Source organism: Bos indicus x Bos taurus, chromosome 28, assembly GCF_003369695.1.
Source record: "Bos indicus x Bos taurus breed Angus x Brahman F1 hybrid chromosome 28, Bos_hybrid_MaternalHap_v2.0, whole genome shotgun sequence".
Taxonomy (NCBI): domain Eukaryota; kingdom Metazoa; phylum Chordata; class Mammalia; order Artiodactyla; family Bovidae; genus Bos; species Bos indicus x Bos taurus.
In genome coordinates this window covers 44,457,041-44,529,129 of record NC_040103.1, presented here as the reverse complement: position 1 = coordinate 44,529,129, position 72,089 = coordinate 44,457,041, and the positions used below count along the sequence as shown (strand labels likewise).

Here is a 72,089-nt window from a genome sequence, read left to right as displayed (position 1 = left end):
TTTTTACTCTGTTGTGTTAATTCCTGCTATTAATTCCTGATGACAGTTCCCTGTGATTAGCAGAAAACTTCATTAGACTAGCAAAAACCTTCTGGGAAAATGTGTGCTTGACTGAATGTACTCTCCCTTCACTAAAATCACATATATACTGACCTTGCCCCTGCCTCTTTGGAGCAGCTTCTCAGTGCTATCTGAGATGATGTCTCCTGGGCTGCAGTCCTCATTTTGACCCAGATAACACTTTACTCGTGACTCTCAAGCTGTGCATTAGGGAGACAACACCAGGTAAGATATGAGCAGGTCACAATAGGAGAGATACAGCATGCGAACTTCGGGTTCTGAATCAAGGCTATGCCATTTGCTAGCTTGGAAACGACAGCCTCCCTTGCATACACAACTGTTGGAACCACTTGCCACTGTAACATTCTGGCTCTTGAGGGTACAATGTGTGAATCTGAAACCGAGGAGGTAGAAGCAGTGCCCATTCTTACCATTTCATCAATTTACTGGCTTGGGGATTTTTTTAAGTTAATTATTTTAATTGGAGGCTAACTACTTTACAATATTGTAGTGGTTTTTGCCATACATTGACATGAATCAACCATTGGTATACATGTGTTCTCATCCTAAACCCCCCTCCCACCTCCCTCCCCATTCCATCCCTCAAGGTTATCCCAGTGCGCCAGCCCTGAGCACCCTGTCTCATGCATCAAACCTGGACTGGCAATCTGTTTCACATATGATAATATACATGTTCAATGCTATTCTCTCAAATCATCCCACCCTCACCTTCTCCCAGAGTCCAAAAGGCTGTTCTTTACATATACATATTGCTGTCTCACATACAGGATCATTGTTACCATCTTTCTAAATTCCATATATATGCGTTAGTATACTGTATTGATGTTTTTCTTTCTGGCTTACTTCATTCTGTATAATAGGCTCCAGTTTCATCCACCTCATTAGAACTGATTCAAATGTATTCTTTTTAATGGCTGAGTAATACTCCATTGTGTATATGTACCACAGCTTTCTTATCCATTCATCTGCTGATGGACATCTAGGTTGCTTCCAGGTCCTGGCTATTATAAACAGTGCTGTGATGAACATTGGGGTACACGTGTCTCTTTCAATTCTGGTTTCCTCGGTGTATATGCCCAGCAGTGGGATGGCTGGGTCATAAGGCAGTTTTATTTCCAGTTTTTTAAGGAATCTCCACACTGTTCTCCATAGTGGCTGTACTAGTTTGCATTCCCACCAACAGTGTAAGAGGGTTCCCTTTTCTCCACACCCTCTCCAGCATTTATTGCTTGTAGACTTTTGGATCACAGCCATTCTGACTGGTATGAAATGGTACCTCTTTGTGGTTTTGATTTGCATTTCTCTGATAATGAGTGATGTTGAGCATCTTTTCATGTGTTTGTTAGCCATATGTATGTCTTCTTTGGAGAAATGTCTGTTTAGTTGGCCCATTTTGGGGCCCAAATGTCTGGCCCATTTTTTGATTGGGCCACTTATTTTGACTTGGGGATTTTTGCGTCTCCAAAAATCACAAGTTTAAGCTCTACTGTAACAGAGGTTCTATTTCTCTAGACGGGGGAGTCGCGGAATGCTTCTACAAGGGAACCCAGGAAGAGGTCCACTAAACCCAGTTCACTTTGTATATCTCCTGACAATAGGCTAACATGCAAAAAACAGTTAGTATACATAAGCAATAACAATTGGCCTTTTAAGCCCAAGGAGACAAGGCTTCTGTGAAATAACAAAGGAAGTAAGAAATATATCTGGAACTAATAGGATTCATTAGGATGTTCCTCATTATTTCCATGGTAATAATGTTGTAAATTAAATTACAGCAGGCATGCTCATGATCTGTTAAGGACTTGGTGAGTAGGGACTCAGAGCTCTCAGGTATGAAGGTCTATGTTAACTTAAAAGGCAAGCAAATTAAGCCAGGAGTTGTGCTGGCCAAGGATGAAGGAAAAATCTAATATGGATGATCGTGGAAAGACATGATGCAACATTTATTTGACCCAGAGACCAATGACAGCAGCATGAAACGTAGTTTACACATTTATCTTCCTACTGTACGTCTGGTTTATTTTTTTTAACACGACCAACCATCACACTGAAGAATAGGTAATAGGCAGGTCACACTTACTTGCACTGTGGCGGGCAAGTAACTATGAGTAGTGTGATGGATGAAGTGAAGACGTGGTAGAAGCCCGCCAATATTACCTTGGTATTCAACTTGATTGGCATCCTATGGATGGTTTACTGCAAAAATCCTGCAGACTCTGCCAGAGCACTATCTTCTGGCTGTGAGGGTACATTTCTCATGCACAGGACAAGCCAGAAATGCTGGAGATTAACTACTTCACTGAAGGGTGTTCTATACTACCACCCAGAAGGCCACAGTGAGACTGAATTCCAGTTTCCTAGAATGGTAACTGGCTTGATGAAGCACAGTTCTCACTATGTCACTTTCTCTCCACCTGACTGGTGTATCATAGAATCAACATTCAAATAAGCTGCTGCTACTGCTGCCAAGTCGCTTCAGTCGTGTCCGACTCTATGCGACCCCGTAGACAACAGCCCACCAGGCTCCCCCGTCCCTGGGATTCTCCAGGCAAGAACACTCGAGTGGGTTGCCATTTCCTTCTCCAATGCATGAAAGTGAAAGGTGAAAGGGAAGTCGCTCAGTCATGTCTGACTCTTTGTGACCCCATGGACTGCAGCCCACCAGGCTTCTCTGCCCATGGGATTCTCCAGGCAAAAGCATTGGCATGGGGTGCCATCGCCTTCTCCAGCAAATAAGCTAATCCTCTTCAAGTCCTTGCTTACAGGTCTACTTCTCACTAATTCAAATCAGACACTGAATTTTCTTCTATTACCTAGTTCATTTCTTCAAAAATTCACAACTTTTTTTCTGGTTTCAAAACAGAGCTTTAATAATTATAACATGTGGTACAGTCAGAAATTCACAACTTTTGTCCATATTTATATACATAATAGGTGCTTCCCAGGTGGCTCAGTGATAAAGAATCTGCTTGTCAATGTAGGAGACTCAGGAGACACGTGTTCGATCCCTGGGTTGGGAAGATCCCCTGGAGGAGGGAGTGGCAACCCATTCCAGTATTCCTGCCTGGAAAAATCCCATGGACAGAGGAGTCTGGTGGACTACAGTCCATGGGGTCACAAAGGGTGAGACACATCTGTGCAACCAAGCACGCCCATGTACATAGTAATAATATAGCTTCCTGGTGGCTCAGTGGTAAAGAATCCACGTGCCAATGCAGGTGACTCAGGAGACTGGAGTTCCATCCCTGGGTCGGGAAGATCCCCTGGAGAAGGGAATGGCAACCCATTCCAGTACTCTTGCCTGGGAAATGCCATGAACAGAGGAGCCTGGCAGGCTACAGTCCAGGGGGTCACATAGAGTTGGACTTGGCTGAGCAACAGAGCACTCTCACGCATGCATGCACACACACATACACACACACAATAATATGAAGGTTCTTCTGTGAATCAATCCTTTATCTAAATTTACATGAGTTTCTGCATGAGGAATGTCTTTCACATTAAAAAGAAAAACTGATTTATAAGAAGTTCATCAAGGACTTTTTCACCAAGGTAAAGTAACCCATTTCTCCCAAGTCCTCCTTCTTTAATTAAAATACCCTGGACATAACACAACAAAGAACCATAGAAAGATTCTGGAAGAGTAGGAAGAAGGCATACTGCCTAGGGACAGTCTTGAAGAACAGCATGTCAGTCCTTTCCCTGAGTTTCTTTATTGCCTATCGTATTTCCCAGACAGGGTGCAGCAGAATCCTCCAGCATAGAATCACTAGTAGGTAGATTTTAAAAAATATTTCAAAATAAAAAGAGCCTGTGCCCCCTAGCCAAAGGACTGAGAAGACAGTGGCCTAATAGAAAATGACTTTTTGTCAGTACCAGTCTTACTCCAACCTCAAGCCAACCTGGAAAACCGCACCTTCTTCATCAAGGTTGAGCAGTGGTTTATGCTTCCCCACATGTTCATGATAAAAAAATAAACAAAGATAAATTCTCAGCAAGCTAGGGGCAGAGAGAAACCATCTCAACTTGACACACAAAAAAAAAATCTATGAAAAAGATAGAGGTAACATCATACTTAATGCTAAAAGACTAAATGCTTCCTCTCTGAGATAGAAAACATGACAACTCTGGAAGTTCTAGCCACTGCAGTAAGGCAAGAAAAAGAAACAAAATGCATGAAGACTGGAAAGAAATAAAACTGTTTCTGTTGGGAAATTATGTGAATATCTACACAGACAACCCTAAGCAATCTACAAAAGTATTACTAGAATAAGTGATTTCAGCATGGTCACAGGGTGCAAGATCAACACACAAAAGAAAAACCACGTATTTATATAATAACAATAAAATTGTGGAAACAAATTAAAATACATTGCCATTTATAATAGCTCCAAAGGAAATAAAATACTTAGGTATAAATCTAACAAAATATGTACATAATCTATGTGTGGAAAACTAGACTACTGTGATGAAAGAAATCAAAGAAGCCTAAATAAATGAGGAAACATACAGTCTTTATGAATTGGGAGATTCAACATAGTAATGATGTAGGATCTTCCCAAATTGATCAACAGGTTTTAGGCAGTTTTCTACAAAATCTCAGAAAAGTTTTTGTAGACATAGACAAACTTAGGCTAAAAATTGTATTGAAAGGCCTGGGCCATATAATAAGTTTTTTAATCTTGAAAAATAAAGAAAATAGGAATGATTACTCTATTCAGTATTAATTTTTATTGTGTAGGTACAGGAATCAAGACAGTGTGATATTGGTGGAGACAAAAACACACAGCTTGGTGGAACAGAACAGATAAACCAGAAATAGACCTTTAACAATAAGCCCAACTGACTTTTGACAAAGATATATAAGTAGTTCAATGGAAGAAGGGTAATTTTTCTTTCTTTTTTTTTTATTTTTAAACTTTACAAATTGCATTGGTTTTGCCAAATACCAAAATGAATCTGCCACAGGTATACATGTGTTCCCCATCCTGAACCCTCCTCCCTCCTCCCTCCCCATACCATCCCTCTGGGTCGTCCCAGTGCACTAGCCCCAAGCATCCAGTATCGTGCATCGAACCTGGACTGGCAACTCGTTTCAAACATGATATTATACATGTTTCAATGCCATTCTCCCAAATCTTCCCACCCTCTCCCTCTGCAACAGAGTCCATAAGACTGTTCTATACATCAGTGTCTCTTTTGCTGTCTCGTACACAGGGTTATTGTTAGCATCTTTCTAAATTCCATATATATGCATTAGTATACTGTATTGGTGTTTTTCTTTCTGGCTTACTTCACTCTGTATAATAGGCTCCAGTTTCATCCACCTCATTAGAACTGATTCAAATGTATTCTTTTTAATGGCTGAGTAATACTCCATTGTGTATATGTACCACAGCTTTCTTATCCATTCATCTGCTGATGGACATCTAGGTTGCTTCCACGTCTTGGCTATTATAAACAGTGCTGCGATGAACATTGGGGTACACGTGTCTCTTTCCCTTCTGGTTTCCTCAGTGTGTATGCCCAGCAGTGGGGTTGCTGGATCATAAGGCAGTTCTATTTCCAGTTTTTTAAGGAATCTCCACACTGTTCTCCATAGTGGCTGTACTAGTTTGCATTCCCACCAACAGTGTAAGAGGGTTCCCTTTTCTCCACACCCTCTCCAGCATTTATTGCTTGTAGACTTTTCGATTGCAGCCATTCTGACTGGTGTGAAATGGTACCTCATAGTGGTTTTGATTTGCATTTCTCTGATAATGAGTGATGTTGAGCATCTTTTCATGTGTTTGTTAGCCATCTGTATGTCTTCTTTGGAGAAATGTCTATTTAGTTCTTTGGCCCATTTTTTGATTGGGTCATTTATTTTTCTGGAGTTGAGCTGTAGGAGTTGCTTGTATATTTTTGAGATTAGTTGTTTGTCTGTTGCTTCATTTGCTATTATATTCTCCCATTCTGAAGGCTGCCTTTTCACCTTGCTAATAGTTTCCTTTGTTGTGCAGAAGGTTTTAAGTTTAATTAGATCCCATTTGTTTATTTTTGCTTTTATTTCCAATATTCTGGGAGGTGGGTCATAGAGGATCCTGCTGTGATGTATGTCGGAGAGTGTTTTGCCTATGTTCTCCTCTAGGAGTTTTATAGTTTCTGGTCTTACATTTAGATCTTTAATCCATTTTGAGTTTATTTTTGTGTATGGTGTTAGAAAGTGTTCTGGTTTCATTCTTTTACAAGTGGTTGACCAGATTTCCCAGCACCACTTGTTAAAGAGATTGTCTTTAATCCACTGTATATTCTTGCCTCCTTTGTCAAAGATAAGGTGTCCATATGTGCATGGATTTATCTCTGGGCTTTCTATTTTGTTCCATTGATCGATATTTCTGTCTTTGTGCCAGTACCATACTGTCTTGATAACTGTGGCTTTGTAGTAGAGCCTGAAGTCAGGTAGGTTGATTCCTCCAGTTCCATTCTTCTTTCTCAAGATAGCTTTGGCTATTTGAGGTTTTTTTGTATTTCCATACAAATTGTGAAGTTATTTGTTCTAGCTCTGTGAAGAATACTGTTGGTAGCTTGATAGGGATTGCATTGAATCTATAAATTGCTTTGGGTAGTATACTCATTTTCACTGTATTGATTCTTCCAATCCATGAACATGGTATATTTCTCCATCTATTAGTGTCCTCTTTGATTTCTTTCACCAGTGTTTTATAGTTTTCTATGTATAGGTATTTAGTTTCTCTAGGTAGATACATTCCTAAGTATTTTATTCTTTCCGTTGCAATGGTGAATGGAATTGTTTCCTTAATTTCTCTTTCTGTTTTCTCATTATTAGTGTATAGGAATGCAAGGGATTTCTGTGTGTTGATTTTATATCCTGCAACTTTACTATAATCATTGATTAGTTCTAGTAATTTTCTGGTGGAGTCTTTAGGGTTTTCTATGTAGAGGATCATGTCATCTGCAAATAGTGAGTTTTACTTCTCCTTTTCCAATTTGGATTCCTTTTATTTCTTTTTCTGCTCTGATTGCTGTGGCCAAAACTTCCAAAACTATGTTGAATAGTAATGGTGAAAGTGGGCACCCTTGTCTTGTTCCTGACTTTAGAGGGAATGCTTTCAATTTTTCACCATTGAGGATAATGTTTGCTGTGGGTTTGTCATATATAGCTTTTATTATGTTGAGGTATGTTCCTTCTATTCCTGCTTTCTGGAGAGTTTTTATCATAAATGGATGTTGAATTTTGTCAAAGGCCTTTTCTGCATCTATTGAGATAATCATATGGCTTTTATTTTTCAATTTGTTAATGTAGTGTATTACATTGATTGATTTGCGGATATTGAAGAATCCTTGCATCCCTGGGATAAAACCCACTTGGTCATGGTGTATGATCTTTTTAATGTGTTGTTGGATTCTGATTGCTAGAATTTTGCTAAGGATTTTTGCATCTATGTTCATCAGTGATATTGGCCTGTAGTTTTCTTTTTCTGTGGCATCTTTGTCAGGTTTTGGTGTTAGGGTGATGGTGGCCTCATAGAATGAGTTTGGAAGTTTACCTTCCTCTGCAATTTTCTGGGAGAGTTTGAGTAGGAGAGGTGTCAGCTCTTCTCTAAATTTTTTGTAGAATTCAGCTGTGAAGCCGTCTGGACCTGGGCTTTTGTTTGCTGGAAGATTTTTGATTACAGTTTCAATTTTCGTGCTTGTGATGGGTCTGTTAAGATTTTCTATTTCTTCCTGGGTCCGTTTTGGAAAGTTGTACTTTTCTAAGAATTTGTCCGTTTCTTCCACGTTGTCCATTTTATTGGCATATAATTGCTGATAGTAGTCTCTTATGATTCTTTGTATTTCTGTGTTGTCTGTTGTGATCTCTCCATTTTCCTTACTAATTTTATTGATTTGATTTTTCTCCCTTTGTTTCTTGATAAGTCTGGCTAATGGGTTGTCAATTGTATCTATACTTTCAAAGAACCAGCTTTTGGCTTTGTTGATTTTTGCTATGGTCTCTTTTGTTTCTTTTGCATTTATTTCTGCCCTAATTTTTAATTTTCTTTCCTTCTACTACCCTGGGGTTCTTCATTTCTTCCTTTTCTAGTTGCTTTAGGTGTAGAGTTAGGTTATTTATTTGACTTTTTTCTTGTTTCTTGAGGTATGCCTGTATTGCTATGAACTTTCCCCTTAGGACTGCTTTTACAGTGTCCCACAGGTTTTGGGTTGTTGTGTTTTCATTTTCATTCGTTTCTATGCAAATTTTGATTTCTTTTTTGATTTCTTCTGTGATTTGTTGGTTATTCAGCAGCGTGTTCTTCAGCCTCCATATGTTGGAATTTTTAATAGTTTTTCTCCTGTAATTGAGATCTAATCTTACTGCATTGTGGTCAGAAAAGATGCTTGGAATGATTTCAATTATTTTGAATTTACCAAGGCTAGATTATGGCCCAGGATGTGATCTATCCTGGAGAAGGTTCCATGTGCGCCTGAGAAAAAGGTGAAATTCATTGTTTTGGGATGAAATGTCCTATAGATATCAATTAGGTCTAACTGGCCTATTGTATTGTTTAAAGTTTGTGTTTCCTTATTAATTTTCTGTTTAGTTGGTCTATCCATAGGTGTGAGTGGGGTATTAAAGTCTCCCACTATTATTGTTATTGTTAATTTCTCCTTTCATAATTGTTAGCATTTGTCTTACATACTGTGGTGCTCCTGTGTTGGGTGCATATATATTTATAATTGTTATATCTTCTTCTTGGATTGATCCTTTGATCATTATGTGGTGACCATCTTTGTCTCTTTTCACAGCCTTTGTTTTAAAGTCTATTTTATCTGATATGAGTATTGCTACTCCTGCTTTCTTTTGGTCCCTATTTGCATGGAAAATCTTTTTCCAGCCCTTCACTTTCAGTCTGTATGTGTCCCCTGTTTTGAGGTGGGTTCTTGTAGACAACATATGTAGGGGTCTTGTTTTTGTATCCATTCAGCCAGTCTTTGTCTTTTGGTTGAGGCATTCAACCCATTTATGTTTAAGGTAATTACTGATAAGCATGATCCCGTTGCCATTTACTTTATTGTTTTGGGTTCAAATTTATACACCCTTTTAGTGTTTCCTGTCTGGAGAATATCCTTTAGTATTTGTTGGAGAGCTGGTTTGGTGGTGCAGAATTCTCTCAGCTTTTGCTTGTCTGAAAAGCTTTTGATTTCTCCTTCATACTTGAATGAGATCCTTGCTGGGTACAATAATCTGGGCTGTAGGTTATTTTCTTTCATCATTTTAAGTATGTCTTGCCATTTCCTCCTGGCTTGAAGAGTTTCTATTGAAAGATCAGCTGTTATCCTTATGGGAATTCCCTTGTGTGTTATTTGTTGTTTTTCCCTTGCTGCTTTTAATATTTGTTCTTTGTGTTTGATCTTTGTTAATTTGATTAATATGTGTCTTGGGGTGTTTCGCCTTGGGTTTATCCTGTTTGGGACTCTCTGGCTTTCTTGGACTTGGGTGATTATTTCCTTCCCCATTTTAGGGAAGTTTTCAACTATTATCTCCTCAAGTATTTTCTCATGGTCTTTCTTTTTGTCTTCTTTTTCTGGGACTCCTATGATTCGAATGTTGTAGCGTTTAATATTGTCCTGGAGGTCTCTGAGATTGTCTTCATTTCTTTTAATTCGTTTTTCTTTTTTCCTCTCTGATTCATTTATTTTTATCATTCTATCTTCTATTTCACTAATCCTATCTCCTGCCTCCGTTATTCTACTATTTGTTGCCTCCAGGGTGTTTTTAATTTCATTTATTGCATTATTCATTATATATTGACTCTTTTTTATTTCTTCTAGGTCCTTGTTAAACCTTTCTTGCATCTTCTCAATCCTTGTCTCCAGGCTATTTATCTGTGATTCCATTTTGATTTCAAGATTTTGGATCAATTTCACTATCATTATTCGGAATTCTTTATCAGGTAGATTCCCTATCTCTTCCTCTTTTGTTTGGTTTGGTGGGCATTTATTCTGTTCCTTTATCTGCTGGGTATTCCTCTGTCTCTTCATCTTGTTTAAATTGCTGATTTTGGGGTGTCCTTTCTGTATTCTGGCAGTTTGTGGAGTTCCCTTTATTGTGGCATTTCCTCCCTGTGTGTGGGTTTGTACAGGTGGCTTTTCAAGGTTTCCTGGTTAGGGAAGCTTGTGTTGGTGTTCTGGTGGGTGGAGCTGTATTTCTGCTCTCTGGAGTGCAATGAAGTGTCCAGTAATGAGTTATGAGATGTCTATGGTTTTGGGGTGACTTTGGGCAGCCTGTATCTTGAAGCTCAGGGCTGTGTTCCTTTGTTGCTGGAGAATTTGCTTGGTATGTCTTGCCCTGGAACTTCTTGGCCCTTGTGTGGTACTTGGTTTCAGTGTCAGTATGGAGGCGTTTGATGAGCTCCTGTCAATTAATGTTCCTTGGAGTCAGGAGTTCCCTGGAGTCAGGGTTTGGATTTAAGCCTCCTGCTTCCAGTTATTGGTCTTATTTTTACAGTAGTTTCAAAACTTCTCCTTCTATACAGCACCATTGATAAAATATCTACGTTAAAGATAAAAAGTTTCTCTACCGTGAGGGTCACCCAGAGAAGTTCACAGCGTTACATGGAGAAGAGAAGAGGGAGGAGGGAGTTAGAGGTGACCTGAATGAGATGAGGTGGAATCAATAGTGGAGAGAGTGGGCTAGCCAGTAATCACTTCCTTATGTGCACTCCACAACTGGACCACTCAGAGATGTTCACGGAGTTATACAGAGAAGAGAAGATGGAGGAAGGAGACAGAGGTGGCCAGAAGGATAAAAGGGGGGAATGAAAAGGAGGGAGACAGATCCAGCCAGTAATCAGTTCCCTAAGTGTTCTCCACCGTCTGGAACACACAGAAATTCACAGAGTTGGGTAGAGTAGAGAGGGGTTAGGGCGACCTGGTGGAGAAAAAGGAGAGTCCAAAGGGAGAGAGAGCAGTTAAGTCAGTAATCTCGTTCCCTAGTGAAAAATGGGTCCTGAAGATTGGGTTCTTAAAGGTACAAAATTGGTAACAAATACATAAAAGCAAAAATTAAAAATCTAGAGTAGAGTTTGGAATTTTAAAAATATGATATTAAAGAAAAGAAGAAGGAAAAGAAAGAGAGAAAAAATGAACAAACAAGGTTGCAAAAATTATAAAGAAAATATAGGTACAAAATAGATAACTAATACCAAAAAGCAAAAGTTAAAAATCTAGAGTAGAGTTTGGAATTTCAGATATACAATGTTATACAAAAGAAGAAGAGAAAGAAACAGAGAAGAAGAAAAAAGTCACAGAAATTATAAAAAAAAAACTATAGGTACAAAATTGATAACAAATACCAAAAAGCTAAAATTAAAAATCTAGAGTAGAGTTTGGAATTTCAAAAATACAATGCTAAAGAAAAGAAGAAAGAAAAAAAAAACCAAGGTCAAAAAATTATTTAAAATATATATATATATATATATGAAGTTTGCTGAAGAAAAAAAAATAGGGTCTGTATACGAGACAGCAAAAGAGACACTGACATATAGAACAGTCTTATGGACTTTGTGGGAGAGGGAGAGGGTGGGAAGATTTGGGAGAATGGCATTGAAACATGTAAAATATCATGTATGAAACGAGATGCCAGTCCAGGTTCAATGCACGATACTGGATGCTTGGGGCTAGTGCACTGGGACGACCCAGAGGGATGGTATGGGGAGGGAGGAGGGAGGAGAGTTCAGGATGGGGAACACATGTATACCTGTGGTGGATTCATTTTGATATTTGGCAAAACTAATACAATTATGTAAAGTTTAAAAATAAAATAAAATTAATTTTAAAAAAAGGGTCTTTTTTTTTTTTGCAAAGTAATAGGTTATAAAAGTGAAAATTAAAGGAATAAAAGAGGACTTAAATTTTTTTTTAAAAATTAAAAAAAAAAGAAAGAATGATTGTAAAAATAGTAAAAATATATCGAGGACTTTCTCTGGTTTTGTTGTGAGTATTGTGGGTTCAGCTCATTTTTGGCTAGTTCCTTGGCCCGACTTTTATTTCTCAAGATCTATAGGCCCCTTCCTATGTAGTCAGTAGTAACCACAGGGTTTTAATCTATTGCCTGTAGCTTCCAAGGCAGTTCCCTCTGTTATAGCTTCTTCTGTTTGCTGGACTCTTCAGTGTCTGGTTTCCGCCCTGACACAAAGGGGACGGTGGAGGGCACTTTTTTTTTTTTTTTTTTTCTTTTTAGGTTCACTTGTTCAGTCGCGCTGTGGGGAGGGAGGGAGGGATGCTGCAAAAAAGTAACACTGGTGTGTGCTCGCAGTGCCTCAGCCACACTGGGCCTGCCCCACTCATGGTGCGTGTAGCCTCCCTGCCCACACTGCTCAGGCTCTAGGTTGCTCCGCCTGGAACCATCCGAGGCCAGCCCTGGGCTGCCTGCACCTCCCAGGTCCAAGCCGCTCAGGTTCTGGCACTCGGGTAGTCCTCAGAGGTGCAGACTCGGTTGGGCCCGCGTTTTGTGCCCTTCCCAGGTCCGAGCAGCTCAGGTGATGAGGTGTTTAGCGAGCGTGATTGCTGCGACTTATCGCCTCCCTGCCACTCAGTTATCTAGGTGTACAACCGGCACACCTTCTCAGGGAGATGTTGACCGTCCAGACCCCCCAAGAAGTTTTAGTTAGCAAAGAAGCCTGCTTACATTATTTTATAGATAATGTCTCTCTGGGGCTGCGATTGCCCCCTTCCGGCTCTGGCTGCCTGTCACCAGAGGGGGAAGGTCTGCCGCCAGCTATCTCTGTTCAGTCCTTTGTTCCGTGCGCAGGCCTGGCAGTGTCTTAGGTTGGGGCTGGCTTTTCGCGTGGTAGATATCCCACAGTCTGGTTTGCTAGCCCAGATTATTTCGCTCAGATAGCGCTCAGGGTTTTCAGGCCAGGTCCTTACTCTAAGCGATGCAGCCCGCGCCGTGCCTCCCTGCCCAGCCCCCGCTTGCTAATGGCGTGTGCAGGCGTCTGCGCTGCTTCTCCGCTGGGGAGTTACCGTAGGGCTCGCAATCTGCGAGTTTTAATTGTTTATTTATTTTTTCTCCCTGTTATGTTGCCCTCTGTGCTTCCAAAGCTCGGCACAGATTCGGCAGTGAGAAGGTTTCCTGATGTTTGGAAACTTCTCTCTTTTTAAGACTCCCTTCCCAGGACGGAGCTCCGTCCCTCCCTCTTTTGTCTCTTTTTTTGTCTTTTATATTTTTTCCTACCTCCTTTTGAAGACTTGGGTTGCTTTTCTGGGTGCCTGATGTCCTCTGCCGGCATTCAGAAGTTGTTTTGTGGAATTTACTTGACGTTTAAATGCTCTTTTGATGAATTTGTGGGGGAGAAAGTGTTCTCCCCGTCCTACTCCTCCGCCATCTTGGCTCCTCCTTAGATAATTTTTCAACGAATGGTAATGGATCAATTATACATTCACAGGCAAAGGGAAACTCCAGTCTAAGCCTGACAGCTTATACAAATACTAACCCCAAATGGATTACAGACAAACTTAAAACACAAAAATATTTTTCTAGGAAGTATAAGAGGGAATTTTTGGAATCTAGGATTAGGCAGCACTTAGGCTTGATATCAAGTGCATGATCTATAAGATGGAAAACTGGTGAGTTAGACCACATCAGCTCTGTGAAGACTGGTAGAAATGGCTCTTTTATCTAATGCACACAACTCTCAGGAGTTCCCTACTTTTAGATCAGGCTCAAAAATTACCCACCTAATTTCAACTTTGGAGAAAGGAGTGACACAGACATACCTGTCCTTGGAAAACCATAGGACTGCTTATAATCAAACTGTTCCCAAGCTTAAAAATCTAAATCACTGAACACTCTTTTGACAGTCTAAAATTCTTCCTGATGAGATTATGCCTTAAATATAATTTTTTTTCTCAGAACAAGCTAAAAGGAAGATATGCCCTCAACTCAGACATACTTAGAGTTCTAGCAGGCCATGCACACGCAGTCAGGTGTGCCTGAACCTGATCTCCACTGGAGCCAAGTGTCTTCTGACGGGAGTCACTGCCTCAGTGAACCTGTAAACACGATAAGTGACTCCACTTTAATCCACTTGTTAGATATTAATGCACTCGTTTTCCTTTTAAAGTTTTCTAAGGTTGAGTCCTATTAGTTTTTGCTACCTAAAATGTCAACCAGAATTTACCTTAACAGGGAAGACATGTTAAGGGAAACAGCTCCCACACCTTAAGATCCCACTAAGGAGAAAATACCTCTTGGATGGGAAGAAAGCATTTGCTACTGGGATCATGCCTTTCAACAAACGGTTGAATCCAGACCTTGGCAACATCAGTTAGAGAAAAATAAGCGCACAGGTTTAAACTTGCTTACCTTGATTGTCCTCTCTCTCCTGTAATAGGGCAGGGGACCACCCAGGATTGTGGACCAAAGCTTCTACAGAGAGTGCAGGTCCATGCATTTCCCCAGTTGTTCCCCTCTGATCTTCAGGCTGTAACAAGTTCTGCCAACCATAGGAACTAGACTTATTTAGTAACTACATATGTCATTAACGTTACCACTTTTTATTTCCTTTTCATCCAGGGTAGATTTTAACCAAACATCCACAATTATTATGCTAGGAAATCCCATAAACCACTCTCCCAGTTGCCGGTATAAATAATAACGTTACAGAAATATGAAAAAAAATGTGCTTTTGTCTGTGTTTTAAGAAGTTAAAGAAAATTTTAATAATGTTTTATACAGCCAAAGATGGTACACTAAAGAGCTCATCTTAACCACCTGGAGATACACCGAGTTGTTACAACACTAACATCAGTAGACCCAGAGAAGAAGAACCAGTGAGCATACAGCAGATTCGTTTACATAAACAAATTCAGTTAATGAAGAAACATTAATTTGCACTATGACTTCTCATAGTTTTCAGAAACAAATTTGTTTCTTAAAATTCTAACCTAAATATCTAATGGTAAAGAACAGTGCTATCTATTTTTCATAGGTATCAGAAAATTAAAGCATCAGAATGTATCGTGAACATTTATTAAATCTGATTGGCAACACTTGAATTATTACCTTAAAGATATTGTATCTTATGATTTATGTATAATACTTGCTCCATAAATGTTGTTTGGTTTGAATTCATCTAAGACCAGTCAGAAAATCAAGGACGATATCATCAGAGAAACATAGAGAACAAATGAAATTTTCAAATAAAGGAACAAGGCTTCACAGGTGGCCCGGTGGGAAAGACTCTGCATTCCAATGCAGGAGACTCAGGAGACACAGGTGTGATCCCTGGGTTGGGATGCCATGGAGGAGGAAATGGCAACTTACTCCAGTATTCTTGCCCAGGAGATCCCATGGACAGATGAGCCTGGTGGGCTACAGTACGTGGGGTCACAAACAACATGACTGAGCAACTGAGCATAGGCACAAGATTGAACTGCAGAATAAAGACAGTACCCATCCAGCTTAAAAGTAGCACAAGATAGATCGCCATATGGAGAACTTCTCGAGAACAGACTTTGCCAATGGTGGAAACTGAACTGGAGGATCAAGAGGATCCACTTAGCCTCCAAACTCTACTTCTGCAACCTCACCCTAGACAGTGTGTCCCTCAGAGCCTGGTGGACCTGCTTGTTCCTCAGGGTGTAGATGACCGGGTTCAGCACTGGGGTCACCACCGTGTTCACAAGGGCAGCCTCCTTGTTGGAGTCCAGCCTGTCCACCTGCTTTGGGTTCAGGTAAATAAACACACAGCTGCCGTACATCAGGGAGAGGACAATGAGGTGAGAGGAGCAGGTGGAGAAAGCTTTCTGTCGCTCCTTGGCTGATGGGAGTCGCAGGATTGTGACCACTATGTTGCTGTAGGCAGTGATGGTTACAACGAGGGATAGTAGAATGACAAACGAAGTAACAAAGAAGAAATACGTTTCAACAGAGCTGCTGTCAGAGCAGGACAGATGAATTAAAGAACCAAGGTCACAGAAGAAATGAGAGATGATATTGGGGCCACAGAATGATAACTGGGAAACTCTGAGCATCAGACCAGTGAAGAAGATGAAGGACAAGGAATAGCACAAGAAAATCAGAAGGAAACTAACCCTCAGGTTCATGATGGATGCATAGTGCAGAGGCTTGCAGATGGCCAGGTATCGATCCAACGACATCACTGCCATGAGAAAGAAAATCACTGCACCAATAAATAAAAAGAAGAAGGCTTGTGTGAGGCAAGCAGGAAAGGGAATTGTTTGCCTTCCTGAAAGGAAGATGGACAGCAGTTTAGGAATGACTGTGGTGATGAAACAGCATTCGCAGAAGGAGAAAGTGCTCAGCAAAACATACATTGGCGTCTGGAGGCGGTGGTCAGCCCAGGTGATGAGGATTATGACTGTGTTTCCCATGATAGAGGCCAGGTATGCGAGCAGGTGCACCAGGAAGAGGAGGCCCCCCAAGTGCTGGGCAGCAGGAAACGCCTCCAGAACGAACTCCTGGACGGTGGACTCATTTTTCACCCCCACAGTTCTCTCTGTGTCTCTGACTGTCATCATTCTCTGCCTAATCTGTGAAGCAGAAAATACTATCACTGAAGAATAAAGAATTTAAATGATAGCAACTTTAAAAAAACTAAAATAAAATAAAAACACTGCTTTCAGGTATATTTGTGAAGGAGGGATCATTTTATATTTTGAAACTACTTTACAATAAATGACAAATATTTTACTATTATAACATTACTATATTATTTATAAGTTATTTTTGAATGGTAAAAAAGATTTGTTTTTATATTTTATAATAATTTTTAATGTGTCACTTAACTTTTTTGGAAAATAATATCTGTGAATCATAGTACACAAGGTAAACAATGCAAAATGAAACCTCTTGCAGACGCATACACAGCAGTTAAGAGTGGAGGCTGTCATCCTGCAGAAAATATTTTTCATGGGGTCACAGTGGTAATTTCTATGTTTCAGGGATGCCATGCAATGTAGGAAGCCTCCTGACTTTAACTCTTCAGTAACAGAAGGTGTGAGAGAGCTGTTTTCTTACTACCAGGTTCCAAATCAGGTATTTTCCTGAAGTCTGTTCAGCCTGAGTTCTTTCTTCAAGACCTGTGTGTGCTAGTGGTAAAGAACCCATCTGCCAATGCAGAAGACATAAGAGATACAGGTTCGATTCCTGGGTCAAGAAGATTCCCTGGAGAAGGGCACAACAATCTACTCCAGTATTCTTGGCTGGAGAATCCCATGGACAGAGGAGGTGGGGGCGGGTGGCGGTGGGAGGGGGGGCAGTTGGGCTACAGCCCATAGGGTCACAAAGAGTCGGACATGGCTAAAGCAACATTGTACGCATACACACACCAGCACTACCAGTGTGAACAGTAAAGCTAGTACGTTATAGTATCATAACCACACAGCTTGTGGGTTTAAGAGAAACCATACCTAAAACTGGAGGTGGGGAGAAACGGTCTCATGACTTGGTTGTTCAAATCCAATGAATACACATTCAATGGGTGGATCAAATCCCCTCACACTGTGCCAGCCTAGCAGAATGGCAGTTCTTCATTCTGCCACTCAACTATTTCATAGATTACTCTTCAACGTTCCTTTTTCTGGGAATAATTGTTTACATTGGAAGTATTTCATGTGGCAGAATTAAACCTGTATTTCCATTGCAATCACTAGAGTAACATTCTATTTTTATTAAAAAAAAAAAAAATGACAGTGCCCAACTAGAAGCCGAGTAAGCCAAGTATATTGAAACAATCTGGGCATCTGGGCATCTCCTGCAAATCAGTGCTCTAGTAAATAAGAAATCATAATTTGATTGTATTTTATTTAATTCCTTTTGGCCAAACTATTACTTTACCTATGTATGGTCCACATTAGAAGCTTAAACATAAGGCTCTGGTTAAAACATCTGACCTTTTAGATTGCAAGTTAGTCCCGTGGTCAAGTACTCACCATGAAGCAGCTCATGGAAAACAGTGTTTCTTTCACAATGTGCTTCTCTCTCTTCTTAAAACAAACCAGGATCTTTCTCCTAGGTTAACGGAAAGTGGGAAAAACACTTGGTTGAGATATACTTTTCATTGACCTAATAAAAAAAATTAATGGATGCCTTACGTCCTAAATTAGTATGAAATTGTTAAGGTTCAATTTAAAAATAGAAAAGCTTCAAACTCTGGAGGATTAAGGGGCAGTTTTTCCATGGCAATCTGACTGATAAATTCTGGACCATGAAGACAACACAAGTTGCCCCAGTCATGTGCTAGCACTTTCTGCATTTCTGTTTGGAATACCTGGACATGATTATTTCCATTCTACAGTGCATCCTGAACAACAAATGTGGTTGGTTGTGCATCCATCCCAGAAGAGAGTCAAAAAGAAGAGACAACAAAGGTCAGTTTCCTTATTTAATGACCCTGTTATCAGTCACTTTTCCATCAACCAGTCACCCCAACTCATATAGGGAAGGATCACAGCAGTCATAAGCAAGAACACATTCAAATGCCCTTATGGTATAATTATCACAGGCTTATTTACCATCACCAGTGAGGATGCATTGGGCCCAATGGACACATCTTTGGAGCTTTCAAATTCATTAGAAGAGGGTTTTTTTTTTTTTTTTTAATGGAATAGGAACTAAAATCACAACAGAGTCCCAGGGGGCATTTAATTGCTTCATATTTGGCAATGGGAAGTTCCAGGCTACATGTATCATAACTGCCCTTTCGCTGCATATGGTAACACACCACTGTCATTCCCAGCAGGCTGCACAGTCCTCCGTGCATGTCTCAAAGGCAGGTTTTGCACAACCGCCCTGCTGTTGTTTAGTCACTAAGTTGTGTCGACTCTTTTGTGACCCAGAGACCGTAGTCTGCCAGGCCCCTCTGTCCATGGGATTTCTCATGGATGAGAATACTGGAGTGGGTTGTCATTTTCTTCTCCAGGGGATCTTCCTGACCCAGGGAATTGGAAAATTTATCAAATAGAGTTATAAAGTTTAAAAATCACAAATTACATGTATTAAAAAAGGCTTAAACAACAGAAACTCTTTTTTACATTTGAATTACTTTGCCTTTTTCTTTTTAACCTGATATTTTATTTATTGAATTATTACTTGCATTTGATAAAATACACAAAATTTAATTGTACAGATCAATAATTTGTGTATGTAACAGTCATGTAACCTCTATTGAAATCAAGCAATGACATTTTTCCATCTCATTTCATAAGTTCGCTTTTTCCCTTTTCCAATCAATAACCCACACCAAAGAAATACACTGATTTCATCATGAAAATTTACTTTTGCCAGTTTATTGAAAATCATAGAAATCCAAAATAGCATGTATTCCTCTGTCTGCCTTTTTCCCTCAACATGTCTGTAGGAATTACCCCTGCTGTTTAGGTGGATGATTTACTCTTTTATATTGTTTTGTAGTAGTCCATTGTACAGGTATACGCCAGAGCTTTCCATTCCTCCACGGAAGGGCATTTGCATCCTTTCTGGTTCAGGGCTACCATGAATAAAGCTGCTATGAATATTCTTGTAAAAGTCTTTTTGAAGACATAGCATTCATTTCTCCTGAATATATAACTTGGAGTAAAAGTATTGAATTAATTATAGGACAGGTCTTAACACCTGTAAAACAGTTTCCAAAACTGGATTTAAGCTCTCAGCAGCAATGCATGAGAATTTAAGGTGCTCCACTTTCTCACCAACACTTAGTCTCTAAGTCATTTAATTGGTGCACTTCTGTAAATTCATTCAGCCACTATGGAAAACAATATGGAGGTTCCTCAAAAAACTAAAAATAGAACTAACATACGATAGAGCAACCGACCTCTGATTATATACCCAAAGTAAATGAAAACCGAATACGGGAGAGATATTGGCACTCCTATGTTTATTGCACTATTATTCAAAATAGCCATCACATAGATTCAACCTAAGTTTCTGCTAGGGATGAACTGGTAAAGAAGATGTGAAATATATGTATATACATGCATATACAATGGAATATTATTCAATTATGAGGAAATGGAAATCCCATTTGTGCCAACATTGATGGACGACCTTCGTGACATCATGCCAAGTCAGAGAAAGACAAATACTGTATGATATTACTTATATGTAGAATCTAAAAAAGGTGAACTCATAAAAATTAGAGTTAAATAGTGGTTGCTGAGGGGTAGGGGAGGGAATGTAGGAGAGATTTTGTTTAAGGGCACAAACTTGCAACTAGTAGATAAATAAGTCCTGGAAATCTAACATATTGATTATAAAAAGAAATATTGCATTATAAATATCAAACGTGCTAAGAGATTATATCTCATTTATTCTGACCAAAAGAAAAGAAATGATTACACGACATGATCAAGATCTTATTTAATGCTACCATGGCAATCATATTGCATTCATACATGTACATATCAACACTTGACCACATTAAACATATATAATATCAAATATAGTTCAACTTTTATTTTTATTATTTTTTTTAATTTATTTTTAAATATAAATTTATTTATTTTAATTGGAGGTTAATTACTTTACAGTATTGTATTGGTTTTGCCATACACAGTGAAGTAAGCCAGAAAGAAAAACACCAATACAGTATACTAATGCATATATATGGAATTTAGAAAGATGGTGTGATAATCCTGTATGTGAGACAGCAAAAGAGACACAGATGTACAGAACAGTCTTTTGGACTCTGTGGGAGAGGGATAGTGGGGGACGATTTGGGGGAATGGCATTGAAATTTGTATAATATCAAATATAGTTCAACTTTTAAAAACTGGAGACATTCTAGTAGTATTTCATCTTGATTTACATTTTCCTAATGACTACTTATGATGAACACTTCTTTTATATACTTGTGACAAATAGAAATCCTTTTCTGTGAAGTGCCTGTTAAAAAGTCTTGCTCGTTTTTAATTGTCAGGGTTTTTATTCATTTGGGTTTGCTTTTTTACCCCAAAGATTATATATTCTACATACTTGTCATGACAGGACTGAGAATATTTTACCCCAGTTGTGAATTGCTTTTTTTTTTTTTAACAAAAAAAACTTTAATTGTACAAGTTTGCCTGATTCCGCTCTTAATGCTACTTTCTGCCAATGACTGAAAATTGTCTTTCTAATGCATCAGCTTTTGATATCAGAAGGTGAAATGACACATTTAAGCTTTGGGTGATTTTCAATGTAGAAATCATATGAGTTTTTTAAAAAAAGACAAAGAATATATCCAAAGCAATGATGAAAGGGAAGGAGCAATGAGAAATTCCAGGAGCTTAAATTCTTGAAGATTAAATGTTCAATTTTCTATAGCAGCAATTTCAAGTAGATCTTTGTAGTTGTATGGTATATGCGTGCTCAGTTGCGCCCAGCTCTTTGCAACCCCATATAGCCTGCCAAGTTCCTCTATCCATAGGATTTCTCAGGTAAGAATACTGGTGTGGATTGCCAGTTCCTACTCCAGGGGATCTTTCTGACTCAGGGATGGAACCCACGTCTCTGGCATCTCCTGCATGGGCAGGGGGATTTTTTACCACTGCACCACCTAGGAGCCTTGAAGTTGTGCAGGAAGGTTTTAAGTTGCCAAGCAAAGTATTCTTTATAAAGCTCTTGTTAATTTCTAGTTTTTGTACATTGTTAACAGTGAATGTGAACTCTATCGGGCATCCTAGGTGCCTGCAACACAGAAGACATGGTTGGATCCCTGGGTCAGGAAGATCCCTTGGGGAAGGAAATGGCAACCCACTCCAGTATTCTTGCCTGGAGAATTCCATGGACAGAGGAATTTGGTGGGCTACAGTCCAGGGGGTTGCAAAGAGTCAGACACCACTTAGCAACTGAGCACTCACACAGGTGAACTCCAGAATATCAGATATTAAATTTGTTTAAAACTATTGGGTCTGAACTGCTTCCATTCCTTTCAAGTATCCTCTCTCCCCCAACAGCACAAGCATTCATAACCTGCGGTGGAGCTGCGTCGTGAAGCAGGTGGGGCCAGAGCCGTTGCTACACTCCGTTAGGGTGCATTCCAGGGTGACCAGGTAAAACAGGCCAGCCACCCAGGCAGTTTCAGTCTGCCCTCTACACCCCGTTTTGTGTGCACGCACGCACGTGCTCACTCCTCATAAGTGAAGCCCAGCCTTCCCACACCCCTCCTTTCAGTCTCACCAGTCCTCTTACCCCCCGGGGTTCCCATCTTCATGTGTCAGACCCCAGGGCAGCGACACTCATGTAGCTTGAACTCCTAGCCCCCCAGAGAGGTCCTCTGCCCTTGTAATCTCCCTTCTTCACTGAGCCCCCTTCCAGAGGCACAGATCCCTCCCAAGGAAACACCACGTGGCTCTGTCTGACAGCCTTGGTTCCGCAGCAGGCTTTCTGTCAGTCTCCAGCTGTTAGCAGTTTTTAGTGAGCATTGTTCTGCATGTACATGTATTTTTGATCGACTCGTGGAGGGAGGTAAAGTTTTGCATTCTCCTGCTCTGCCATCTTGATCGTGCTCCCCATACTTCACTGTTGATTTTTTTTTTCATTGTTGATTTTTGTCATTAAAAATATTTATTCAAAGATGTTGCATTTCAAAGCAAACACAAGGTTCGTAAGAAAACATCTAACTGTACCTTTTCTCATGTAGTGTTACGTGGTATTTTGTACACTCTAGGGTAATTATGACTAATTTCCTTTGAAGATGTTACAAGGACAGAATAGGTTAGGGAGGACATATTTTACACAATTTTCATTACGGTTCATGCAGTTCATTCATTGTTAACTTGACACTTTTATGCTTTCTGCAACAACCAGTGAACTTCCTCAGACACATATACATTCAGCATCTACCCAACTGAATTCTAAGGGTTGAAATTCCAAAATATACAAATACCTCATACAGCTCAATATCAAAAAAACAGACCACCCAATCAATAAATTGGCAGAAGACCTAAGTACACATTTCTCCAAAGAAGACATACAGATAGCTAACAAGCACATGAAAAGATGCTCAACATCACTTATTAATAGACAAATGCAAATCAAAACTTCAATAAGGTGGAACCAGTCAGAATGGCCATCATCAAAAGTCTACAAATCTTTGAGATTGGGTTCCCAAGTGCCTGAGAAGGGAAATAGGTAGATAGTTAGACATAAGCAGGGTATCAAAAGGGGGCAAAGAATTGGCCCTAAAAATAAAGAGGGAGGAATGTGGTGAGCCAAGGACGGGAGAGCAGATAAAACCGAGGAGCGTCTTGGAATGCAGGAGCAGAAAACCAACCCTTATCGTCCTTCCCTCCCGCACGTTGTAACTATAATGGAACAGTGTAACCTGTCTCCCCTCCTACCCCAGAGGGAGAAGGTATTTGCCCTACTCTCCCCCACCCAGTGTACACGCCTCATCCAATCAGCAAATGACCCACAAGACCCCCATCCCACGGCTTGCACCCTGGGTATGAAAGTGGACTAAGGACCCCTGTTCAATGTCGGTTCTCCCTTGAGCTGGCCCGCTCTTCTGTGTCTCCCACTTTAATAAACTTTATTTCCCTCTCAAAAAAATTTTACAAATAATAAATGCTAGAGAGAGTGTGGAGAAAAGGAATCCTCCTACACTGTTGGTGAGAACGTAAACTGGTAAAGCCACTATAGAGAACAGTATAAGGGTTCCTTAAAAAACTAAAATAAAGTTGCCATATAATCCAGCAATCCCATCTCTGGGCATATAACTGGAAAAGACAAAAACTCTTGAAAAGATGCATGAAAAGGTGCATGAAAAGATACATGCACCCCAATGTTCACAGCAGTACCGTCTACAATAGCCAAGACATGGAAGAAATCTAAGTGTCCATCAATAGATAAATGGATACAGAATGGTGGATGGGTGTGTGATGAAATATTATTCAGCCATAAAAAGATTGAAATAATGCCATTTGCAGCAACGTGGATGGACCTACTTCAAACTAAATGAATTAAGTCAGACAGAGAAAAACAAATACCATATAATAGCACTTATGTATGGAAACATAAACAATTATACAAATGAACTTATTTACGAAACAGAAACAGACTCACAGGCATAGAAAACAAACTTATGGCTACATTTAATTAATGGAAAGTGGGGGAATCAGGAGTTTAGGATTAACAGATTTATACTACTATATGTAAAATAGATCAACAATAAGGTCCAACAATATGGTAAAAGTAACTATATTCAGTAATTTATAATAACCTATAATCAATCCTGAATATTCATTGGAAAGACTGAGGCTGAAGCTGAAGTTCCAATACTTTGGCCACCTGATTTGAAGAATGGACTCATTGGAAAAGACCCTGATACTGGGAAAGACTGAAAGGAGGAGAAGGGATGGCAGAGGATGAGATGGTTGGATGGCATCACTGGCTCAATGGACATGAGTTTGAGTAAACTCTGGGAGTTGGTGATGGACAGGGAAGCCTGGTGTGCTGCAGTTCATGGGATCACAAAGAGTCGGACATGACTGAGTGACTGAACTGAACTGAACAGAACCTATAATGGAAAAGAATCTGAATATATATATGTCTGAATCGCTTTGCTGTACACCAGAAACTAACACAACATTATGATTCAACTATACTTCACTTAAAGAGAAACTAGTCAAAGTTTTCCAAATAGACATACAAGTAAATAGTCAGTACATGAAAATGTGCTCAAAATCACTAATGAAAATAATTCAAACATCATTAAGAGAAATCCAAATCAAAACCACAATGAGCTATCACCTCACACTTCCAAGACAGTGTGACTTTTTTACCTTGATAATTTCATTCTGCTTACGGTCTCCCTCAGAGCCTGGTGGGTCTGCTTGTTCCTCAGAGTGTAGGTGACAGGGTTCAGCAGTGGAGTCACCACCATGTTCACAGGGGCAGCCTCCTTGTTGCAGTCCAGCCTGTTCACCTGCTTCTGTTTCACATATATAAACACACAGCTGCTGTACGTCAGAGGAAGGACAATGAGGTGAGACGAGCAGGTGGAGAAAGCTTTCTGTTGCTCCTTGGCTGATGGGAGTCCAATAATTGTGATGACTATGTTCTGCATGCAGTGATTTTATGATGAGGGGAGTCAAAAGGACACACAAAGCAAGGACAAGGAGCAGTGTTTCAACAGACCTGCTGTCAGAGCAGGAGAGATGGATCAGGGGCCGAGGTCACAGAAGAAGTGAGGTATGACATGGGGGCCACAGAAGGATAACTGGGACACCATCACCACCAGACCAGCAATAAGAGTGAAACCCAAAGCCGAGCAGGCTGTGACCAGGAGGCAGCAAGCCCTCAGGTTCGTGATGGTCGTGTAATGAAGAGGCTTGCAAATGGCCAGGTACTGATCCAGAGACATCACTGCTATGAGGAGGAAGCCTGCTGCTCCCAGAAATACAAAGACACAGGCTTGCCTGAAACAGGCAGGAAAGGAAATCGTTTGCTTGCCTAAAAGAAATATGACCAGCAACTTAGGAATAACAGCACTTATGACAAGACTCAGTGAGGGAGAAAATGCTGAGGAGAAAGTGCACAGGTGTCTGTAGCTTGGCGTCAGCACAGGTGACGGGCACCATGGCCGCAGTGCCTGCGATGGACACCAGGTGTGCTGGCAGGCGCAGGAGGACGAGGGCCTTTCCCAGGTGCTGGCAGCAGGGAAGCCCTCCAAAGTGAATTCTTGGACACTTCTCCCATTCTTCATTTCCAGAGGCTTTTCCCCCCACAGTATCATCACCTGATGCTCTTAATCTAGAATAAAGATATTACAACAAGCAAAAATAGTCTTAGGGGAGCATGGGATCAATTATCTGACTCCTCCAGAAGGTAACTGGGCAGATAGCAGACTCCTGCTGTGAGTTGTTCTTGAACTAGTAGGACTCGAGTTCAATACTATTTCAACACTGAGTTCTAATCCTGGAGACATGGGTCATCTTTGAAAAGTTAGTTAAATTTCCAAAATTTCGCTTTCATCTTCTGTAAGATGAAGATGTAAGGACCTATTTGTTCCTGCTCCTGTGATGATGAAGTTAAAATAAGCGTGTAACTCACTTGACATGTCACATCAGTGTTATCTTTGTGTTCCTCAAAGTCTAATTATAATATTAGGGTCATTAATATACTCTTAAATACAGCATGACCAGTAGACGGGGTTATTTACATTTGAACATTTATAAAATAAATCATTGTGTTTTACATTATTATCAGTTTATAAGTGAACTTAACAGTGATATTATTAACATTCCTTTTGACTATCCATTCAAAAATATACAATAAATTCTATGGTCCAAATCAACACCATCACCACTATCATTTATGAGGACTTTATGAATGTCTGTTACTTTGCTATTCATCAAGATTCAGTCCTTCTACTACTGTTCACCATAATGAAGAGTGTTAGCTAGATAGTCCCAAGCCTTTCTCCAAAAGGAGACAATGAGGCTTAGAGAAATTCCAGAGAAGTTAGTCACATAGCTGAGACTGCAGTTAGATCTGCCAGCATCCAAAGCTCCTGTTAGTTCCAAATGCTGTGACAAAATATCTTTCAATAGGAAGAAATACATTGTTGATTATCTCTCAGACTTACGTGAAAGTTTAGCTTTATTTTTTTCTACCCTTCCATTAACATCTTTTCATGAAATGTGCTGTGCTTAGTTGCTCAGTCATGTCTGACTTATTGTGACCCCATGACTGCAGCCCCCCAGGCTCATTTGTCCATGTCATTCTCCAGGCAAGAATACTGGAGTGGGTTGCCATGCCCTCCTCCAGGGGATCTTTCCAATCCAGGGATTGAACCCAGGTCTCCTGCATTGCAGGCAGATTCTTTACTGTCTGAGCCACTAGGGAAGCCCTTTTCATGAAATACAAACCTGTGATACAACACAGGCCTTAGAGATATTCTCCTTTAGCATAACCATTTTACAGAAGACACTGGAGACCAGAGACACTGGGGGTTGCTCAACAACATAATGTAAGTTATAAATCCAGGAATCACTCCAATCTTCCGAGGCTCCATGCTGGCAGGTAAGAGATATGGGGAATGACAGTAGTTCATAAAATTAGCCCAACAGGAACAATATTCTAGAACTTGGCACCTGTCTCCTACTCACTCTTACACCAAAGCTCAATGAACATTTTTCTTTCTCTTCAGTCCTCTTAATAAAACACTTTTCCTAAGATAATAGTGTTTGACTCTAGCATCTCAATATTAAGCTGAAGGTTTGCAATGTGGAGTGTCAGAGTGTGTGTGTGTGTGTGTGTGTGTGTGTGTGTGACTAGCCTGCCTTGGGCCAAGCTCTCTGAAGTGATGCTTATGCAACCAAACTGCTCACCTCAGAACGACACTCAAGGTGCCTCTGCTTCTGTCCCAGTTACAGCAGTCCCTGTTACAGTTGGCCACTGTTTCTGACACAGGCACGCACAAGTGTTTTCATGGGGAACAGGGCATTCTCCTCCAAGAGTTATTCTCTTCCAAGAAATCAAGAGATCTCTCTGGGGTAGGAAAAAGGATCAGAAAAGGAAACACACTTGTCACAGTCTGTTGTCTTCAAATGGGGTGACTGTACATCCCATGCTCCCAGTGCTCCTGGATGACAGAGCCCTGGGTCCAGAGGCAGAATTTTTCATACCACAAAGCTTCTTCTCAACGTTGACCTCTGAAACCCCAGAAAGGAGCAGACAGAATAAAGCAATCACAATTCACTGTCCCCATTCTTGGTGAAAATTTGGTTCCAGGACTACTTAGGGTTCTGATGAGAGTTCAGACTCTGCCTCCCCCAGTTGGTAATAGCCTAGCCAACTCTGATGCTGGGTGGGATTGGGGGCAGGAGGAGAAGTGGACAACAGAGGATGAGATGGCTGGATGGCATCACCAAACTCGATGGTGAGTTTGAGTGAACTCCGGGAGTTGGTGATGGACAGGGAGGCCTGGTGTGCTCTGGTTCACGGGGTTGCAAAGAGTCAGACATTGCTGGAGTCCAGCTCCAGCAGCCAGGGAATCAGCCTGAATGGGTGAGTGGGGTCGGTGGGGGATGATGTAGCCTCTGAGTCAAAGTACGGGACTACATGTTTATTTCAAGCTTCAGGTTCTCTTTTATACTTTGACAAAAGCATTAGGTCAGAGGTTTGACATTTTTACTTTCCCCCACCCAGATTGTCTCCAGAAATCAGGGTTGCCCTACAAACAGAGTTTCTGCTTCAGTGATTCTCTCAGAATCAGCTTTACTATTATCTACTTCCTCTTGTGTGTCCTATACTTAGCTTCTGATTAACTCATGCTACATTCCTCAGTTTATTTCTTATCTTTCTAAATCCTCTTTGCCCCTAGCATCTTAAGATCACTATCTCCTAAAAAGGCTTCTAGCTATTCTTAATTATTCCTTAACCCTAAGCTCAGCAAACTTCTTTTGCCATAAACATTCCCCTCACAAACAGGTCTCAGATAACAATCCTTCCCATGGCCTCAAGCTATAGCCTGCAGGCTCATCCTGCAACATTCTTTGTAAAGATCCTTGAACAAATGTCAATGGTTACTTTATAGATTATTTTCTGGGCACAACTACAGAAGGCTTTGTGCTTTCTCATGCTCCTCTCAAGAACAATAAGCACCTTAACATTCTTTCCAGCCAACTCAACCGAAGAAAGGAATAAACAAGTCAGAATCACAAGAGCTAACTCCTTCATCCCGGGACTGTGCCTGTGGGATGAGGAGACGGGGTTGAGGCTGTGCCTCCACTTTGTCAGTAATGCCTAACGCGGCTCCCGACAGGACATGACTGAGCGACTGAACTGAACTGAACACGCAAAATTGTTGTCTACCTCCTATACCAACTAAGGGGTCAGGCAGCTTCTTCTGAGTTCAGCCCTGAGAGCTGCTGAGACGTGTCTCCTTCTTCTGCAGCACAACGTTGTGCTAACCCATCTGCTCCTAGACTGCTACTGCTCTATGCTCCTCCATCAGATGCTCACCTTTCCACATGGAGAAGCATCCTTGACCCACTGTATTACTGCCCATGCTTCTGACATGCACGTCTGAGGTCTCCGTAACAGTTTTCCCAGACGACGGCGTTTAGTCACCAAGCAACGAGGAACTGAAAGGACGTGGACGGAAAGCAGAGACAGGACTGCGGGAAGCTAACTGATCGCTGTTGAAAACAAGCGTCACCAGACACCTTTGCATGTCTCTTCCCTCTCGTTGCCTGTGTGTGATCGGCTCCCAGATGTTCCTGTTGTTTTCTGCCAAGTTTTGTCCAAGAAATTTATGACGATTTCCCAAGGGATCCTAAAGTCCCAATTGGAATGTGTCTACCTGTTTGAGGTGAAAGTCCAGATTAAAATCATCTACACAGGAAGTGTTCACTGAGGCCGGAGCACTGAGGTTTAATAAAGCAAGTCATGGAGAAGGGCTGGACCACACGCTGGGTATTGTCAGCTCTGGGGATGGCGCTGGATTCTGAGGAAGGCAACGAAAAGCCGCCATCCTCACGCAATCATTCTTCATGTCTCCACCAACATTATGATTCTTTTCATCAGATATTTGTGTCTGGAGAATATTTTTGTTGCCTTTCTCTTTGAAAAAGAAAAATCTCTTTGAAAAAGGAGAAGCACAAATTTCTTCCTCTTCAGGGCAGAAAAGGGAACACTAGGTGTTTTCTTCAACATACTAACATGGCCAGCCTCTCTCTTTTGAAATGAAATCTGTAAAGTGGATGCCAGAGTTCTTCAAAACACAGGAGAGCAAGTTTGAGACATGACTTCCAGGGAGGAGAAGCTGTTGCCATAGCAACCACCCTTTGGAAGGCTGCTTCTCCTCCTGGGGTATCTCAGCTAGGCTGCTGACACGGGAGTTACCCATTTTTCTTTGGCCTCTAGCTTCCTATTGAAAGCCAGGTGGCTAACCTCCCAGAGTCTATTGTCTGGCAACACTGGGGCATACAGTAGCTGTCCGGAGATCTGTCTGAATATCTCCCCACTACTCTTCAAAGTCAAAGCAAATTTCATAGAAATTTTCAGGAGCTTTTGTGTGTGTCCCCCCTTCCCTGGTGGCTCAGTTGGTAAAGAAGTTGCCTGTCAATACGAGAGACCCAGGTCTGATCTCTGGGTCAGGAAGGTCCCTTAGATAAGGAAATGGAAATCCACACAAGGATTCTTGAGGGGAGAATCCCATGTACAGAGGAGCCTGGTGGGTTACAGTCCTAAGGGTTGCAAAGAGTTGGACATTACTGAGCAACTAAGAACACACAAGCACACATGTGTTATCTCTTATATGTGGACTCTAAAAATGAAACAGACTAGTGAATATTAAAAAAAAAAAGACTCACAGATACAGAAAACAAACTTGTAGTGCCAGTGAGGAGAGGGAAGTAGGGAGTGGCAAGACAGGGGTGAGGACAAGAGGCACAGACTACTATACATAAAATAAGTAAGCCACAATGATGCATTGCACAGCACAGAAAATGTGGCCAAAATAACTATACATGGAGTATACTATTTTAAAATGTGACCCACTAGGACTTCCTTCAGAGAAGGCAATGGCAACCCACTCCAGTACTCTTCCCTGGAAAATCCCATGGGCGGAGGAGCCTGGAATGCTGCAGTCCATGGGGTTGCGAAGAGTCGGACATGACTGAGCAACTTCACTTTCACTTTACACTTTCATGCATTGGAGAAGGAAATGGCAACCCATTCCAGTGTTCTTGCCTGGAGAATCCCAGGGACAGTGGAGCCTGGTGGGCTGCCGTCTATAGGGTCGCACAGAGTTGGACACGACTGAAGAGACTTAGCAGCAGCAGCAGCAACAGGACTTCCTTGGTATTCCAGTGGTTAAGAATCCTCTTGCCAATACAGGGGACACAGGTTAGATCCCTGGTCTTGGGAGGTTTCACATACCTTGGAGAACTAAGCCTAAGCGCCGAAAATACTGAAGCCCATGTGTCTAGAGCCTGTGCTCCGCAACAAGAGAAGCCACGACAATAAGAAACCCAATAAGAAACCCAAACACTACAATGCAGAGTAGCCCCCACCTGCCACAACCAGAGAACACCTGCACACAGCAAGGAAGGCCCAGTGTAGCCAAAAATAAAAGTGAATAAATAAAACCAAAAGAAATTTACTTTTTAAAAATGCAAAACTATGTTGTACCTCTGAAATCTGTATAATATTGTAAATCACCTATACTGCAATAAAAAATATGAAATAACATTAAAGAAAGAACTTTAAAGTTTTTAATTCTGAAACTTTGTTGGACCCATTTAATAGCTCTAAAAATTTTACTGTCTATGCCCTAGAATTTTCTATGTACAAAATTATGGCATCTGTGAATAAGATAATCTTATTCCTGCTTTCCAATCTGAATGCCTTTTATTTATTTTTCTTGCCTAATTGCTCTTGTAACAACCTCTAGGACAGTGTAAAATAGAGACATCCTCTTCTTTTTGAATTTAGGGAGCAAGTGTTCAGTCTTTCCTCATCAAAGATACTATTATTCAGTGATTTTTAATAGATACACTTCATCAGGTTGAGAAATTTCCCTCTTGTATTTAGTTTTCCAAATGTTTTTGTCATGGGAAGTTTCAGTTCCGTTCAGTCTCTCAGTTGTGTCGGACTCTGCGACCACAATGGACTGCAGCACGCCAGGCTTCACTGTCCATCATGAGCTCCTGGAGCTTGCTCAAACTCATGTCCATCGAGTCAGTGATGCCATCCAACCATCTCATCCTCTGTTGTCCCCTTCTCCTCCCACCTTCAGTCTTTCCCAGTATCAAGGTGTTTTCTACTGAGTCAGCTCTTCACATCAGGTAGCCAAAGTATTGGAGTTTCAGGTTCAGCATCAGTCCTTCCAATGAATATTCAGGACTGATTTCCTTTAGGATGGACTGGCTTGATCTCCTTTAAGTCCAAGGGACTCTCAAGAGTCTTCTCCAACACCACAGTTAAAAAGCATGAATTCTTCCATTTGTCAAATGGTTTTCTGCATCTATTGTGATCATCATGTGTTTGAGGTCCTTTATTTTATTAATATGGTGTATACTATTGACTGATTTTTATATGTTAAAGTAGCCTTGCATTTATGGGATAAACCCCACTTGGTGATTGTGTGTTATCCTTCATAATATGTTCCTGATTTAGGTTTGTCAGCATTATCTTGGGCATTCTTATGTACCTCTTTTCATCACAGAAATCCGTGTGTAGTTTTGTTTTCTTTCTTTGTAGTTTTCTTTTCTTATGACACTTTCCTTTAGTCTTGATATCAGGGTAATACTGATCTCATGGAAAGAGCTGAAAAGTGATTGTTTCACTTTATTTTTAGAAGTCTGTGAATAATTGGAGCTAATTCTTCCTTAAATGTTTCATAGAAATCATTAGTAAAGACATGTCTTCCTGAGCTTTTTTGGGGGAAGTTTTTGATCACTAATAGGTTTCTCAATTGTTATTTACTTATTTGTATTTTCTCTTTATTCTTGAGTTACTTTGTGCTTTCCCATAATTTTTTTTTTTCCAATTCACCGATATCTCTGATTCTTATCCATTCTTGGACCTAGGCAAAAAGTGAAAAGCTTCCCTTCTTTTCTCCTTTTAAATTCTCCCTTAGTATCATGGAAATTGCTGCTCTTTAGGGCTTAGTTGGAGAAGGACATGGCAACCCACTCCAGTGCTCTTGCCTAGAGAATCCCATGGACAGAGGAGCCTGGTGAGCTACAGTCCATGGGGTCGCAGAGAGTCAGACACGACTGACTGACCTAAGCACGGGGCTTAGTTGTCTGAACAAGTTATTCAATGTGGCCAAACTCATTGCCCAACCAATTTGTTTCATGCAAAGCTGGTTTTAGTTTATAACACTAATAGTTGATCAATCAAATCAAAGCCACATACTCAGCTAGATGTATTTAACAGAATTTGAAATTTGTTCTGTTTTTTTTTTTTTTCTCTCTAAAATAATAAGATGTCATTTTAAACTGATAAATACAGAAGAAATATTTTGACTGGAGAGGTTCCTATTTTTGTTTCAACTTAAGATTCTATATTCAGATAATAGCCTCAAAAGATCCCAAAATAATAAATGCCTGTGTTTTCTAACACATGAGGATGCTAAAGTTTTATTAGTCTGAAAGTCTTGGCTAACAGGGTTCATACACAGAAAACACAGTTTAAACTCATCATACTGGTGACTTAAAGTTATTGATGGAACTCCTGAACATATTCATTCTGACCTATTCTGGTCCACATGGGCTGGGTCAAAGCAAACCAGTCTTTGGCAAGGAGACTGTGAGTTCTAACCCGACACAGCACCTTATAATCTGGAGGGAACCCCAAGCTCTCAGTTTCTTCTAAGGAGTAAAGGGTCACTTCCTGCAGTTCTTTCCCCTGGGTCAGTAGAGTGTAGTAGGCAAATATAGCAGCTCTCAGTTTCTCCCTAGATATAGAAGGAATTTCTTTTTCTTTGGGATGCCTTTGGTCATTGACTCCTGAACAATGTTATGAACCTCTGTCCATAGTTCTTCAAGCACTCTGTCTACCAGATCTAATCCCTTGAATCTATTTGTCACCTCCATTGTAGAATCATAAGGGATTTGATTTAGGTCATACCTGAATGGCCAAGTGGTTTTCCCTCCTTTCTTTAATTTGATCCTCAATTTTGCAATAAGGAGCTGATGATTTGAGCCACAGTCAGCTACAGATCTTGTTTTTACTGACTGAACAGAACTTCTCCATCTTCAGCTGCAAAGATATAATCAATCTGAATATAATATAAAGAATATAATCAGTCGGTATGGACCTAAGAGAGGCAGAAGAGATTAAGAAGAGGTGGAAAGAATAAAGAGAAGAACTATACAAAACAGATCTTAATGACTGGGATAACCATGATGGTATGGTGACTCACCTAGAGCCAGACATCCTGGAATGTGAAGTCAAGCGGGCCTTAGGAAGCACCAATACAAACAAAGCTAGTGGAGGTGATGGAATTCCAGTTGAGCTATTTCAAATCCTACAAGATGATGCTGTGAAAGTGCTGCACTCAATATGCCAGCAAATTTGGAAAACTCAACAGTGGTCAGACGACTGGAAAAGGTCAGGTTTTATTCCAATCCCAAAGAAGGGCAGTGCAAAAGAACGTTCAAATTTCCAGACAATTGTGCTCACATTCAAATTTCAAGACAATTGTGCTCATTTTACATGAGAGTAAGGTTATACTCAAAATCCTTCAAGCTAGGCTTCAGTAGTACATGAACCAAGAACTTCCAGATGTACAAGCTGGCTTTAGAAAATGTAGAGGAACCAGAGATCAAATTGCTAACATTTTTTTGGATCATATAGAAAGCAAGGGAATTCCAGAAAAACATCTACTTCTGCTTCTGGACTACTTGAAAGCCTTTGACTGTGTGGATCAGATCAAACCGTGGAAAATTCTTACAGTTATGGGAAGACCAGACCACCTTACCTGTCTCCTGACAAACCTGTATGCAGGTGAAGAAGCAATAGTTAGAACTGGACATGGGTCAATGGACTGGATCAAAATTGGGAAAGGATTATGACAAGGCTGCTTATCATTACCCTGTTTATTTACCTAATATTCAGAGTATATCATGTAAAATGTCGGGTTGGATGAATCACAAGCTGCAATCAAGATTTCTGGAAGAAATATCAACAACCTCAGATACGCAGATAATACCATTCTAATGGCATAAAGTGAAGAGGCACTAAGAGACATCCTCTTTCATGAGGATGAAAGAGAAGAGCAAAAAAGCTGACTTAAAACACAACTTTTTTAAAAAGTTAAGATCATGGCATCTGGTTCCATCACTTCACGGCAAATAGAAGTGGAAAAAATAGAAATGGTGATAGATTTTATTTTGGGGGGCTCCAAAATGACTGCAGACAGTAACTAGAGTAATGAAATTCAAAGACCCTTTTTGGAAGGAAAGCTAAGACAAACATAGACAGCATATTAAAAAGCAAAGACATCACTTTACTGACAAAGGTCCGTATATTCAACGCTATGGTTTTTCAAGTAGTCATGTATGGATGACATTTGGCCCATGAAGAAGGCTGAGCGGTGAAGAACTGATGCCTTTGAATTGTAGTGTTGAAGAAGACTCTTGAGAGCCTTGGATGCAAGGAGATCAAACCAATCCTAAAGGAAATCAACCCAGAATATTCATTGGAAGGACTGATGCTAAAGCTGATGCTCCAATACTTTGGCCACCTGATGCGATGAGCCAGCTCATTGGAAAAGATGTTGATGGTGGAAAAGGTTGAAGGGAAAAGAAGAGGGAAGTAGAGGAGGAGATGGTTAGACAGCATCACAGATGCAATGGCCACGAGTTTGAGCAAACTCTGGGAGATAGTGAATGAAAGGGAAGCCTAGTGTGCTGCAGTCCATGGATTTGCAAAGAGTCGGACATGGCTTATCAACTGAACAACTACAAATACAAGGAATTAGACAACATTTCTAGCACCCTAACTTTTCCAGTTGCTACAAGGGGTTTGGCTTCTATCAGGGCTGAGATAATAGAGCTTGACAAAACTTAGTCTCTTGAGACACACTAACAGCAAAGACAGTGGCTTGTATGAGCACAAGGTTTGGGTCATTTTGGCTGGCTGGTGATGTCCATCTCCTGCACTAGCCTGGTTCAGGACTCCAGGCTGTGAAGATTGGCTCTTTTATCTAATACACATAAACCAAAATAGAGGACTCTCAGGACTTCCAAAATTTTATCAGGTTTAAATATTATTCATTTAACTTCTATTTTGGAAAGGAGAGAGACAAAGGCAGAGATGTCCTTGGAAAACCATAATTCCTAGGATAACATAATTAAGTCACTTCCAAACATAAAAATCTGAATCACCGAGTACTATTAACAATGTAAAATTCTTCCTAATAAGATTATGCCTTAACTTATAAGCAATTTTCAAATCAAGCTAAAGGAAATACACACTCACACCAGACGTGGTAAAAATCAAACGCACATTATGCACATGCAGTATGAGACGTGACAGGACCTACGTCCCATTAGGGCCAATTATCTTCTGGTGGGAGCCACTTCCTCAGTGAACCTTCAAACACAGGAAATGAGTTCATTTTGATCCCCTTTTTTCATTTTTAATGCACTCATTTTCTGTTTATATTTTTCTAATTATGAGTTCAATTAGTTTTTGCTACATAAAATGTCATGGAGGACACTGGCAACTCCTACACCTAAAGTCACACTAAGGAGAAAATACCTCTTAGATGGGAGGAAAGAATTTGCTACTGGGATCAACTACCTTTGAGCAATTTGTTGATTCCAGGACTTGGCAACATCAATTACAGGGGGGAAAACAACTACAGATTTTTAGAGTTTTACAGTTTGTTTATATTTCAAGAAAGAATTAATAAAGAAAAGTTTATTGAAAACATTTGATACATCTGGAAGATGATACACTGAAAGAGCCCATATAAAAATCTGGAGTTACACTGAGCTGTTTGTACACTAGAACCAATAGACCCAAGGAAGAACTAGTGAGAATACAACTGATTCATTCACAGAAGTAGATTCAAATAATGAAACACCATTAAGTTGTACTATGACTTTATATACTTTTCAGAAATAATTTGTTTCTGGAATATCACACATTAACTATCAAATGGTAAAGAAGGGTGTCTATTTATTTTTTCTGAAATATCATAAACAAAACACATAAAAATGCATCATGGACAGAAATTATAAAATCTGGCAACATTTTTATCTTTACATTAATGACTTTGTATATTATGACTTATGTATAATAGTTGGCTCCATAAATATTATTTGAAGTTAATTTACTTAAGCCCAATAAGTAGAAAAGGAAAGGAAGATAGCTTTAGCAGAATATAGAGAACAAATGAAATTTTCAAATAGAAGAAGGAACTGAATTGCAAAATAAGACACTACCCATCCAGCTGAAAAGTAGCACAAGCTAGATTGCTATATGGAGAGCTTCTCAAGAATAGATTTTGCCAATGGTGGGAACTTGACCTAGAGGATCAAGCCCATCTGCTTAGCCTCCAAAGCTCTATTTCTTCAACCTCATCCCAAACAGTGTGTCCCTCAGAGCCTGGTGGACCTGCTTGTTCCTCAGGGTGTAGATGACAGGGTTCAGCACTGGGGTCACCACCGTGTTCACAAGGGCAGCCTCCTTGTTGGAGTCCAGCCTGTCCACCTGCTTCGGTTTCAGGTAAATAAACACACAGCTGCCGTACATCAGAGAGAGGACAATGAGGTGAGAGGAGCAGGTGGAGAAAGCTTTCTGTCGCTCCTTGGCTGATGGGAGTCGCAGGATTGTGATGACTATGTTGCTGTAGGCAGTGATGGTTACAACAAGGGATAGTAGAATGACAAACGAAGTAACAAAGAAGAAATATATTTCAACAGATCTGGTGTCAGAGCAAGAGAGATGAATTAAGGAGCCAAGGTCACAGAAGAAATGAGAGACGATATTGGGGCCACAGAATGATAACTGGGAAACTTTGAGCATCAAACAAGTGATTAAGATGAAGGACAAAGAATAGCACAAGAAAATCAGTAGGAAACTAACCCTCAGGCTCATGATGGATGCATAGTGCAGAGGCTTGCAGATGGCCAGGTATCGATCCAACGACATCACTGCCATGAGAAAGAAAATCACTGCACCAATAAATAAAAAGAAGAAGGCTTGTGTGAGGCAAGCAGGAAAGGGAATTGTTTGCCTTCCTGAAAGGAAGATGGACAGCAGTTTAGGAATGACTGTGGTGATGAAACAGCATTCGCAGAAGGAGAAAGTACTCAGCAAAACATACATTGGCGTCTGGAGGTGATAGTCAGCCCAGGTGATGAAGATTATGACCACGTTTCCCATGATAGAGGCCAGGTATGCGAGCAGGTGCACCAGAAAGAGGAGGCCCCCCAAGTGCTGGGCAACAGGAAACGCCTCCAGAACGAACTCCTGGACGGTGGACTCATTTTTCACCCCCACAGTTCTCCCTGATTCTCTGACTCTCATCATTCTCTGATTAACCTGTGGAACGGAAAATACTATCACTGGAAAAAAAAAAACAATTTAAATGATGACAAGTCTTAAAAAAAATAAAATAATCACTAATTTCAGCTGTATTTGTGAAGCAGGGATCATTTCATATCTTTAAAATATTTTACTATAAATGACATTTTACTATTATAACATTATTATATTATCTATATTAATTATTAATGAATTAAGATTCATTTTTTATTCTTGATAATTATTTTTAATGTGTCACTTAACTCTTCTGGACAATAACATCTGTGAATAATTGGCTACAAAGAAAACAGGGCAAAATAAAAATGATTGTTTATAGACACATCCGCAACTTATGGTTAACAATGAAGGCCGTCATCCTGCAGAAAATGCATCTCAGGGGCTCACAGTGTTCATTTCTATGCTTCAGGTATGACAGGCAGTGTAGGAACCCTCCTACGCACTGAACCAAGCCCTTTGAAAATGTAAAGTGCCAAAGAGTCACTTTCTTATTACCGTGTTCCAAATCAGTTGTTTTCCTAACGTCTCTTCAGGCTGAGTTCTTTCTTCAAGACCCAGTGTGAGCAGTAAAGCGAGTATATTATAATATTATAACGACACAGTCTGTGGTTTAAGGGAAACCATATCTAAAATTGGGGGGAAATGGTTTCATGACTTGTTAATCAGATTCAATGAACACACAGTGACTGGGTGACTCGGCTTCCCTCACACTCTACCTCCCTCGCAGAATAGTAGTGCTCCATTCTGCAATTAGTCATAGATTACTCATCAACATTCCTTTTCTGGGAATAAATTTTTACACTTGAGGTCTTCAGTGTGGCAGAATTAAACCTGAATTTCATTGCAATCACTAGATTAACATTTGTCTTTATTAAAAAAAAAAATGCAAAAGCCTAATTAGAAACTAAGTATATTGCTAGAATCACTGGGGAAGGGGTCTGGGCATCTGCTGTGAATCAGTGCTTGAGTGAATAAGAAATCATAATTTAATTGTATTTTACTTACTTCCTTTTGGCCAAAACTATTACTTTACCTGGTGGCCCAGATGGTAAAGAATCCATCCGCCACGCAGGAGACTTGGGTTCGATCTCTGGGTTGGGAAGATCCCATGGCAGACGGAATGGCTACGCACTCTGGTATTCTTGCCTGGAGAACCTCATGGACAGAGGAGCCTGGTGGGCTCCAGTCCATGGTGTCGCCAACTATCGGACATGACTGAGTGACTAGCACTCTTTTTCATTACTTTAACCATGCGGGATCCACATCAGATACTTTAACATACCAGTCTCTGGTTAAAATATCTGACCTGTTAGACTGCAAGCTAGCCCCATGATCAAGTACTCACCACGAAGCAGTTCACAGGAAACTGTGTTTTTGACAAGGTGCTTCTTTCTATTGTTGAAACAAAGCAGGCTAATGTAACATTCTCCTAGGCTAATGGAACAGGGGAAAAACACTCTTACTTGAGATATACCTTTCTTTGACCTAATACAAAATTGACAGATGCCTTATGTTCTACATTAGTAGGAAAATATTAGGACTCCATTAAAAAAATACACTTCCAAACTCTGGAGGATTAACAGTCATAGTTTTTTCAACTGCAATCTGACTGATAAATTCTGGACCGTTAAGACAATACAAACTGCCCCAATCATCCAGTAGCACTTTCTGATGTTACTATTTGGAATACCTGGACATATTTATTTCCATTCTACAATGCATCATGAACAACAAACTTTCTTGATTTTGCATCCATCCCAGAAGAGAATCAAAAAGAAGAGAAAACAAAGGTCAATTTCCTTGTTTAATGACCCTGTTATCAGTCACTGCCCAATCAACCTGTCACCCCACCAAATATAGGTAAGGATCACAGCAGTCCTAAGCGAGAACACATTCAAATGCCCGTATGATGTAATTATCACAGGCTTATTTATCATCACCAGTGACGATGCATTGGGTCCAAAGGACACACCTCTGGAACTTTAAAATTCATTACAGGAGATTTTTTTCTTAATGGGATGGAAGTATAATCAGAACAGAGTCTCAGATGACATTTAATTGCTTCATATTTGGAAATAGGAAATTCCAGCTGACATGTATCATAATTACCCCTTCACTGCATATGGTAAGATACTACTTTCATTTTTAATAGGCTACACAGTCCTCTGATAATCCTCAAAGGTACATTTTGCACAATTTCCTGTTGTTTAGTTGCCTAGGTGTGTCCAACTCTTCTGTGACCCCATAGACCGTAGCCTGCCAGGCTTCTCTTTCCATGCGACTTCCCAGGCAAGAAGACAAGAGTGTGTTGCCATTTCTTCTCCAGGAGATCTTCCCGACCCAGGAATTGAACTCGTGTCTCCTGTTTCCTGTATTGGCAGAAGGATTCTTTACCACTGTGCCACCTCAGAAGACGTGAAGTTGTATAAGAACGTTTTCAACTGTCAAGCAAAGTATTCTTTGTAAAATTCTTGCTAACTTCTAGTTTTTGATATTTTCAACAGAGAATGTAAACTCTATAGGACTTCCCAGGTGGTTCGATGGTTTAAAAAAAAAAAAAAACACCCACCTACAATGAAACAGAAGCAGGTTAAACTTCTGGGCAGGACAGATCCCCTGGAGAAGAAAATGGCAACCCACTCTCGTATTCTTGCCTGGGAAATCCCGTGGACAGAGGATCCTGGCGAGCTACAGTTCATGAAGTTGTCAAGAGTCAGATTTCCCTTAGAGACTAAACCACAACCACCACCACCACCATGCTTAGTGAAATAAGTCAGACAGGGAAAGATAAATACTATATGTTATCTCTTGGGCTTCCCTGATGGCTCAGCAGGTAAAGAATCCACCTCCAGTGCAGGAGTTGTGGGCTAGATCCCTGGGTATGGAACATCCCCTGGAGGAGGAAATGGCAATCCACTCCAGTATTCTTGCCTGAAAAATCACATGGACAGAGGAGCCTGATGGGCTACAGTCCAAAGGGTTGCAAAGAGTTGGACACGACTGAGCAATTAAGCACCAACAAGCACCCAATTGGTCTCTCTTATATGTGATTTCTAAAAATGAAAGAAACTAGTGAATATTACTTTAAATGATACAATAGACCAGTTAGACCTAATTGATATCTATAGAACATTTCACCCCAAAACAATGAATTTCACCTTTTTCTCAAGTGCACACGGAACCTTCTGCAGGATAGATCACATCCTGGGCCATAAATCTAGCCTTGGTAAATTCAAAATAATTGAAATCATTCCAAGCATCTTTTCTGACCACAATGCAGTAAGATTAGATCTCAATTATGGAAGAAAAACTATTACAAATTCCAACATATGGAGGCTGAACAACACACTGCTGAATAACCAACAAATCACAAAAGAAATTAAAAAAAAATCAAAATATGCATAGAAATGAATGAAAATGAAAACACAACAACCCAAAACCTATGGGACACTGTAAAAGCAGTGCTAAGGGGAAAGTTCATAGCAATACAGGCATACCTCAAGAAACAGGACAAAAGTCAAATAAATAACCTAACTCTACACCTAAGGCAACTAGAAAAGGAAGAAATGAAGAACCCCAGGGTTAGTAGAAGGAAAGAAATTTAAAAATTAGGGCAGAAATAAATGCAAAAGGAACAAAAGAGACCATAGCAAAAATCAACAAAGCCAAAAGCTGGTTCTTTGAAAGGATAGATAAAATTAACAAACCATTAACCAGACTCATCAAGAAACAAAGGGAGAAAAATCAAATTAATAAAATTAGTAAGGAAAATGGAGAGATCACAACAGACAACACAGAAATACAAAGAATCATAAGAGACTACTATCAGCAATTATATGCCAATAAAATGGACAACGTGGAAGAAATGGACAGTTCTTAGAAAAGTACAACTTTCCAAAATGGACCCAGGAAGAAATAGAAAATCTTAACGATGCATCACAAGCATGGAAATTGAAACTGAAATCAGAAATCTTCCAGCAAAAAACAGCCCAGGTCCAGATGGCTTACAGCTGAATTCTACCAAAAATTTAAAGAGCTGACACCTATCCTACTCAAACTCTTCCAGAAAATTGCACAGGAAGGTAAACTTCCAAACTCATTCTATGAGGCCACCATCACCCTAACACCAAAACCTGACAAAGATGTCACAAAAAAAGAAAACTACAGGCCAATAACACTGATGAACATAGATGCAAAAATCCTTAGCAAAATTCTAGCAATCAGAATCCAACAACACATTAAAAAGATCATACACCCTGACCAAGTGGGCTTTATCCCAGGGATGCAAGGATTCTTCAATATCCGCAAATCAATCAGTGTAATACACCACATTAACAAATTGAAAAATAAAAGCCATATGATTGTCTCAATAGATGCAGAGAAAGTCTTTGACAAAATTCAACATCCATTTATGATAAAAGCTCTCCAGAAAGCAGGAATAGAAGGAACATACCTCCACATAATAGAAGCTATATATGACAAACCCACAGAAACATTATCCTCAATGGTGAAAAATTGAAAGCATTGCCCCTAAAGTCAGGAACAAGACAGGGGTGCCCACTCTCAGCACTACTCCATCAACATAGTTTGGGAAGTTTCGGCCACACCAATCAGAGCAGAAAAAGAAATAAAAGGAATCCAAATTGGAAAAGAAGAAGTAAAACTCTCACTGTTTGCAGATGACATGATCCTCTACATAGAAAACCCTAAAGACTCCACCAGAAAATTACTAGAACTAATCAATGAATATAGTAAAGTTGCAGGATATAAAATCAACACACAGAAATCCCTTGCATTCCTATATACTAACAATGAGAAGATACAAAGAGAAATTAAGGAAAGAATTCCATTCACCATTGCAACGAAAAGAATAAAATACTTAGGAATATATCTTCCTAAAGAAACTAAAGACCTATATATAGAAAACTATAAAACACTAGTGAAAGAAATCAAAGAGGACACTAATAGATGGAGAAATATACCACGTTCATGGATCAGAAGAATCAATATAGTGAAAATGAGTATGTGACTCAAAGCAATCTATAGATTCAATGCAATCCCTGTCAAGCTACCAAAGGTAATTTTAACAGAGCTAGAACAAATAATTTCACAATTTGCATGGAAATAAAAAACCTCGAATAGCCAAAGCAATCCTGAGAAAGAAGAATGGAACTGGAGGAATCAGCTTGCCTGACTTCAGGCTCCACTACAAAGCCACAGTCATCAAGACAGTATGGTACTGGCACAAAGACAGAAATATAGATCAATAGAACAAAATAGAAAGCCCAGAGATAAACCCACGCACCCACAGACACCTTATCTTTGACAAAGAAGGCAAGAATATACAACGGAGAAAAAGCCATCTCTTTAACAAGTGGTGCTGGGAAAACTGGTCAACGTCTTGTAAAAGAATGAAACTAGAACACTTTCTAACACCATACACACAAATAAATTAAAAATGCATTAAAGATCTAAACATAAGACCAGAAACTATAAAACTCTTAGAGGAGAACATAGGTAAAACGCTCTCCGACATAAATCACAGCAGGATCCTCTAGGACCCGCCTCCCAGAATATTGGAAATAAAAGCAAAAATAAACAAATAGGATCTAATTAAATTAAAAGCTTCTGCACAACAAAAGAAACTATAAACAAGGTGAAAAGACAGCCTTCAGAATGGGAGAAAATAATAGCAAATGAAGCAACTGACAAACAACTAATCTCAAAAATATACAAGCAACTGCTATTGCTGCTACTGCTAAGTCACTTCAGTCGTGGTTGACTCTGTGCAACCCCATAGACGGCAGCCCACCAGGCTCCCCCGTCCCTGAGGTTCTCCAGGCAAGAACACTGGAGTGGGTTGCCATTTCCTTCTCCAATGCATGAAAGTGAAAAATGAAAGTGAAGTGTCTCAGTCGTGTCCGACTCTTCACGACAACACGAACTCCAGCCTACCAGGCTCCTACGCCCATGGGATTTTCCAGGCAACTCCTGAAGCTCAATTCCAGAAAAATGGGCCAAAGAACTAAATAGACATTTCTCCAAAGAAGACATACAGGTGGCTAACAAACACATGAAAAGATGCTCAACATCACTCATTATCAGAGAAATGCAAATCAAAACCACAATGAGGTACCATTTCATGCCAGTCAGAATGGCTGCGATCCAAAAGTCTACAAGCAATAAATGCTGGAGAGGATGTGGAGAAAAGGGAACCTTCTTACACTGTTGGTGGGAATGCAAACTAGTACAGCCACTATGGAGAACAGTGTGGAGATTCCTTAAAAAACTGGAAATAGAACTGCCATATGACCCAGCCATCCCACTGCTGGGCATACACACCAAGGAAACCAGAATTGAAAGAGACACGTGTACCCCAGTGTTCATCGCAGCACTGTTTATAATAGCCAGAACATGGAAGCAACCTAGGTGTCCATCAGCGGATGAATGGATAAGAAAGCTGTGGTACATATACACAATGGAGTATTACTCAGCCATTAAAAAGAATACATTTGAATCAGTTCTAATGAGGTGGTTGAAACTGGAGCCTATTATACAGAGTGAAGTAAGCCAGAAGGAAAAACACCAATACAGTATACTAACGCATATATATGGAATTTAGAAAGATGGTAACGATAACCCTGTATACGAGACAGCAAAAGAGACACTGATGTACAGAACAGTCTTTTGGACTCTGTGGGTGCGGGGGTGGGGTGATGATTTGGGAGAATGGCATTGAAACATGTATAATATCATATAAGAAATGAATCGGCAGTCCAGGTTTGATGTAGGATACAGGATGCTTGAGGCTGGTGCACTGGGATGACCCAGAGGGATGGTATGGGAAGGGAGGTGGGAGGGGGATTCAGGATTGGGAACACATGTACACCAGTGGTGGATTCATGTTGATGTATGGCAAAACCAATACAATGTTGTAAAGTAATTAGCCTCTAATTAAAATAAATAAACTAAAAAAAATAGACTCAAAGACATAGGAAAAAATACTAGTAGTTACAGTGGGGAGAGGGAATTGGGAAGGGCAAGACTAGGGTTCAAGAATGAGGTAGGTACTATTATATAAAATAATAAACTACAACGATATATTGTACAACACAGAAAAAATGATACATTGTACAATACTAAAAACTCTAAATGGTGTATAATATTTTTAAAATGTGAATCACTTAGGCTTCCTCGGTGTTCCAGTGGTTAAGAATCTGCCTGCCAACAAAGGGAACGCAGCTTTGATCCCTGGTCCTTGAAGATTCCTCATACCTCGGAGCAACTAATCCTGCGCTCCTCCTCAAGAAAAGTCACTGCAATAAGAATCTCACGCACTACAGTGAAGAGTAGTTACCACTCACCGCAACCAGACAAAGCCTGCACATACAGCGAAGACTAGTATAGCCAAACACAAAAATGAATAAATAAAATATAAAGAAAGTTACTTCTTAAAGTCAAAACTATGTTGTACCTATGAAATTTATGTAATATTGTAAATCACCTCTACTGCAATAAAAATAAAGAAAGAACTTTAAATTTTTAATTCTTTTTTTTTGTTTTGTTTTGTTTTTGTTTGTTTTGTTTTCTTTCTTTTTTTTTTTTTCTCCCTCCTCCCTCCCCATACCATCCCTCTGGGTCGTCCCAGTGCACCAGCCCCAAGCATCCAGTATCGTGCATTGAACCTGGACTGGCATCTCGTTTCATACATGATATTTTACATGTTTCAATGCCATTCTCCTAAATCTTCCCACCCTCTCCCTCTCCCACAGAGTCCATAAGACTGTTCTATACGTCAGTGTCTCTTTTGCTGTCTCGTATACAGGGTTATCGTTACCATCTTTCTAAATTCCATATATATGCGTTAGTATACTGTATTGGTGTTTTTCCTTCTGGCTTACTTCACTCTGTATAATAGGCTCCAGTTTCAACCACCTCATTAGAACTGATTCAAATGTATTCTTTTTAATGGCTGAGTAATACTCCATTGTGTATATGTACCACAGCTTTCTTATCCATTCATCCGCTGATGGACACCTAGGTTGCTTCCATGTTCTGGCTATTATAAACAGTGCTGCGATGAACACTGGGGTACACGTGTCTCTTTCAATTCTGGTTTCCTTGGTGTGTATGCCCAGCAGTGGGATGGCTGGGTCATATGGCAGTTCTATTTCCAGTTTTTTAAGGAATCTCCACACTGTTCTCCATAGTGGCTGTACTAGTTTGCATTCCCACCAACAGTGTAAGAAGGTTCCCTTTTCTCCACATCCTCTCCAGCATTTATTGCTTGTAGACTTTTGGATCGCAGCCATTCTGACTGGCATGAAATGGTACCTCATTGTGGTTTTGATTTGCATTTCTCTGATAATGAGTGATGTTGAGCATCTTTTCATGTGTTTGTTAGCCACCTGTATGTCTTCTTTGGAGAAATGTCTATTTAGTTCTTTGGCCCATTTTTCTGGAATTGAGCTTCAGGAGTTGCCTGGAAAATCCCATGGGCGTAGGAGCCTGGTAGGCTGGAGTTCGTGTTGTCGTGAAGAGTCGGACACGACTGAGACACTTCACTTTCATTTTTCACTTTCATGCATTGGAGAAGGAAATGGCAACCCACTCCAGTGTTCTTGCCTGGAGAACCTCAGGGACGGGGGAGCCTGGTGGGCTGCCGTCTATGGGGTTGCACAGAGTCAACCACGACTGAAGTGACTTAGCAGTAGCAGCAATAGCAGTTGCTTGTATATTTTTGAGATTAGTTGTTTGTCAGTTGCTTCATTTGCTATTATTTTCTCCCATTCTGAAGGCTGTCTTTTCACCTTGTTTATAGTTTCTTTTGTTGTGCAGAAGCTTTTAATTTAATTAGATCCTATTTGTTTATTTTTGCTTTTATTTCCAATATTCTGGGAGGCGGGTCCTAGAGGATCCTGCTGTGATTTATGTCGGAGAGCGTTTTACCTATGTTCTCCTCTAAGAGTTTTATAGTTTCTGGTCTTATGTTTAGATCTTTAATGCATTTTTAATTTATTTGTGTGTATGGTGTTAGAAAGTGTTCTAGTTTCATTCTTTTACAAGACGTTGACCAGTTTTCCCAGCACCACTTGTTAAAGAGATGGCTTTTTCTCCGTTGTATATTCTTGCCTTCTTTGTCAAAGATAAGGTGTCTGTGGGTGCGTGGGTTTATCTCTGGGCTTTCTATTTTGTTCTATTGATCTATATTTCTGTCTTTGTGCCAGTACCATACTGTCTTGATGACTGTGGCTTTGTAGTGGAGCCTGAAGTCAGGCAAGCTGATTCCTCCAGTTCCATTCTTCTTTCTCAGGATTGCTTTGGCTATTCGAGGTTTTTTATTTCCATGCAAATTGTGAAATTATTTGTTCTAGCTCTGTTAAAATTACCTTTGGTAGCTTGACAGGGATTGCATTGAATCTATAGATTGCTTTGAGTCACATACTCATTTTCACTATATTGATTCTTCTGATCCATGAACGTGGTATATTTCTCCATCTATTAGTGTCCTCTTTGATTTCTTTCACTAGTGTTTTATAGTTTTCTATATATAGGTCTTTAGTTTCTTTAGGAAGATATATTCCTAAGTATTTTATTCTTTTCGTTGCAATGGTGAATGGAATTCTTTCCTTAATTTCTCTTTGTATCTTCTCATTGTTAGTATATAGGAATGCAAGGGATTTCTGTGTGTTGATTTTATATCCTGCAACTTTACTATATTCATTGATTAGTTCTAGTAATTTTCTGGTGGAGTCTTTAGGGTTTTCTATGTAGAGGATCATGTCATCTGCAAACAGTGAGAGTTTTACTTCTTCTTTTCCAATTTGGATTCCTTTTATTTCTTTTTCTGCTCTGATTGGTGTGGCCGAAACTTCCCAAACTATGTTGATGGAGTAGTGCTGAGAGTGGGCACCCCTGTCTTGTTCCTGACTTTAGGGGCAATGCTTTCAATTTTTCACCATTGAGGATAATGTTTCTGTGGGTTTGTCATATATAGCTTCTATTATGTGGAGGTATGTTCCTTCTATTCCTGCTTTCTGGAGAGCTTTTATCATAAATGGATGTTGAATTTTGTCAAAGACTTTCTCTGCATCTATTGAGACAATCATATGGCTTTTATTTTTCAATTTGTTAATGTGGTGTATTACACTGATTGATTTGCGGATATTGAAGAATCCTTGCATCCCTGGGATAAAGCCCACTTGGTCAGGGTGTATGATCTTTTTAATGTGTTGTTGGATTCTGATTGCTAGAATTTTGCTAAGGATTTTTGCATCTATGTTCATCAGTGTTATTGGCCTGTAGTTTTCTTTTTTTGTGACATCTTTGTCAGGTTTTGGTGTTAGGGTGATGGTGGCCTCATAGAATGAGTTTGGAAGTTTACCTTCCTGTGCAATTTTCTGGAAGAGTTTGAGTAGGATAGGTGTCAGCTCTTTAAATTTTTGGTAGAATTCAGCTGTAAGCCATCTGGACCTGGGCTGTTTTTTGCTGGAAGATTTCTGATTTCAGTTTCAATTTCCATGCTTGTGATGCATCGTTAAGATTTTCTATTTCTTCCTGGGTCCATTTTGGAAAGTTGTACTTTTCTAAGAACTGTCCATTTCTTCCACGTTGTCCATTTTATTGGCATATAATTGCTGATAGTAGTCTCTTATGATTCTTTGTATTTCTGTGTTGTCTGTTGTGATCTCTCCATTTTCCTTACTAATTTTATTAATTTGATTTTTCTCCCTTTGTTTCTTGATGAGTCTGGTTAATGGTTTGTTAATTTTATCTATCCTTTCAAAGAACCAGCTTTTGGCTTTGTTGATTTTTGCTATGGTCTCTTTTGTTCCTTTTGCATTTATTTCTGCCCTAATTTTTAAATTTCTTTCCTTCTACTAACCCTGGGGTTCTTCATTTCTTCCTTTTCTAGTTGCCTTAGGTGTAGAGTTAGGTTATTTATTTGACTTTTGTCCTGTTTCTTGAGGTATGCCTGTATTGCTATGAACTTTCCCCTTAGCACTGCTTTTACAGTGTCCCATAGGTTTTGGGTTGTTGTGTTTTCATTTTCATTCATTTCTATGCATATTTTGATTTTTTTTTAATTTCTTTTGTGATTTGTTGGTTATTCAGCAGTGTGTTGTTCAGCCTCCATATGTTGGAATTTGTAATAGTTTTTCTTCCATAATTGAGATCTAATCTTACTGCATTGTGGTCAGAAAAGATGCTTGGAATGATTTCAATTATTTTGAATTTACCAAGGCTAGATTTATGGCCCAGGATGTGATCTATCCTGCAGAAGGTTCCGTGTGCACTTGAGAAAAAGGTGAAATTCATTGTTTTGGGGTGAAATGTTCTATAGATATCAATTAGGTCTAACTGGTCTATTGTATCATTTACTTTCACTTTTTTATCATCTACTTTCACTTTCATCAAGAGGCTTTTGAGTTCCTCTTCACTTTCTGCCATAAGGGTGGTGTCATCTGCATATCTGAGGTTATTGATATTTCTCCCAGCAATCTTGATTCCAGCTTGTGTTTCTTCCAGTGCAGAGTTTCTCATGATGTACTCTGCATAGAAGTTAAATAAGCAGGGTAATAATATACAGCCTTGACGTACTCCTTTTCCTATTTGGAACCAGTCTGTTGGTCCATGTCCAGTTCTAACTGTTGCTTCCTGATCTGCATACAGATTTCTTAAGAGGCAGATCAGGTGTTCTGGTATTCCCATCTCTTTCAGAATTTTCCACAGTTTATTGTGATCCACACAGTCAAAGGCTTTGGCATATGACTTTTGGCTCCTCTGTTGGGTGCATATATATTTATAATTGTTATATCTTCTTCTTGGATTGATCCTTTGATCATTATGTAGTGTCCTTCTTTGTCTCTTTTCACAGGCTTTGTTTTAAAGTCTATTTTATCTGATTAGTATTGCTACTCCTGCTTTCTTTTGGTCTCTATTTGCATGGAAAATCTTTTTCCAGCCCTTCAATTTCAGTCTGTATTTGTCCCTTGTTTTGAGATGGGTCTCTTGTAGACAACATATATAGGGGTCTTGTTTTTGTATCCATTCAGCCAGTCTTTGTCTTTTGGTTGCGGCATTCAACCCATTTACGTTTAAGGTAATTATTGATAAGTATTATCCCGTTGCCATTTGCTTTTTTGTTTTGGGTTCGAGTTTATACACCGTTTTTGTGTTTCCTGTCTAGAGAATATCCTTTAGCATTTGTTGGAGAGCTGGTTTGGTGGTGCTGAATTCTCTCAGCTTTTGCTTGTCTGAAAAGCTTTTGATTTCTCCTTCATATTTGAATGAGATCCTTGCTGGGTACAGTAATCTGGGCTGTAGGTTATTTTCTTTCATCATTTTAAGTATGTCTTGCCATTCCCTCCTGGCTTGAAGAGTTTCTATTGAAAGATCAGCTGTTATCCTTACGGGAATCCCTTGTGTGTTATTTGTTGTTTTCCCCTTGCTGCTTTTAATATTTGTTCTTTGTGTTTGATCTTTGTTAATTTGGTTAATATGTGTCTTGGGGTGTTTCGCCTTGGGTTTATCCTGTTTGGGACTCTCTGGGTTTCTTGGATTTGGGTGATTATTTCCTTCCCCATTTTAGGGAAGTTTTCAACTATTATCTCCTCAAGTATTTTCTCATGGTCTTTCTTTTTGTCTTCTTTTTCTGGGACTCCTATGATTCGAATGTTGGGGCATTTAACACTGTCCTGGAGGTCTCTGAGATTGTCCTCATTTCTTTTAATTCATTTTTCTTTTTTCCTCTCTGATTCATTTATTTTTATCATTCTATCTTCTATTTCACTAATCCTATCTCCTGCCTCCGTTATTCTACTATTTGTTGCCTCCAGAGTGTTTTTGATCTCATTTATTGCATTATTCATTATATATTGACTCTTTTTTATTTATTCTAGGTCCTTGTTAAACCTTTCTTGCATCTTCTCAATCCTTGTCTGCAGGCTATTTATCTGTGATTCTATTTTGATTTCAAGATTTTGGATCAATTTCACTATCATTATTCGGAATTCTTTTTCAGGTAGATTCCCTATCTCTTCCTCTTTTGTTTGGTTTGGTGGGCATTTATCCTGTTCCTTTACCTGCTGGGTATTCCTCTGTCTTTTCATCTTGTTTATATTGCTGAGTTTGGGGTGGGCTTTCTGTATTCTGGCAGTTTGTGGAGTTCTCTTTATTATGGAGTTTCCTTGCTGTGGGTGGGGTTGTATCTGTGGCTTGCCAAAGTTTCTTGGTTAGGGAAGCTTGTGTCAGTGTTCTGGTGGGTTGAGCTGGATTTCTTCTCTCTGGAGTGCAATGAAGTGACTAGTAAAGAGTTATGAGATGTCAATGGTTTTGAAGTAATTTTGGGCAGCCTGTATATTGAAGCTTAGGGCTGTGTTCCTGTGTTGCAGGAGAATTTGCATAGTATGTCTTTCTCTGGAACTTGTTGGCCCTTGGGTGGTGCTTGGTTTCAGTGTAGGTATGGAGGCATTTGATGAGCTCCTATCAATTAATGTTCCCTGGAATCAGGAGTTCTCTGATGTTCTCAGAATTTGGACTTAGTCTCCTGCTTCTGGTTTTCAGTCTTATTTTTACAGTAGCCTCAAGACTTCTCCTTATATATAGCACTGTTGATAAAACATCTAGGTTAAAGATGAAAATTTTCTCCACAGTGAGGGACACCCAGAGAGGTTCACAGAGTTACATGGAGAAGAGAAGAGGGAGGAGGGAGTTAGAGGTGACCCAAATTAGATGAGGTGGAATCAAAAGAGGAGAGGGCAAGCTAGCCAGTAATCATTTCCTTATGTGCACTCCACAGTCTGGACCGCTCAGAGATGTTCATGGAGTTATACAGAGAAGAGAAGAGGGAGGAAGGAGACAGAGGTGGTCAGGAGGATAATAGCGGGGAATGAAAGGAGAGAGACAGATCCAGCCAGTAATCAGTTCCCTAAGTGTCCTCCACCGTCTGGAACACACAGAGATTCAGAGAGCTGGATAGAGAAGAGAAGGGGGAGGGACGTGACAGAGGCGACCTAGTGGAGAAAAAGGAGAGTCCAAAGGGAGAGAGAACAGTCAAGCCAGTAATCTCGCTCCCAAGTAAAAATGGGTATTGAAGATTGGGTTCCTAAAGGTACAAAATTGATAACAAATACCAAAAAGCAACGAGTAAAATTCTAGAGTAGAGGTTGGATTTTAAAAAATACAATATTAAAGAAAAGAAGAAGAAGAAGGAAAAAACAAAGTCACAAAAGTTATTAAAAAATATATATATATGAAGTTTGCTTTAAAAATAGTCTTTTTTTTTAAGTAATAGTAGGTTATAAAAATGAAAATTAAAGGAGTAATAGAGGACTTAAAAATTAAAAAGAAGTTAAAAAAAGAAAGAGAGAGACCAAAAAAAAGAATGATCATAAAAATAGTAAAAATATACCTAGGACTTTCTCTGGTGTTGTTGTGGGCAGTGTGGGGTCAGTTCATTTTTGGCTAGTTCCTTGGTCCGGCTTATATTTCTCAAGATCTATAGGCCCCTTCCTATGTAGTCGGTACTAACGACAGGGTTTTAATCTATTGCATCAGTCACTTCCAAGGCGGTTCCCTGGGTTTTGGCTTCTGTTTGCTGGTCTCTTCAGTGTCTGATTTCCGCCCTGACATGAGGGGGCTGTGGTGGACACTTGTTTAGGCTCACTTGTTCAGTCGTGCTGTGGGGAGGGAGGGACGCTGCAGACAAATAACACTGGCCTGTGCTCGCAGTGTCTCAGCCACACTGGGCCTGCCCCTGCTCATGGCGCATGTACCCTCCCTGCCCACACTGCTCAGGCTCTAGGTTGCTCTGCTGGGAACCGTCCGAGGCTGGCCCTGGGCTGCGTGCACCTCCCAGGTCTAAGCTACTCAGGTTCAGGCACTCAGGTAGTCCTCAGAGGCACAGATTCCACTGGGCCTGCGTTTTGTGCCCTTCCCAGCTCCAAGCAGCTTGGGTGATGAGGTGTTTGGCGAGCGCGGTCACTGCGACTTATCACCTCTCCCGTCCCTGCCGCTCGGTTTTCTGGGTGTACAACTGGTGCACCTTCTCAGGCAGATGACTGTCCAGAACCGCAATAAGTCTTAGTTAGCAAAGAAGCCTGCTTGCAGTTAGGTAGATAATGTCTCTCTGGGGCTGCGATTGCCCCCTTCTGGCTCTGGCTGCCTGTCACCGGAGGGGGATGGTCTGCAGCCGGCTATCTCTGTTCAGTCCTTTGTTCTGTGCGCAGGCCTGGCGGTTCTTAGGTTAGGGCTGGTTTTTCGCGTGGTAGTTATCCCACAGTCTGGTTTGCTAGCCCAAGTTAGTTCACTCAGATAGCGCTCGGGGCATTCAGGCCCAGTCCTTACTCGAAGCAGTGCAGCCAGCGCCTCCCTGCCCAGGCCCCGCTTGCTAGTGGCAGGTGCAGGCGACTGCACTGCTTCTCCACTGTGGGAGTTACCGTTGGGCTCGTAATCTGTGGGTTTTAATTATTTACTTATTTTTCCTCCCTGTTATGTTGCCCTCTGTGCTTCCAAGGCTCACCACAGACTTGGCAGTGAGAGTGTTTCCTGGTGTTTGGAAACTTCTCTCTTTTTAAGACTCCCTTCCTGGGACTGAGCTCCATCCCTACCTCTTTTGTCTCTTTTTTTATCTTTTATATTTTTCCTACCTCCTTTCGAAGACAATGGGCTGCTTTTCTGGATGCCTGATGTCCTCTGCCAGCATTCAGAAGTTGTTCTGTGGATTTTACTCAGCGTTTAAATGTTCTTTTGATGAATTTGTTGGGGAGAAAGTGGTCTCCCTGTCCTATTCCTCCGCCATCTTAGGACCCACACACACACCAGTCTTAAACAAGGAGAAGCTGTGAGTTCTAACCTAACACAGCACCTTACAATCTGATCAGTACTCCCAACTTCCAGCTTCTCCTAAGGAGTAAAGGATCACCTCTCACAGCTCTGCCCCCACAGTCAGTACAGTATGAACAGACAAGCATATCAGTTCTTAGTTTCTCCTTGAATATAGAAGGAACTGGACAACATTTCTAGCACCCCAACTTTCCCAGCTGTTAATGGAAAGGTTGGATTCTATCTACCTGTCTTAGGGCTGGGGTAATAGGGGTGACACTCCTCAGTCTCTTGGGACACACTAAAGCAGAGACTGGTTTAGAGGAGGATGAGGTTTGGGTCATTCTGGGTGATTGGTGATGTCCATCTCCTGCACTAGTCTGGGCTAGGCTGTGAAGATTGGTTCTTTTATCTAATGGACAGAAACCAACACAGAGGACTCTCAGGACTTCCCAACTTTTGTCAGATTCGAAAACTACTCATTTAACTTCTATTTTGGAAAAGTGAGAGACAAACGCACAGATGTCCTTGGAAGACTGTAATTCCTAGGACAACTTATCAAATGACTCCCAAACATAAAAATCTAAGTCACCCAGTATTCCTGACAATCTAAAACTCTCCCTAATAATATTATGCCTTAAATGAGAAGTAATTTTAAAATCAAGCTAAAAAAGGAATATGGGCTCACATCAGACATAGCAAAAATCAAATGCACGCTATGCACATGCAGTGCTAGATGTGATGGGATCCATGTCCCTTTAGGGCCAATTACCTTCAGGTGGGAGCCACTTCCTCAATGAACCTTCAAACACAGTAAATGACTCCATTTTGATCCCCCTTTTTTATTATTAATGCACTCATTTTCCTTATGATTTCTATTAGTTTTTGCTGCACAAAATGTTAACCATAAATGAGCTTAACATAGATGACACTGGCATCTCCTACACCCAATATCACACTAAACTGAAAATACCTTAGATGGGAGGAAAGAATTTGCTACTGGGATTACCTACCTTTGAGCAATTTTTGCTTCTAGGACTTGGCAACATCAATTACAGAAAAAATAAACTTGACATAATTTGAAAGCTTTTCAGTTTGTTTATATTTCAAGAAAGAATGAAAGAAAATGTTACTGATAAAATTTGATACATCTGGAAGATGATACACCGAAAGAGCTCATCTAAAACTCTGGAGTTACACTGAGCTGTTTGTACACTAAAACCAATACACACGAAGAAGAACTAGACATGAATAAGACCTAGTGAGCATTCACATAAGTAGATTCAAATGATAAAACACCAGTAAGTTGTACTATGACTTTATATAATTTTCAGAAGTAATTTGTAACTGTAATTTTCAAACCTTGAGGGTTATCTATCTTTTCTGAGGTATCATAAACTTTGAGCATAAAAATGTATCATGGATAGAGATGATAAAATCTTGCAACATTTTTATTATTGCATTAAAGACTTCTTAGCTTATGATTTATGTATAATAGTTGCTTCACAATATTGCTTTAATTGAATTCATTTAAGACCAATCAATAGAAAAAGCAAGCAAAATAGCTTTAGCAGAATATAGAGAACAAGTGAAATTTTCAAATAGAAAAAGGTATTGATTTGCAAAATAAGACAGTACCCATCCAGCTTAAAAGTAGTACAAGATAGATCTCCATATGGAGAACTTCTCGAGAACAGACTTTGCCAATGGTGGAAACTGAACTGGAGGATCAAGAGGATCCACTTAGCCTCCAAACTCTACTTCTGCAACCTCACCCTAGACAGTGTGTCCCTCAGAGCCTGGTGGACCTGCTTGTTCCTCAGGGTGTAGATGACAGGGTTCAGCACTGGGGTCACCACCGTGTTCACAAGGGCAGCCTCCTTGTTGGAGTCCAGCCTGTCCACCTGCTTCGGTTTCACATAAATAAACACACAGCTGCCGTACATCAGGGAGAGGACAATGAGGTGAGAGGAGCAGGTGGAGAAAGCTTTCTGTCTCTCCTTGGCTGATGGGAGTCGCAGGATTGTGATGACTATGTTGCTGTAGGCAGTGATGGTTACAATGAGGGATAGTAGAATGACAAACGAAGTAACAAAGAAGAAATACGTTTCAACAGAGCTGGTGTCAGAGCAGGAGAGATGAATTAAAGAGCCAAGGTCACAGAAGAAATGAGAGATGATATTGGGGCCACAGAATGATAACTGGGAAACTTTGAGCATCAGACCAGTGAAGAAGATGAAGGACAAGGAATAGCACAAGAAAACCAGGAGGAAACTAACCCTCAGGTTCATGATGGATGCATAGTGCAGAGGCTTGCAGATGGCCAGGTATCGATCCAACGACATCACTGCCATGAGAAAGAAAATTCCTGCTCCAATAAATAAAAAGAAAAAGGCTTGTGTGAGGCAAGCAGGAAAGGGAATTGTTTGCCTTCCTGAAAGGAAGATGGACAGCAGTTTAGGAATGACTGTGGTGATGAAACAGCATTCGCAGAAGGAGAAAGTGCTCAGCAAAACATACATTGGCGTCTGGAGGCGATGGTCAGCCCAGGTGATGAGGATTATGACTGTGTTTCCCATGATAGAGGCCAGGTATGCGAGCAGGTGCACCAGGAAGAGGAGGCCCCCCAAGTGCTGGGCAGCAGGAAACGCCTCCAGAACGAACTCCTGGATGGTGGACTCATTTTTCACCCCCACAGTTCTCTCTGTGTCTCTGACTGTCATCATTCTCTGCCTAGTCTGTGAAGCAGAAAATACTATCACTGAAGAATAAAGAATTTAAATGATAGCAACTATTAAATAATATAAAAACACTACTTTATGCTACATTTTTGAATGAGATCATTTCATATTTTGAAATATTTTACTATAAATGGTATTCTATTATCATTACATTATTATATTAATAATAATAGTTATTAAATTATAAAATTAAAGATTCATTTTTGTTTTTGCTAATAAATTCTAATGTGTCACTTAACTTTTTTGCAAAATAATATCTGTAAATAACAGTCCACAAGATAAACAACACAAAATGAAAATGATTTTTTGCAGACACATACACAATTAATGGTTTAACAATGAAAGCTATCATCCTGCAGAAATACATCTCATGGACTCAGTTTGTTCATTCTATGCTTCAGCAAGACAAGCAATGTAGGAACCCTCCTGTGCACTGATGCTAGCCCTTTGAAAATAGAAAATGTGAAAGAGCCATTTTCTTATTACCATGTTTCAAATCTGTTATTTTCCTGAAGTCTGTTCAGCCTGAGTTCTTTTTTCAAGCCCTAGGGTGAGCAATAAAGGTAGTATATTATACTATCAGAACCACCTAGTCTGTGGGTTTAGAGAAACCATATCTAAATTTGAGAGGGAAATGGTTTCATGGCTTGCTTATTCAGATTCAATGAACACATATATAATGGGTGAATCAGATTCCCTCACACTCTACCAACTAGCAGAATGGTAGTCTTTCATTCTGCTATTAGTCATAGATTACTCTTCAACATTCCTTTTTCTGGGAATATTTTTTCACATTGTAAGTATTCAGTATGACAGAATTAAACCTGTTTTCATTGCAGTCACAAGAGGAATATTCTCTTTTTTTCTTAAAAAAATGCCGGTGCCTAACTAGAATCCAAGTATATTGATATAATCTTTGGGGAAGGGGTCAGTGCTTGAATAAATAAGTAACCATAATTTAATTGTATTTTACTTAATTCCTTTTGGCCAGATCTATTACTTTAACTATGCACGATCCACATTAGAAACTTAAACATAGCCAGTCTCTGGTTAAAATATCTGACCTACTAGATTGCAAGCTAGCCCCATGATCAAGTACTCACCACGAAGCAGCTCACAGGAAACAGTGTTTTGTTAACAATGTGCTTCTCTTCTTAAAACAAACCAGGATGTTTTTTCGAGGCTAATGAAAAAGGGTAAAAAATACTTTTAGTTGAGATATACCTTTCTTGGACCTCATACAAAATTAATGGATGCCTAGTGTCCTAAATTAATGGAAATTACTAAGGCTCCACTTTTTAAAAAGACACATTTCCAAACTCTGGAGTAACCTACATCATAGTTTTTCCCCATGACGACCTGATAAATTCTGGACCATTAAGACAACAAGCTGCCCCAGTCATCCACTCGCACTTTCTGTGTTTGGAATACCTGGACATATTTATTTCCATTCTACAATGCATCATGAACATCAAACTTCTTTGCATGTGTATCCATCCCAGAAAAGAGTCAAAAAGATGAAACAACAATGGAAAATTTCTTGTTTAATGACCCTGTTATCAGTCACTTTTCCATCAACCAGACACCCCAGTTTATATAGGGAAGGATCACAGCAGTCATAAGCAAGAACACATTCAAATGCCCTTATGATATAATTATCACAGGCTTATTAACCATCACTAGTGAGGATGCTCAGCGTCCAATGGACACATCTTTGGAACCTTCAAATTCATTAGAGGGGATTTTTTTTTAATAGAATAGGAGCTACAATCACAACAGAGTCCCAGAGGACAGTTAATTGCTTCATATTTGGAAATGGAAAATTCCAGCTGACATATGTTATAATTACCCTTTCACTGCCTATCTACTATCTTTCTCAATAGGCTGCACAGTCCTCTGTGAAAGTCCTTAAATGTAGATTTTGCACAACTGCCCTAGAGTTGTAAAATTTACAGAATCACAAATTACATATATCAAGAAAGGCTTAAACAACAGAAACTCTTTTTTACATTAGAATTATCTTTGCTTTTTTATCTTTTTAACCTGGTATTTTCTTTATTGGGTTTGATCCCTGGGTTGGGAAGATCCCCTGAAGAAGGGAAAGCCTACCCACTCCAGTATTCTGGCCTGGATAATTCCATGGACTGAGCGACTTCCACTTTCTTGGTCATTCTATTTTTAGTTTTTTAAGGAACCTCCATACTGTTTTTCATAGTTGCTGCTGCTGCTGCTGCTAAGTCGCCTTAGTCGTGTCCGACTCTGTGCAACCCCATAGACGGCAGCCCACCAGGCTCCCCTATCCCTGGGATTCTCCAGGCAAGAACACTGGAGTGGGTTGCCATTTCCTTCTTCAATGCATGAAAGTGAAAAGTGAAAGTGAAGTCGCTCAGTCGTGTCCAACTCCTAGCGACCCCATGGACTGCAGCCTACCAGGCTCCTCCGCCCACAGGATTTTCCAGGCAAAAGTACTGGAGTGGGTTGCCATTGCCTTCTCCATTTTCCATAGTAGATACACCTATTTACAGTCCTACCAACAGTGTATGAGGGTTCCCTTTTCTTCACATCCTTTCCAAAATTTGTTATTTGTAGACCTGACATGTGTGAACTGATACCTCATTATGGTTTTGAGGCCAGAGGCCACAGAAAAATTGGTCACTCAGGCCACAGTAGCCCAACTGAGGTACCCAGTAAGAAAAGTAGCCTTCCAAGCCAGTGATTACTATGGCAACACCTTCCTGTTGGCTCAAACAACAAAGAACCTGCCTGCAATGCAGGGGAACTGGGTTTTATCCCTGGGTTGGGAAGATCCTCTGAAGAAGGGAATGGCTACCCACTCCAGTATTCTTGCCTGGAGAATCCCATGGACAGAGGAGACTGACGGGCTACAGTCCCCAGGCTTGCAAAGAGTCAGGCACAACTGAACAACTAACACTGTCACGCTTTCTCCACCTTGAGTCTTGCATCTCCTTCTCCTTGTCTGTATCTTGAAGAAATTTGAAACCCACTTTACAGATTCTTTAAAAAGGGAGAATCTGGACAGGTTAGATATGTCACAGAAAGCAACTAGTGTTCCCTTTTCTTCCTGAAAGAGGAAGATGTGTGAAAGAGGAAGACATCTTATTTTTTCAAGACAATTCAGGAGGGCAACAAAAATATTCTTCAGATAAAAATAGCCAGTGAAAAGTCATAACATCATAACGTTGGCAGAGGCAGGAAGATGGTTGAGAGGGGTAAGTAGACTTCTATCATCTCCTTTCTCAGTAACCAGTATATTTCCCAAAAGCCTTTCTCACATCTCTGTCAATTCAACTCTTTCTCACAATAAAATTTGTTTTTTTTTTAAACTCCAATTCTCGGCCTCAGTGTACATACACATCACGTGCAGAAATTTTAGTCTGGAATTCTACTTCACCTCAGTAGCAACATTCAAATTGGGATTTAGGAGCCCTTGGGAAATGAAGTCATGCATTTTCTTTGAAAAAATGTTGGCAGAGAACTCTGAACATATGGGAGCCAGTGTCATTTCAGACCAAAGAAGATAAATATAAGGTTTGTGCAAATAACTAGTATTCTCAATGGTGACCAACTGGCTGCACCCAGGGCACTGGCCTTGCCTTTACTTCTGGCCCATGTCCTTTCAGCTCCTCACTACTCACTGGCTGAATACATCCTGCTTGGTGACCAAACACAATCTTGTTGGAAAAGTATCACAGAGGCCCCGGATGTGCATGTCAGGAGCATCTTGACATTAATGCAGTGGACCAAGCAGGCTTCTGAACATGGAAAGGTGAGCATACGGTGGAGGAGGCCAGTGTAACAGAAGGTGACTTGGAGCAGACATGTCAGCAAAAGGATGTGGTTCAGTATAAGAATCTTTGTCTCAGCATCAGCCGGGGCTGGGTTCAGAAGAAGACCCCTGCTCCTATCAGCTGATACAGGATGAGGCAGCAATGTTGCATGTCAGATGCTCTGTTACCCACTGAGGGAGGCAAGTCTAGACCTACTGTCAGAACCCTAAGTAGTCCCAGAGTCAAGTTCTCACCCAGAATTGTAGGCCATGGAATGTGGTTGTTTTATTCAATTCTGCTCCTTTCTGGGACTTCAGTGGTCAAGGCTCTGTGAGGCCTTGTTGTGGTAGGAAAGAACCTGGGCTTGAGAAATAAGATTTCCTCGGTCAGGGACACTGGGAACATGGGGTGCATATTCACCTCACTCTGTGACAACAGACTGTGACAATTGAGCTTCCTTTCCCTCTACTTTCTGCTCATCCCAGAGCAAGCATGGGATTTTGTGGAAGAGAATCACTGCGGGAGGAGAAAGTCTTACCCCTCGTGAGATGACGAGTATATTCCTGGCCTCAGAGACAGTGGTACCTTGGAGGACCTGCTGCAGTTAATGGAAGACAAGCAGTTGCTCCTCCAGACTACCCTGCGGGCACTGCCAGTCTGGGGTGAGCAGTGTGGTTGTACGAGCACCACTTCTCACAACTTGACCCATGAGAGGTTAGAAAGAAAGATTCACTCCATGTTGCAGGATAGAGCCCAACACTTTCAAAATAGATAGAATTTACTGAGGAGACTGGAGAGAGAAAGAGAATGCTCATTGACCATTGATATGAGCGATGCCATACTGGTGCCATGTTCCCAGACCATCCTTCGTAAATTGGCCAATCTTGTGAACTGCTGTTACTCTTCATCTCACTTACATGCCAGCAGGAGCCTCAGAACGGCCAAGTCCATCCTGGATTTACAACTTATATCATGCTGTTGATCAACCTCCAATATCTCTGGCCTCCAGTCTCTTCTATAAATTGACCGTTCTGAAGAAGATCATCTCTAAGGCCTGTGTTTTTTGTTGGTCAGCATTAATCAATGATTGGAGAAGGAAATGACAACCCACACCAGTATTCTTGCCTGGAGCACTCCATGAACAGAGGAGCCTGGCAGGTTATAGTCCTTGGAGTTGCAAAGCGTCGGACACGACTGAGCGACTAATGCACAATTAATTAATGATACTAACAGGATGATGGAAAATTTAAGATAAATACACCTAAGCTTTCACTTAAGCTTGTAATCATCAACAATATATTTCTTCCTATTTTAAAATATTTTGGTCACAGCCTTTGGAAACAGCAGGAGCTCTGGATTCTAGGAGATAGAGCTAAAATCCCACCTAGGTGACATAACCCCCTGGAACTCTCTTAATTCTCAATTTCTCCTTTTATAGAAGAACAGGTAAGGAAAACATAATACCTAACATGATTATGGTGGATAGAAACAAATACTGAATTTTTGCAACCAGCAAAGTATCAGGCAATGGTAAAGTCTTCATCAAATGATGATTTGGACCATAGAGTTTGTTGTATATTTTAAATTGGATATTTAAAGGAAGTGTTACTATTACTGTTGCATTTATTTATAAACTGATAATACTGTACAACATACAAAGTGGTTTTAAAATATCCAATGTCAATAAGGGCTTCCCTGGTAGCTCATATGGTAAAGAATCGCCTGCAGTGCAGGAAATCTGGGTTCAGTCCCTGGAAGTGAAGTGAAGTGAAGTGAAGTCACTCAGTCGTGTCCAACTCTTTGCAACCCCATGGACAGTCCCTGGGTTGGATAATAAATAAATGTCAAGAAGTCCATCTTACTGATCCAACTATATTTAAGAGTCTAATAATGACCCTAATTGGAGAAGGCAATGGCAACCCACTCCAGTACTCTTGTCTGGAAAATCCCATGGACGGAGGAGCCTGGTAGGCTGCAGTCCATGGGGTCACTAAGAGTCGAATATTGAAATTGGACATTAAGGGACACGTAGGAAATGTGGACATTACATGTCAAGTGAGTTACATGTTTTATCTTAATTCTTTTAAGAACATGAACAAGCATCAGAAGGTGAAAGTGAAGTCCACAAGAGAACAAACATTCCAAAGCTGATCTGTCTCTACAAAGGTGGACTCAGTATTGAAATAGTATGGAACTCAGCTTCTTCCAGGTCAAGAGTCCATTCACTGAGCCACGCTGCTATGTGCCTAACTCCTTGCTGAGGAGCCAAATACTTGTTCTTATGCTTCTCTAAAACTTTTGAGCTCATTGTAATGTCTTTACTTTAGGTTAGGATCAGCAGGTGATGCTGAGTGGGAAAAGATGTCCATGGGAAAAAAAAAAAAAAGATGTCCATGGAAATGAGGAATGGGACAAATGTCCAAGAATTCACCTTGGAGGGCTTCCCTGCTGTCCAGCACCTGGGCAAAATCCTCTACCTGGTGCACTTTCTGGCGTACCTGGTGTCCATTGCAGGCAATGCAGTCATAGTCACCACCACCTGTGCTGATTCAAGGCTACAGACACGTGTGTACTTTTTCCTAAGTATTTTCTCTTTCTTTGAGTGTTGCTTCACAAGTGCTATTATTCTTAAATTGCTGGTCATCTTTCTTTTAGGAAAGCAAATGATTTCCTTTGCTGCCTGTTTCTTACAAGCCTGTGTCTTTGTATTTCTGGGAGCAGCAGGCTTCCTCCTCATAGCAGTGATGTCTCTGGATCAGTACCTGGCCATTTGCAAGCCTCTTCATTACACGACCACCATGAACCCGAGGGCTTGCTGCCTCCTGGTCATGCCTGCTTGGCTTTGGGCTTCACTCTCATTGCTGGTCTGGTGATGATGGTGTCCCAGTTATGCTTCTGTGGCCCCCATGTTATACCTCACTTCTTCTGTGACCTCGGACCCCGACCCATCTCTCCTGCTCTGACAGCAGGTCTGTTGAAACATTGCTCCTTGTCCTTGCTTTGTGTGTCCTTTTGACTCCCCTCATCATAACCCTAACTGCATGCAGAACATAGTCATCACAATCCTGCGACTCCCATCAGCCAAGGAGCAACAGAAAGCTTTCTCCACCTGCTCCTCTCACCTCATTGTCCTTTCTCTGATGTACGGCAGTTGTGTGTTTATATACATGAAACCAAAGCAGGTGAACAGACTGGACTCCAACAAGGAGGCTGCCCTTGTGAACACGGTGGTGACTCCCCTGCTAAGCCCTGCCACCTACACTCTGAGGAACAAGCAGGCCCACCAAGCTCTGAGGGAGACCATGAGCAGAATGAAACTATCAAGACTTAAAAAAAAAAAAAAAAAAAAACCTAGCCTTGGAGCGGAAGGCTTCTAAAAACCATCCATCTTCATTCCAGAGTTCATAATTGAGAGTCTCCTGGGGGCAGTCCTAAGATGACAGAGGAATAGGATGGGTAGATCACTTTCTCCCCCACAAATACATCAAAGAACATTTAAACGCTGAGTAGATTCCACAAAACAACTTCTGAATGCAGGCAGAGGACATCAGGCACCCAGAAAAGCAGCCCATTGTCTTCGAAAGGAGAGAGAAGAAATCCAGCTCCACCTACCAGAACACCAACACAAGCTTCCCTAACCAGGAAACCTTGACAGATCAGATCAGATTAGTCAGTCAGTCGTGTCCAACTCTTTGCGACCCCATGAATCACAGCACACCAGGCCTCCCTGTCCATCACCAACTCCCGGAGTTCACTCAGACTCATGTCCATCGAGTCACTGATGCCATCCAGCCATCTCATCCTCTCTCGTCCCCTTCTCCTCCTGCCCCCAATCCCTCCCAGCATCAGAGTCATTTCCAATGAGTCAACTCTTTGCATGAGGTGGCCAAAGTACTGGAGTCTCAGCTTTAGCATCATTCCTTCCAAAGAAATCCCAGGGCTGATCTCCTCCAGAATGGACTGGTTGGATCTCCTTGCAGTCCAAGGGACTCTCAAGAGTCTTCTCCAACACCACAGTTCAAAAGCATCAATTCTTTGGTGCTCAGCCTTCTTCACAGTCCAACTCTCACATCCATACATGACGACAGGAAAAACCATAGCCTTGACTAGACGAACCTTTGTTGGCAAAGTAGTGTCTCTGCTTTTGAATATGCTATCTAGGTTGGTCATAACTTTCCTTCCAAGGAGTAAGCGTCTTTTAATTTCGTGGCTGCAGTCACCATCTGCAGTGATTTTGGAGCCCAGAAAAATAAAGTCTGACACTGTTTCCACTGTTTCCCCATCTATTTCCCATGAAGTGGTGGGACTGGATGCCATGATCTTCGTTTTCTGAATGTTGAGCTTTAAGCCAACTTTTTCACTCTCCACTTTCACTTTCATCAAGAGGCTTTTTAGTTCCTCTTCACTTTCTGTCATAAGGGTGGTGTAATCTGCATATCTGAGATTATTAATATTTCTCCTGGAAATCTTAACTCCAGCTTGTGCTTCTTCCAGTCCAGCATTTCTCATGATGTACTCTGCATATAAGTTAAATAAACAGGGTGACAATATACAGCCTTGAAGAACTCCTTTTCCTATTTGGAGCCAGTCTGTTGTTCCTTGTCCAGTTCTAACTGTTGTTTACTGACCTGCATACAAATTTTTCAAGAGGCAGATCAGGTGGTCTGGTATTCACATCTCTTGAAGAATTTTCCACAGTTTATTGTGATCCACACAGTCAAAGGCTTTGGCATAGTCAATAAAGCAGAAATAGAGGTTTTTCTGGATCTCTCTTGCTTTTTTCTATGATCCAGCGGATGTTGGCAATTTGATCTCTGGTTCCTCTGCCTTTTCTAAAACCAGCTTGAACATCAGGAAGTTCACAGTTCACGTATTGCTGAAGCCTGGCTTGGAGAATTTCGAGCATTACTTTAATAGCGTGTGAGATGAGTGCAATTGTGCGGTAGTTTGAGCATTCTTTGGCATTGCCTTTCTTTGGGATTGGAATGAAAACTGACCTTTTCCAGTCCTGTGGCCCCTACTGAGTTTTCCAAATTTGCTGGCATATTGAGTGCAGCACTTTCACAGCATCGTCTTTCAGGATTTGGAATAGCTCAACTAGAATTCCATCACCTCCACTAGCTTTGTTCATAGTGATGCTTTCCAAGGCCCACTTGACTTCACATTCCAGGATGTCTGGCTCTAGGTCAGTGATCACACCATCGTGATTATCTGGGTCATGAAGATCTTTTTTGTACAGCTCTTCTGTGTATTCTTGCCATCTCTTCTTAATATCTTATGCTTCTGTTAGGTCCATACCATTTCTGTCCTTTATCAAGCTCATCTTTGCATGAAATGTTCCCTTGGTATCTCTGATTTTCTTGAAGAGATCCCTAGTCTTTCCCATTCTGTTGTTTTCCTCTATTTCTTTGCATTGATCGCTGAAGAAGGCTTTCTTATCTCTTCTTGCAATTCTTTGGAACTCTGCATTCAGATGTTTATATCTTTCCATATCTCCAATATGCTACTGGAGATCAGTGGAGAAATAATTCCAGAAAGAATGAAGGGATGGAGCCAAAGCAAAAACAATACCCAGCTGTGGATGTGACTGGTGATAGAAGCAAGGTCCGATGCTGTAAAGAGCAATATTGCATAGGAACCTGGAATGTCAGGTCCATGAATCAAGGCAAATTGGAAGTGGTCAAACAAGAGATGGCAAGAGTGAATGTCGACATTCTAGGAATCAGCGAACTGAAATGGACTGGAATGGGTGAATTTAACTCAGATGACCATTATATCTACTACTGCGGGCAGGAATCCCTCAGAAGAAATGAAGTGGCCATCATAGTCAACAAAAGAGTCCGAAATGCAGTATTTGGATGCAATCTCAAAAATGACAGAATGATCTCTGTTCGTTTCCAAGGCAAACCATTCAATATCACAGTAATCCAAGTCTATGCCCCAACCAGTAACGCTGAAGAAGCTGAAGTTGAACGGTTCTATGATGACCTACAAACCTTTTAGAACTAACACCCAAAAAAGATGTCCTTTTCATTATAGGGGACTGGAATGCAAAAGTAGGAAGTCAAGAAACACCTGGAGTAACAGGCAAATTTGGCCTTGGAATACGGAATGAAGCAGGGCAAAGACTAATAGAGTTTTGCCAAGAAAATGCACTGGTCATAACAAACACCCTCTTCCAACAACACAAGAGAAGACTCTATACATGGACATCACCAGATGGTCAACACCAAAATCAGATTGATTATATTCTTTGCAGCCAAAGATGGAGAAGCTCTATACAGTCAGCAAAAACAAGACCAGGAGTTGACTGTGGCTCAGACCATGAACTCCTTATTGCCAAATTCAGACTTAAATTGAAGAAAGTAGGGAAAACCACTAGACCATTCAGTTATGACCTAAATCAAATCCCTTATGATTATGCAGTGGAAGTGAGAAATAGATTTAAGGGCCTAGATCTGATAGATAGAGTGCCTGATGAACTATGGAATGAGGTTCGTGACATTGTACAGGAGACAGGGATCAAGACCATTCGCATAGAAAAGAAATGCAAAAAAGCAAAATGGCTGTCTGGGGAGGCCTTACAAATAGCTGTGAAAAGAAGATAAGCAAAAAGCAAAGGAGAAAAGGAAAGATATAAACCTTGACAAGCCACCTGTAAAACCCCACCCACAGCGAGGAAATTCCACAATAAAGAGAACTCCACAAACTGCCAGAATACAGAAAGGACCCCCAAAACTCAGCAATATAAACAAGATGAAGAGACAGAGAAATATGCAACAGGTAAAGGAACAGGATAAATGCCCACCAAACCAAACAAAAGAGGAAGCGATAGGGAATCTACCTGATAAAGAATTCTGAATAATGATAGTGAAAATGATCCAAAATCTTGAAATCAAAATGGAATCACAGATAAATAGCCTGGAGACAAGGATTGAGAAGATGCAATAAAGGTTTAACAAGGACCTAGAAGAAATAAAAAAGAGTCAATATATAATGAATAATGCAATAAATGAAATTAAAAACACTCTGGAGGCAACAAATAGTAGAATAACAGAGGCAGAAGATAGGATTAGTGAATTAGAAGATAGAAAGGCAGAAATAAATGAATCAGAGACGATAAAAGAAAAACAAATTAAAAGAAATGAAGACAATTTCAGAGACCTCCAGGATAATATTAAACGCTACAACATTCGAATCATAGGAGTCCCAGAAGAAGAAGACAAAAAGAAAGACCATGAGAAAATAACTTAAGGAAATAATAGTTGAAAACTTCCCTAAAATGGGGAAGGAAATAATCACCCAAGTCCAAGAAAGCCAGAGAGTCCCAAACAGGATAAACGCAAGGCGAAACACCCCAAGACACATATTAACCAAATTAACAAAGATCAAACACAAAGAACAAATATTAAAAGCAGCAAGGGGAAAACAACAAATAACACACAAGGGATTCCCATAAGGATAACAGCTGATCTTTCAATAGAAACTCTCAAGCCAGGAGGGAATGGCAAGACATGCTTAAAGTGATGAAAGAAAATAACCTACAGCCCAGATTACTGTACCCAGCAAGGATCTCATTCAAATATGAAGGAGAAATCAAAAGCTTTACAGACAAGCAAAAGCTGAGAGAATTCAGCACCACCAAACCAGCTCTCCAACAAATGCTAAAGGATATTCTCTAGACAGGAGACACAAAAACGGTATATAAACTCGAACCCAAAACAAAAAAGCAAATGGCAATGGGATCATACTTATCAATAATTACCTTAAACGTAAATGGGTTGAATGCTCCAACCAAAAGACAAAGACTGGCTGAATGGATACAAAAACAAGACCCCTATATATGTTGTTTACAAGAGACCCACCTCAAAACAGGGGACATATACAGACTGAAAGTGAAAGGCTCAAAAAAGATTTTCCATGCAAATAGAGACCAAAAGAAAGCAGGAGTAGCAATACTCATATCAGATAAAATAGACTTTAAAACAAAGGCTATGAAAAGAGACAAAGAAGGACACTACATAATGATCAAAGGATCAATCCAAGAAGAAGATATAACAATTATAAATATCAACAGAGGAGCACCACAATATGTAAGACAAATGCTAACAAGTATGAAAGGGGAAATTAACAATAACACAATAATGGCGGGAGACTTTAATACCCCACTCACACCTATGGATAGATCAACTAAACAGAAACACAAGGAAGCACAAACTTTAAATGATACAATAAACCAGTTAGACCTAATTGATATCTATAGGACATTTCACCCCAAAACAATGAATTTAACCTTTTTCTCAAGTGCACATGGAACCTTCTTCAGGACAGATCACATCCTGGGCCATAAATCTAGCCTTGGTAAATTCAAAATAATTGAAATCATTCCAAGCATCCTTTCTGACCACAATGCAGTAAGATTAGATCTCAATTACAGGGGAAAACTATTAAAAATTCCAACATATGGAGGCTGAAAAACACACTGCTGAATAACCAACACATCACAGAAGAAATCAAAAAAGAAATCAAAATATGCATAGATACAAATGAAAACACAACAACCTAAAACCTATGGGACACTGTAAAAGCAGTGCTAAGGGGAAAGTTCATAGCAATACAGGCATACCTCAAGAAACAGGACAAAAGTCACATAAATAACCTAACTCTACACCTAAAGCAACTAGAAAAGGAAGAAATGAAGAACCCCAGGGTTAGTAGAAGGAAATAAATCTTAAAAATTAGGGCAGAAAGAAATGCAAAAAAAAAAACAAAAGAGACCATAGCAAAAATCAACAAAGCCAAAAGCTGGTTCTCTGAAAGGATAAATAAAATTGACAAACCATTAGCCAGACTCATCAAGAAACAAAGGGAGAAAAATCAAATCAATGAAGTTAGAAAGAAAAATGGAGAGATCACAATAGACAACACAGAAATACAAAGGATCATAAGAGACTACTATCAGCAATTATATGCCAATAAAATGGACAACGTGGAAGAAATGGACAAATTCTTAAAAGAGTAAAACTCTCCAAAACTGAACCAGGAAGAAATAGAAAATCTTAACAGACACATCACAAGCATGGAAATTGAAACTGTAATCAGAAATCTTCCAGCAAACAAAAGCCCAGGTCCAGACGGCTTCACAGCTGAATTCTACCAAAAATTTAGAGAAGAGCTGACACCTAGCCTACTCAAACTCTTCCACAAAATTGCACAGGAAGGTAAACTTCCAAACTCATTCTATGAGGCCACCATCACCCCAATACCAAAACTTGACAAAGATGTCACAAAAAAAGAAAACTACAGGCCAATATCACTGATGAACATAGATGCAAAAATCCTTAACAAAATTCTAGCAATCAGAATCCAACAACACATTAAAAAGATCATACACCATGACCAAGTGGGCTTTATCCCAGGGATGCAAGGATTCTTCAATATCCACAAGTCAATCAATGTAATACACCACATTAACAAACTGAAAAATAAAAGCCATATGATTATCTCAATAGATGCAGAGAAAGCCTTTGACAAAATTCAACATCCATTTATGATTAAAAAAAAAAAAAACTCTCCAGAAAGCAGGAATAGAAGGAACATAACTCCACATAATAAAAGCTATATATGACAAACCCATAGCAAACATTATCCTCAATGGTGAAAAATTGAAAGCATTGCCCCTAAAGTCAGGAACAAGACAAGGGTGCCCACTTTCACCACTACTATTCAACATAGTTTTGGAAGTTTTGGCCACAGCAATCAGAGTAGAAAAAGAAATAAAAAGAATCCAAATTGGAAAGGAAGAAGTAAAACTCTCACTGTTTGCAGATGACACGATCCTCTACATAGAAAACCCTAAAGACTCCACCAGATTTTACTAGAGCTAATCAATGAATATAGTAAAGTTGCAGGATATAAAATCAACACACAGAAATCCCTTGCATTCCTATACACTAACAATGAGAAAATACAAAGAGAAATTAAGGAAACAATTCCATTCAGCATTGCAATGAAAAGAATAAAATACTTAGGAATATATCTACCTAAAGAAACTAAAGACCTATATATAGAAAACTATAAAACACTGGTGAAAGAAATCAAAGAGGACACTAATAGATGGAGAAATATACCATGTTCATTGATCAGAAGAATCAATATAGTGAAAATGAGTATACGACTCAAAGCAATCTATAGATTCAATGCAATCCCTATCAAGCTACCAATGGTATTTTTCACAGAGCTAGAACAAATAATTTCACAATTTGTATGGAAGTACAAAAAACCTCGAATAGCCAAAGCAATCTTGAGAAAGAAGAATGGAACTGGAGGAATCAGCCTGCCTGACTTCAGGCTCTACTACAAAGCCACAGTTATCAAGACAGTATGGTACTGGCACAAAGACAGAAATATAGATCAATGGAACAAAATAGAAAGCCCAGAGATAAACCCACGCACCTATGGACACCTTATCTTTGACAAAGGAGGCAAGAATATACAATGGAGAAAAGACAATCTTCTTAACAAGTGGTGTTGGGAAACTGGTCAACCACTTGTAAAAGAATGAAACTAGAACACTTTCTAACACCATACACAAAAATAAACTCAAAATGGATTAAAGATCTAAACGTAAGACCAGAAACTATAAAACTCCTAGAGGAGAACATAGGCAAAACACTCTCTGACATACATCACAGCAGGATCCTCTATGACCCACCTCCCAGAATATTGAAAATAAAAGCAAAAATAAACAAATGGGACCTAAATAAACTTAAAAGCTTCTGCACCACAAAGGAAACTATAAGCAAGGTGAAAAGGCAGCCTTCAGAATGGGAGAAAATAATAGCAAATGAAGCAACTGACAAACAACTAATCTCAAAAATATACAAGCAACTCCTATAGCTCAATCCCAGAAAAATAAATGACCCAGTCAAAAAATGGGCCAAAGAACTAAATAGACATTTCTCCAAAGAAGACATACAGATGGCTAACAAACACATGAAAAGATGCTCAACATCACTCATTATCAGAGAAATGCAAATCAAAACCACTATGAGGTATCATTTCACGGCAGTCAGAATGGCTGGGATCCAAAAGTCTACAAGCAATAAATGCTGGAGAGGATGTGCAGAAAAGGGAACCCTCTTACATTGTTGGTGGGAATGCAAACTAGTACAGCCACTATGGAGAACACTGTGGAGATTCCTTAAAAAACTGGAAATAGAACTGCCTTATGACCCAGCAATCCCACAGCTGGACATACACACCGAGGAAACCAGAATTGCAAGAGACACGTGTACCCCAATGTTCATCGCAGCACTGTTTATGATAGCCAGGACATGGAAGCAACCTAGATGTCCATCAGCAGATGAATGGATAGGAAAGCTGTGGTACGTATACACAATGGAGTATTATTCAGCCATTAAAAAGAATACATTTGAATCAGTTCTAATGAGGTGGATGAAACTGAAGCCTATTATACAGAGTGAAGTAAGCCAGAAAGAAAAATACCAATATAGTATACTTACAAATACATATGGAATTTAGAAAGATGGTAATGATAACCTTGTACGTGAGACAGCAAAAGGACACAGATGTATAGAACAGTCTTTTGGACTCTGTGGGAGAGGGAGAGGTTGTGATGATTTG

At 40.1% G+C, this 72,089-nt stretch overlaps 3 protein-coding genes and 2 pseudogenes across 3 annotated transcripts; 1 reads left to right on the top strand and 4 right to left on the bottom strand.

The window, feature by feature from the left end:
• Nucleotides 1–15,642: 15,642 nt before the first annotated feature.
• Nucleotides 15,643–16,608, bottom strand: LOC113885404 (olfactory receptor 2AP1-like). The gene has a single exon (XM_027530726.1). It carries the CDS (start codon nucleotides 16,606–16,608, stop codon nucleotides 15,643–15,645), a length of 966 nt encoding a protein of 321 aa, XP_027386527.1.
• Nucleotides 16,609–24,854: 8,246 nt separating this feature from the next.
• Nucleotides 24,855–25,811, bottom strand: LOC113885402 (annotated as a pseudogene).
• Nucleotides 25,812–37,108: 11,297 nt separating this feature from the next.
• On the bottom strand, nucleotides 37,109–38,074 carry LOC113885401 (olfactory receptor 6C74-like). Its single transcript, XM_027530725.1, has one exon. It carries the CDS (start codon nucleotides 38,072–38,074, stop codon nucleotides 37,109–37,111), a length of 966 nt encoding a protein of 321 aa, XP_027386526.1.
• A 17,597-nt stretch (nucleotides 38,075–55,671) lies between these two features.
• LOC113885400 (olfactory receptor 6C74-like) lies at nucleotides 55,672–56,637 on the bottom strand. Its single transcript, XM_027530724.1, has one exon. It carries the CDS (start codon nucleotides 56,635–56,637, stop codon nucleotides 55,672–55,674), a length of 966 nt encoding a protein of 321 aa, XP_027386525.1.
• Nucleotides 56,638–62,836: 6,199 nt separating this feature from the next.
• Nucleotides 62,837–63,820, top strand: LOC113885399 (annotated as a pseudogene).
• The last annotated feature ends 8,269 nt before the right edge of the window (nucleotides 63,821–72,089 follow it).

Bases quoted from the DNA above. Each gene is read 5' to 3' on its own strand.
- LOC113885401 (XM_027530725.1), bottom strand. From the start codon at position 38,074: ATGAGAGTCAGAGAATCAGGGAGAACTGTGGGGGTGAAAAATGAGTCC.
- LOC113885404 (XM_027530726.1), bottom strand. From the start codon at position 16,608: ATGACAGTCAGAGACACAGAGAGAACTGTGGGGGTGAAAAATGAGTCC.
- LOC113885400 (XM_027530724.1), bottom strand. From the start codon at position 56,637: ATGACAGTCAGAGACACAGAGAGAACTGTGGGGGTGAAAAATGAGTCC.